The sequence below is a fragment of the Pipistrellus kuhlii genome, unplaced genomic scaffold (genome assembly GCF_014108245.1).
Source record: "Pipistrellus kuhlii isolate mPipKuh1 unplaced genomic scaffold, mPipKuh1.p scaffold_m20_p_74, whole genome shotgun sequence".
Classification (NCBI taxonomy): Eukaryota; Metazoa; Chordata; class Mammalia; order Chiroptera; family Vespertilionidae; genus Pipistrellus; species Pipistrellus kuhlii.
In genome coordinates, this window is record NW_023425578.1 from 109,270 (window position 1) to 169,617 (window position 60,348).

The 60,348-nt window shown below is 63.9% G+C and overlaps 1 protein-coding gene across 3 annotated transcripts; it reads left to right on the forward strand.

Annotated features, from left to right (window-relative positions):
• The first annotated feature begins 1,140 nt into the window (after positions 1 to 1,140).
• Positions 1,141 to 53,692, forward strand: BCR (BCR activator of RhoGEF and GTPase). Of its 3 annotated transcripts, XM_036422933.2 has the most exons (23): positions 1,142 to 2,592; positions 24,305 to 24,486; positions 26,966 to 27,070; positions 27,897 to 28,082; positions 29,131 to 29,238; positions 30,789 to 30,849; positions 31,883 to 31,935; positions 32,434 to 32,574; positions 35,034 to 35,155; positions 35,400 to 35,568; positions 35,764 to 35,883; positions 36,533 to 36,608; positions 37,238 to 37,342; positions 38,403 to 38,477; positions 39,972 to 40,069; positions 41,594 to 41,725; positions 46,357 to 46,416; positions 47,136 to 47,245; positions 47,956 to 48,095; positions 48,957 to 49,091; positions 49,552 to 49,657; positions 50,210 to 50,372; positions 51,177 to 53,692. In XM_036422933.2, the coding sequence occupies exons 1-23, from the start codon at positions 1,242 to 1,244 to the stop codon at positions 51,264 to 51,266; spliced, it is 3,888 nt and encodes a 1,295-aa protein (XP_036278826.1). In that variant the 5' UTR covers positions 1,142 to 1,241; the 3' UTR covers positions 51,267 to 53,692. The 3 variants fall into 3 exon arrangements, with proteins under 3 accessions (XP_045432074.1, XP_036278826.1, XP_036278828.1); XM_045576118.1 differs by lacking the exon at positions 29,131 to 29,238 and having other exon boundaries at positions 1,141 to 2,592; XM_036422935.2 differs by lacking the exons at positions 1,142 to 2,592; positions 24,305 to 24,486 and adding an exon at positions 26,631 to 26,812.
• The last annotated feature ends 6,656 nt before the right edge of the window (positions 53,693 to 60,348 follow it).

The window sequence follows — 60,348 nt, forward strand, 5'->3', positions numbered from 1 at the left end:
ATCCTGTTTCTTCCCCCTCGAGGGCCCAGCGGGCTGGTTTGGGCATTTTCCTTTGCGCCATCGCACTCCCCACTCTGTGCTCTCTGCCGTGTGTGGTCTGGAGTCTCGGGGAGTCCCTGGGGCAGGAGCGGAGATGCTGTTTCACTGCCCGCCCGGCGGTCCTGTCTGCAGGCCGGCACCCCCGGAGGAAGGCGAGGCAGGCAAGCTCCGAGACAGGCCATTCGGGGGCACTCCCCTGGCCTCTGGAGCGCAGGAGAGATGGGGGGTGTGGAGGGGCGCAAACATCTGGAACAGGGCTAAGGGAAGGGAGGTGCGGTGCTGAGTGGCCTGGGGAGAAATTCCTGTGGATTCTCTCTGTGGGGATCCTGTTTGGCAGCTGTTGCTTCATCACCCACCCCAGCCTGGCACCAGGGGCCGCTGCGGGCATTGGGCAGCTCCACCCCACCCCTCCCAGCTCCACCCTCAGGCTGCTGCGTGGCCGGGGGCATGGGAAACAGGGGCCAGGTGTGCCCGGCACGATGGGGGTGGAGGGTGCAGAAGGGCCTGGCCCCGGGGTGCAGGAGGGCCCAGCCCCGGGGTGCAGAGGGCCTCTGGGGTGGATGCAGGGTTCGCCGCCGGGGCCTGCTTCCAGCCGAGCGCGGGGACCAGGAGGGCAGCGGCTCGCGGTGGGAGAGGCCTCCCCGCCCCCCGCCCCCCTCTCCCTGCCTCTCCCCGCCTCTCCCCGCCCCTCCGCGGGCGCCTCGCGGCGCGGCCCCTTTAAGAGGCCCGCCCGGCGCCGTCAGCCGCCGCCCCCGGCCCTCCCCTTCCTGCGGCGCCGGTGCGGGCCGCGCAGAGTGGCCGGGGCGGCGGGCGGGGCGGGCGGCGGGAGGCGGCGGCCCGGATGCAGGCGGAGAGGGGCGCGCGGGCGGCGGCCTCGGACTAGCGGCGCCCGGCGCGGCGGCGGCAGCGCGGCCCGCCCCGCACACAATAGCCGAGCGCGCACCCGCACCCCCGCCCGCCCGCGCCCGTCCCCCCCGCACCCCAACCCCGCCCGCCCCGCCCGCCCGCGCGCCCGGAGCCCAGCGCCGCCTCACCTGCCGGGAGGGGCGGGCATTGTTCGCGGGGCCATGGGGGGCGCCGGGCGCCCGGGGCCGGGCCTGGCGAGGCCGCCGCGCCGCCGCCGCTGAGCCGGGCCCCCCCCCCCCATCCCCGCCCGCCCCGCGCGCAGCGGCCGCCGGGCGGCGCAGGTGAGCGGCCGCGCCATGGTGGACCCGGTGGGCTTCGCCGAGGCGTGGCGGGCGCAGTTCCCGGACTCGGAGCCGCCGCGCATGGAGCTGCGCTCGGCGGGCGACATCGAGCAGGAGCTGGAGCGCTGCCGGGCCTCCATCCGGCGGCTGGAGCGCGAGGTGAACCAGGAGCGCTTCCGCATGATCTACCTGCAGACGCTGCTGGCCAAGGAGCGGAAGAGCTACGACCGCCAGCGCTGGGGCTTCCGGGGCGCCGCGCAGCCCCCCGACGGCCCCGCCGCCGCCGCCGAGCCCCGCGCGCCCGCGCCGCGCCCCGCGCCGCCCCCCGACGGCGCCGCCCCGCCGCCGCCTCCTCCTCCTCCGGCCGAGGAGCCGCCCGAGGCCCGGCCCGACGGAGAGGGCTCCCCGGGCAAAGCCGCCAGGCCCGCGCCCGCCCGCCGGCCCGGGGCCGCCGACCGGGACGACCGGAACGACCGCGGGGGTCCCCCCACCAGCGTGGCGGCGCTCCGCTCCAACTTCGAGAGGGTCCGCAAGGCCGACCCCGCCGCCGCCGCCGCCGACCAGCCCTTCTACGTGAACGTCGAGTTCCACCACGAGCGCGGGCTGGTGAAGGTCAACGACAAGGAGGTGTCGGAGCGCATCAGCTCGCTGGGCAGCCAGGCCATGCAGCTGGAGCGCCGCAGGGGCCAGCGGGGCGCGCCCCTCGCCCAGCCCCGCGCGCGCCCCGCCGACAGCCCGCCCCGCGGCCTGGACGGCGACTACGAGGACGCCGAGCTGAACGCGCGCTTCCTCCGGGACAACCTGGTGCCGGCCGCCGCCTGGCCGCCGCTGGAGCCGCACCAGCCCTACCAGAGCGTCTTCGTGGGCGGCCCGCCGGCGGCGGGGGGCGAGGCCGGGGGCGCCCCGGGGCTCCTGCGCAGCCAGAGCAGCGCCGCCCCCGCCGCGGAGCCCCCGCCGGAGCGCCGCCTGACCTGGCCGCGCCGCTCCTACTCGCCCCGCAGCTTCGAGGACAGCGGCGGCGGCTACACGCCGGACTGCAGCTCCAACGAGAACCTCACGTCCAGCGAGGAGGAGGAGGAGGAGGAGGAGGACGTGTCGTCCGGCGGCCAGTCCGGCCGCGTGTCCCCGAGCCCCGCCGCCGCCGCCGCCGGCCGCCGCCGCCCCCCGGGCCGCGACCGGAGCCGCTCGCCCTCGCAGACCTCGCAGCAGTCGCTGGACAGCGGCCCCAGCCCGCCGCCCACGCCGCAGTGCCCCCGGCGCCACCGCCACGGCCCCGTCGTGGTGTCCGAGGCCACCATCGTGGGCGTGCGCAAGACCGGGCAGATCTGGCCCAGCGACGGGGACAGCGCCTTCCCCGGAGACGCAGGTGGGTACCCCTGCCATCGCCGGCCGAAGTCTCAGGGGGGCTTCACCCCGGCCCCCCTGGCTGGGAAGGATGGAGCCTGCGGGAGGGACTGGGAAAGGGGGGGGAGATGCTGCAGGCCAGGAGGCATGGGCAGGTGCTGCTGGAGGGAGTGTCCGGTGCTGCTGAGGACCGGAAGGATTCGAACCCTGCAGGTCCCTGCGCCTGGACCAGCCATCCCCGCCCTCTGTCCTCCCCAGGGCCGGTTCCTGGGGTTGGGAATGGGGTGGCGGTGGGAGGAGGGGGCGGTGTGTGGGACCCGAGGCCGCCGGTTCCTTGGGTTCTGAAGTGTGGGGCTGGGTCCCAGGATGCTCTGGGCAGCTACCCCTCACTCCCCTAGGCCTTGGGGACCCTATCAATAAAGAGGGTTTCTCCGCCGCCGCCGGCTAGATCTGGTGCTTTTATTCCCGATGTTTTGTGTGCTGGGCATCCCCCCAGTTCCCGTCCCGGAAGAGTTAGGTGACACATTGGGGGAACCCTAGAGGCGCTAGCCATGCCAGTGTCGGGTTCGCCAGCCAGCCAGCCAGCCAGCCAGCGGCCCAAGTCAAGTCACAGCAGGTGAAGATGCAGATGAGGAGGAAGTGGGGTGACAGGTAGTTCTGACTCAGTGGGCCCCCGAAAAACACCGAGGGGGCGGGTGGGAGTGGGGGCGGAGAGCCACACCCGTTCCCATCCGCCCGGCCCTGGTGGGGGCCATCGCCCATCGTTGCTCACTCGCTGGCTCCGGGGCGCCCCGAGGACCAGGGCTCGTGGGGGCTGATGTTCGGCTCCCAGTGCCCGTCTGGCCCCGACCCGGAGGTTACATCGACGGGCTGTGTGCACACACCGTGGGCATGGGGGTGACGGGGCTGGGTGTGAGCCAGTTTGTAACTGGGGCAAGGAGGAGGGTGGGCGGGGGTGAGCCTGTCGGGAAGCTCCCGGAGCCCAGTCCCTGTTGGACTGAACTGGTTTTCCGCTTCATTGGTTTTCTTTTTTTTCTTTCTTTCTTTTCTGCTGATGGAGTTGTGTGTGCTTCATTGGTCAGAGCTCTCTTGAAACGAGTGAGGCTATTTTTGGCTCTGGAGCCGCCGCCTTTTGGGATCAGCACTCCGTCCTGTTTGTTTCAGGTGCCTCCCATCCCGAAGCCGGGTTTCCATGGGCAGCTGGCGGGGCTGCGGCCGGAGGGGCCGCGTGTGGGACCAGAGGCCGCTGGACGAGGCTCTAGGGGTGGAGGAGGAAGGCTGTGGCGTTGAGAAACCTGCTTTGTAGGCACATCGGCTCGGCTGGGGCCTGGAGGATTGCCCTGCGGCCACTGGGTACCCGCCCTGCCCTGCCAGCTGGGGCCCGAGCGAGCCAGCCAGCCAGCCAGCCGGCCGGCTCGGCCCTCCGAGGCCCCGGAGCACTTAGGTCATCGGCAGGGTGGGAGCGAAGTCTGGGTCACACTTTACGAGGTGTCCTGCCTCGGGAAGGATGACTCCCTTGTTTTGGGAACAGGAGGACGCATTCCAGAGGCTGTCATTAACGAGCTGAGCCGGCGTGGCTCCGCGGTGGAGCGTCCACCTGGGAACCAGGAGGTCACGGTTCCATCCCCGGTCGGTGGGGGCACAGGCCCGGGTGGCGGGCTCCATCCCCAGTGGGGGGCGTGCAGGAGGCAGCCGGTCCATGATTCTTCCTCATCATGGATGTTTCTCTCTCTCTCTCTTCCTCTTTGAAATCAGTAAGTAAAGGAAATAGATCAGTAAGTAAAAGAGAAGGAAAAACAATAGGAAAAGAAGGAGCTGGGAGTGCTGGTGATGTGCGTGGGTCCCCGGGAACATGCTTCTCCCATCTTTCCCTTTCCCCCGCTTGTAGCTCAGCAGATACAGGGGTGGTGGCTGGGGCCCGAGGAGACGCACCTGCCGGGGTCTGAGGCCCGGAGATTGCGACACCCCCCACCTGTGTAGCAAAGTGGCCAGTGGAGCAAGATTATAATTACGTGCCATCGGCTGGTCGGGCCCGAGGGGGTGTGAGGCAGACGCTCAGCCCTAAATCCAGGGTCTGGCGGCCGGCGGAGGGGCTGGGGCTGGTCTCTCTGCAGACAGTGGGGTGAGCTGGGTCTCCGGAGAGAGGGCACAAGCCACCCTCCCCCCAGGAGGGGAGGGGACCTCCGTCAGCTGTTGTGCACACGTACGGGGACCTGCTGTGCCGGACGGTCGGGGTGCTGCATGTCGGGAGCCGGGCCGCCTAGCAGGTCCTGTTCCGTCTGGTGGGGAGGCGGCCACGGATCTCTAAGTGCCTGACAGGGATCTGCCGGCCCTGCCTGCCTGCGGGCGGCCACGGAGGGCCAGCCACCACCAGGGGTGTTGTTTTTCTCTCACTTTGCAAATCTGCCAGAGAAAGGGGTTCTCTAACTTCCCACATGTCCTGGGTTTGGCGGGGGAGCCCCGGAGAGGAGGCTTGCTGGCAAGACACAGCCCTCTACCCACTTTTCTGTCCTAACCGTCAGGGACCGGGATGGGGGGTGCCTGCAGCCCTGCCCACCTGTGAGCAGGCCAGGCCGTGGGAGACGCAGAGGGATGGGCCTGGCGGGGAAGGTGTACCCAGGAGCCAGCCTCTTGCACGGCGTGTCCGGCTCCTGGCCCGGGGACAGGCCGGTGACCAGGGCGTGCTGGGAAGGAGGCGTCTCCAGGTGGCCAGGAGCCAGCCGAGGGGCCGCTGGGAGGAGAGGACGGGGCCAGGGACGGACAGCTCAGTGGGGATGCTTGACTGCAGAGCTCCGCCATGGCTGGAGAAGAGCTTTTGAAGATTCTCCTCCCCTTCATGCCCGATGCTGCTGTGCAGACGGCCCTGCTGGGTCCCCTGGGGAGCCGGCACGACAGGGGAGGTTGCCTGCACGTTACACATATGGTGCATACGTGCCTATAGAGTGAACGTTCTGGAAGCCAGCACCCTGGGGGTAAGGGTGTGAGATCTGAGGCCACCGTGCTCTTGGCCGGGCTGGTGGGAGCCAGGGAAGGAGGCCCGTGGCCGGCAGCTCGCCGCCGAGCAGCCGGGCGGCCTGTCCTCACCCCGGAGCAGCCGGGGGTCCGCCGTGGGTGCAGCCTGAGGCGCTGGGTCGCGATGGTGAACATACGCCTCGTGTCTGGTTTCCCCTCCTGCAGCCCTGCTTCCGAGGCCAGATGGCGCGAGTCGCCACGCCAGACCCCAGCCTGTGGAAGAGCGAGCGAGGCCCCAGGAAGGGCTGGACCAGGCTCTAGAAAGCAATGCGTGGGCTCTGTGGCTGGTGTGGCTCAGTGGATAGAGCATCCGCCTGCAGACCGCAGGGTCCTGGGTTCGATTCCCGTCAAGGGCATGTACCTGGGCTGTAGGCTCTTCCCTGGGTCAGGGCTCGTGTATGCAGGAGGCAACCCGTCGGTGTGCTTCTCTCACATCGATGTCTCTCTCTCTCTCCACTCTCTGAAAATCAATGGGAAAATATATCCTTGTGTGAGGGTTAAAACAACAACAACAAACCAACGAAAGCGGGGTGTGGGGCTCCAGAAAGGGGTGTGTGAGGAAGTGGGGGCCGGGGCCTCCCAGCCGGCGGAGCCCTGGGCAGCCGGGGGTTCCAGAAACGGGCAGGGGAGGTGAATGGGGTGGCACTTGTTCTGACTGCTCAGGAAGCGCCCGGCTTGCTGGGGGCGTGGCCACTGCTGGGCTGGGCCACCGGGACCCCAGCGAGGGGCCCGCTTTCTCATTGGCAGGTACACGCTGTCAGTCAGCTGTCGGGGTGCGATTGACAGATGCCCAGAGACGTGGCCCCCAGCCCCAGCCGGCTTGGCTCAGTGGATAGAGCGCCAGCCTGCAGACTGAAGGGTCCCAGGTTCGATTCCGGCCAAGGGCAGGTGCCTGGGTTGCGGGCTCGATCCCCAGTAGGAGGTTTGCAGGAGGTGATTCTCTCTCATCATTGATGTTTCTCTCTCCTTCTCCCGTCCTCTCTGAAATCAATAAAGAAATATATTTTAAAAAGAGAGAGACGTCTGGGGGAGATAAGAGATCAACTGAAGGACTTGTATACATGCATATAAGTACAACCAAGGGACACAAAACTCTGGGGAGGGAGGGCATCTAAGGGAGGGGGGGCAATGGTAAAATATGTACACAGATAATAATTTAATTAAAAAAAAAAAAGAGAGAGAGAGAGACACGTGGCCCCCAGACCAGAGTGCCCCAGCCGAGCCGCCCGGGGTGGGCAGGGGACACGTGGGTGGGAAGCGGCTGTTGCCTCTCCTCTCCCGCCGAGCATGGCGTATCCTCCGCGCGCGCGTGCGTGAATCAGCCATTCCTCGGGGACGAGGTCACCGTGTTTCTGGAACTTTTCCCACGGGGCAGGACGGGGCCTGCCCGCTAATGAGACCTCGGACATCAAAGGCCGAGACGGGACTGGCCGGTGGGGCCATCCTGGGCCCCGCGGTGCGAGCTCAGACACCCACGCCCTCCGGTGCGCAGGCTCCGGGCACAGAAGCCGGCGGTGAGGCCCAGGGGCTGTCCTCGGCTGTTCCCTTTTAGAGCTGTTTTGTTTTGAAGCTTCAAGGTGGTTTTTTTTTTTTTTTTATTGTATTTTTATTGTTTTTTTAATCTTCGTCCGAGGATATTTTCCCATGGATTTTTAGGGAGAGTGGAAGAGAGAGGGAGAGACGGAGAGAAACATTGATGTGGGAGAAACACATCGATGGGTTGCCTCCTGCATGCACCCCAGCCAGGGTGCGGGCTTCAGAAGAGTCTACAACCAAGGTCTGTGCCCTTGACCGGAGTGCAGCCCTTGACCCTCTGGAGGAGCCACACCGGCCAGGGCTGAGGGTGTTTGTCACGCTGGGCTGGGCTGCGGTTCGCCTGGGAAAGGTCTGGGGCTTTTCATCTTGACGGCGGCCTCTGGGTCAGCAGGTCAGCACGTGACGTTAGGAGCTCACGTCTGTGTCCATGCAAATGCCTGGGCTCCGGGGCGGGGGTGTGTGTGCGCCTGCGCGTGCGCGTGCATAGCTTCATAGCTTTTCTCTGCTCCGGGCTGCCGAGCCCGGAGGTGTCAGCAGAGTGGTTGTGGGAAACGGGGTGCTCGACTGGCCCCCACCCTGGCTGTCCGTGTAGACTGCAGCCCAGCCTCTGCTGTCGTTAAAAAAAAATTAAAATTAAAAAAAAAAAAAAAAGCTACCCTACCCAGTTTGGCTCAGTGGATATTGTAGGGGTGTCGAACTCAATCAGAGAAGGGGCCAAAATCCAAAATCCAGCCTAAATCGCGGGCCGAATGGTTTACTGAACAGTCATAAACTGTCATTGTGATGGAAACGCAGCGGAGTGCAGTGATGACAGCGCGGTGCGGGCCACATTGCAAGGCCTGGCGGGACGGATTTGGCTCGCGGGCCTTGTGTTTGACACATGTGGAATAGAGCATCGGCCTGCAGCCTGAAGGATTCCAGTCAAGGGCACATGCCCAGGATGTGGTTCTGCCCGGGAGGTCCTGCCTGGCTCGGAGGGAAGCCCCGAGGACGCGGAGCGCTGAGGTGGGGAAGGGGTTGACAGACGGGAGAGACGCTGGTAAGAGCCTGGCCAGGCCCCGAGGCTCAGACGCCTCCCCCGTGCCCCAGCACCTGCGGCGAGGCGGTGCGGCTGTGCGGGCTGAGGGTGGGGGGGCAGGCACAGCAAGGCGGCTGCCGTTGGAGGGGGCAGTGGGGTGCCCGGGCTGCGGGGGGGGGAGAGGACTGGCTGTGTCTGACACTGGCCAGGTGTCCCCCATGGCAGCGGGCACCCATCGTGTTGGAGGACTCACTGCAGCTGTGAGCCAGCCGCCCAGGGGGCTCGGGCCCCCCATCCCGGGGTGTGGCCCTAGAGCGCAGGGGCGCCCCCTTTTCCTTTCCCTGCTCCGAGTTCCCCTTCCTCGCTCCGTGGTCGGCTGCCGTCCGGGTGCAGAGGCAGATGGCTCCCACGCCCTGGGCCCGGGCTGCCCACCTGTCTGCAGCGGCCTCTCCTCGGACCCCGTTAGCGTTGTGATTCCGAATTAAATCACGTCACCCCGCGATCCCGGGAAATCGCTCGGAAAACCTCGTTGGCAAGCGTCCCAGCGCCGTCGCTGCGAAAGACCCCGATTGGGTCCGGCTGCCTGCGGGGCCGGGGGCTGGGGGCCGGGGCTGCTGGGATGGCAGCGTTTGGCTCTGCGTGCACGCTGGCTCTGGTTGATCGTCAGCGTCCTTGCCTGCCCCACTAGCCGGAGGCGCGGGGGTCAACAAACCCCTCGGTCGGCCCCGGGGCTGGCACGGGCGCTCAGGAGCCGGACAGGGGTGCCCTGGGCCGAGTGCCGGCATGCGGGGCCCGGGCCACAGGGAGGCGTCTGCCAGGGCAGAGGTGACGGTGTCCGGGCAGGTGGTTGGCAGGGGGAGGCCTGGCAGTGCCAGCTGGTGCCCAGCCAGCGGAGCAGCCCTCTCTCTGGCGCTGACACCCGCTGGGCTCACGTGCGCGGTGCCGGCTGCGTGCATCTCGGCGCCGCGGTGCCGGAGGGACGTGGGTCCCCGGGGGCCGTCGGCCCTTCGTCACCGAGGCCCCACCGGGGTCAGAGGCCGAGGCTCGCGTCCCACGGTGGCAGCTCTCTGGGCATGCCCAGTGCCAGCCCGAGCGGGGCCTGCCCTGGTGCCCAGCCGGCCCGCCCGGGATGGGCTGGTCTGCTGGACAGCGCGAGGACAGGAAGGCGTCGGTGCTGGCCGGCGAGGATGCCCCCGTGCAGGTCTGTGTTTCCTTCACAACTTGCTTTCCTTTCAGTAGATTTTCATTGATTTCAGAGAGGGAGCGAGAGAGAGAGAGAGAGAGAGAGAGAGAGAGAGAGAGAGAGAGACATCCATGATGAGAGAGAATCATGGACCGGCTGCCTCCTGCGCGCCCCACCCTGGGGATCGAGCCTGCAGCCCGGGCCTGTGCCCTGACCGGGAACCGAACCGGAGACCTCCTGGCTCATAGGTTGGCGCTCACCACTGAGCCACGCCGGCCGGACTCCTTCAGAACTGTCTCTCCCCCTGGCGTGCTTGGCTGGCTGGTCCTGTGTGCCTGCTCTGTGGTCTTGCAGGAAGGAGACACCCACCCCCCGGGCCGGGGACTTCGGCTTTGTAACGGGATCCCACGCTCCGGCCAGGATCTGCGCCCCGCTGCACCCCGCAGGGAGGGGGGGGGCGCGTCTGTCCGCCCGTGGCAGGCTCTGGCGTTCAACCAGAGGCGGGTGTTCGGTCATTCGAGCCTCTGCGCTTTGTTCTGCAGCGCTGGGCCTGGCGGGCCTCCTCTTAAAGGGCCAGGTAGTAACTCATGGAGGACGGTGTGGCTGAGAGGCCACATCCAGGCTGTGGGACAGGAGCAGCTTCCAGGGACCGTCTCCCGTGGAATCGTTTTAAAACCGTCCTCAGCCCCTGGCCGGTGTGGCTCAGTGGATAGAGCATGGGCCTGCGGACCGAAAGGTCCCGGGTTCAATTCCGGTCAAGGGCATGTAGTACCTTGGTGGCAGGCACATCCCCAGTGGGAGGTGTGCAGGAGGCGGCTGATGGATGTTTCTCTCTCATCGATGTTTCTAGCTCTCTCTTCCTCTCCCTTCCTCTCTGTAAAAAAAAAAAAAAAAAAAAAAAAAAAAGCAGTAAAATATATATTTAAAAAACATACACACACACACACATAAAAAAACATCCTCAGGCCCCTGGTCACACGGAAGCAGGTGTCGACGGGCTGGGTTCAGCCCGTGGGCCCCGTTCTGCCGGGAGCCGCCCCGGATTCCTGGTGATGACGGCAGGAGGCGGCTGAGCCGTGTGTGGGCGGCTCACATCCGTGTTCAGCGGCTCACGTGACGGCTCCTGGAACCTGCGAGGCCGGAAGGTTCGGTCTTCGCTCTCCCCGAGGCCGCTTCCCTCCAGGAACCTGCTCCGGGGGGAGGCGGCCCCCGGGCCCAGCTCCCCGGCCCTCCACCCCCTCCCCCGCCGCCCGCCCCCCCTGCTGATGGTGGGTCCCGGGTGAATCGTCACGGGAGTCGGGTGATGGGGCCCGGGGCACCCAGGACGCCCTCTGTTCTCTGTTTCTTGTATGTGTTTGAAATTTTCCATCATGAGTGGTTTTATTTATTTGTCTTTTAAAATATATTTTTATTGATCTCAGAAAGGAAGGGAGAGGAAGTGAGAAGCATCTGTGAGGAGAGAGAATCAGGGACCGGCTGCCTCCTGCACGCCCCCGACGGGGGATGGAGCCCGCAACCCGGGCCTGTGCCCTGACCGGGAATCGAACCGGGGACCTCCCGGCTCCTAGGTCAACGCTTCGCTGCTAAAGCCCCCAGCCAGCTGGGCAGGAAAAGTTTTTAAAGACACGTCACTCATTGATCAAAGCTCTGATCAGCCCATTTGGGCTGCTGTCCCAGAGTACCACAGACCGGCTGGCTTATACGTAACATCCTTTTGTTCCTCGCTGTTTTGAAGGCTAAACGGCCACGATCAGGGTGCCAGCAGACCCCAGCCGGCGTGGCTCCGCGGTTGAGCACCAACCCATGACCCAGGAGGTCACGGTTCGATTCCCAGTCAGGGCACAGGCCAGGGTTGCCGGCTCCATCCCCAGGGCTGGGCGCACAGGAGGCAGCCGATCCGTGATTCTCTCTCCTCCTCGATGTTTCTCCCTCCCCCTCTCCCTTCCTGACATCAGTAAGAGCACATTAACAAAGAAAAGTGCGCGCCTGAGAGTTGACGGAGGACGCTGTCTCCTCATCTGCAGACGAGAAATCACCCGTAGGAGTCACCCACCCAGGGGCTGGCCGTCCGGGGTCCCGCTGTTCTCCGTGTCAGGACCGATAGCAGGAGGGGGTGCGAGCGTGGCACCACTGGCTGCCGGTGTGTGTTTTTGGTGTGTGTGTGTGTGTTTTTGTGTGTGTTTTTAAAAAAAAATGTATTTTATTGATTTTTCCACAGAGAGGAAGGAAGAGGGACCGAGAGCTAGAAAGGTCGATGAGAGAGAAACATCGACCAGCTGCCTCCTGCACACCCCCCACCCGGGATGTGCCCGCGACCAAGGTACATGCCCTTAACCGGAATCGAACCCGGGACCTTTCAGTCCGAGGGCCAACGCTCTGTCCACTGAGCCACACCGGTGTTTCGGCTGGTGTGTGATTTTGGCGTGTTTGTTTTTTTTTAAGTGGCCGAGAGGACAACGAAGAGCTGCCTTTTTCATCAGAGTTGGGGAAGCCCAGCGTGTCCGTTTCCACGCGGGTTTTTTTTGTTTTGTTTTGTTTTTCTGACCGGTTTTGTTTTGCTTGGGAACAGAGCCCTTCTGTGCCCGTGACCTTTCTGGGGGACACTCGAGCCCATGGCACCGAGGAGAAGGGAACCCCGTAGCCGAGCCTGCGCACCCCAGCCTGGCCGCTCACAGCCTCCGCGTGGCGCCCAGGAGCCCACGTTCGTTCCCTTCGCCCCGGGGGGCGTGTGTTCTCCGTGGGGTGCGTGTTGGGGAATCCGTAGGGAGTGCCAGCCTGGGCACTGATGGGCCTGGCCGGGCCGGGGGCAGGAGCCGGGGGCAGGGAGCAGGGAGCAGGCGGCCGTCCCAGGGGCCACCGGGGCTTTGGGGGACCCTGTGGCTCGCGGCCTGTGCTGGTGAGTGTTCACCGTCCAGACCCGCCCAGGGAGGGGGTCCCGACCTTTGCTTTTGCCCCTTTTCTTTGTCGGTTGGGAAAGAATGTGTAAGAGGGCACAGTTCACTGGCACAAAGGGTAGGCACCGTATTGAGCAACCATCACCACCAGCCGTCGCCAGAACGCCTTCATCTGCCCACAGGGACTGTCCCCAGCACACACCAGCCTCCCCCGCCCCGCCCCGCCCGGCCCCGTGCCGGCTCCTCCTCTGGCTCTGTGCGTCCGACGGCGCTCAGTGCCTCTCACACAGCAAAACCCTCCGTGGCCGCCCTTCTGTGTCCCCTGTCTCTAAGGGTCATCCACACTCGCACATGTGTCAGAATTGCCTCCTTCTCTAAAGCTGAACAATATTCCATTTATGAACATACCACCTTTTACAAAATACGTTTTTTAATATATTTTTATTGATTTTTTTACAGAGAGGAAGGGAGAGAGATAGAGAGTTAGAAACGTCAATGACAGAGAAACACCGACCAGCTGCCTCCTGCACACCCCCCGCCGGGGATGTGCCCGCAACCAACGTTCATGCCCTTGACCGGAATCGAACCCGGGACCTTTCAGTCCGCAGACCGACGCTCTATCCACCGAGCCAAACCGGTTTCAGTTTTTACAAAATATTTTTTTATTGATTTCAGAGAGGAAGGAAAAGGGAGAGGGAGAGAGAGAAACATCCATGATGAGAGAGAACCATGGATCGGTGCCTTCTGCATGTCCCACCCCGGGGATGGAGCCTGCGGCCTGGGCCTGTGCCCTGACCTGGGAGGCAAACCGTGACCTCCTGGTTCCTAGGTCAGCGCTCACCACTGAGCCACACCGGCCGGGCACCCGTGGACATCGCGGAGCACAGTGGAACTCGCCGTGGGCGGCTTGGCGCTCCTCGGGGCTCGCCCTCCGTTGTCCCCCGGACAGAGGCTGGCGGGGCTGACCCCTCAGGGGCCCGGGCCCTGGGGTGGGGGTCAGCCAGCTCCCCGAGGGGCCGTGCCGGTGAGGGCTGGCCGCGTGCAGGACGAGGGGGCGTCCCGTGGGCCCCGCGGCCGCGGGCAGTGCCGTCCGGCCCGGTGGTCAGAGCCGGGGCACGCGGGCGGTCGGTGTGTCTGTCTGTCTGTCTGTCTCTTCCTCCGGCTCCTTTTTTTAGGTCACTGCCCTTCCCCAGACAGACGGCTCTTTGTGCTCTTCTCCCGAGTCTTCTGCGCGGTCGAAAGTGTTTCAAACCCAAAACGTTAAATAAACAAATACCCGGAAGCCGCGCTCTGCCCACGCTCGGGCCGGTTGTGAGGACGAGGGAGGGCGTTCCCCGAAGGCTGGGCCTCTGGGCAGGGCCGTGGGCCGTGGGCGGGAGCCGTAGCCACTCGCTCTCCCCTCCCACCCTCCCAGGCAGGGCCATCGGCTGCGACAGGAGAGGCCTCCGTGCCTACCTGCTGCACCAGGAAGCGCTGAGGCCCAAGGTCCTGAGTCCGCCTTGTGGAGAAACACTGGGTCCTGCCCGGCCGGTGCGGCTCAGTGGTTAGAGCACCGCCCTAGGATCCAGGAGGCCACCGTTGGATTCCCGGTCAGGGCATGTGCCCGGGTTGTGGGCTCGATCCGCAGCGTGGGGCGTGCAGGAGGCGGCAGATCCATGCTTCTCTCTCACCTACAGAAGCATCCACGAGAAGAATGGTTCCCTTTTTGACTGAATTTGTCGTAATGACGGTTAACAGGACGGCACAGAGTTCAGGCGGCGCCCAGTCCCACAACATGTCACCTGTACCCTCTGTCGTGTGTTCACCCCAACTCAGGTCTCCCCTCAATGTTCACGCCAGCCCCGCCCCCCGCTGCCTCCTCCATCACTCCTCGCCCCGCCTTCCCTGGCGGTTTTAACACGTGTCCATGTCCATGAGGTTTTTTTCTCTCTTTTTCTCTCAATCCCTCCAGCTCCCCTCAGCCCCCCCAGAAGCCCTGCTGCTGGTCAGCCTCTCGCTCTCCCCGAGGCCACGGGAGGGTTCTGAGGGGCGACCTGGGACAGTGCCTGGGACAACTGCAGAGTGCTCTGGGCAAGATGTTTTTAAAAATATATTTGTATTGCTTTCAGAGAGGGAGGGAGAGGGAGAGAGAGAAACGTCCATGATGAGAATCGTGGACCGGCTGCCTCCCGCACGCCCCCTTACTGGGGATGGAGTCACAACCCGGGCCTGTGCCCTGACCGGGGACCGGACTTGTGTCCCTTCTGTCCCCAGGCTGACGGCTCTGCCCACTGAGCCACACCAGCCAGGGCCACCGGGCAAGGTTTGTGAGATCCCCAGTGTGTAAGGCAGAGGAAGCTGGCTGGCACGCCCCCTGCCCGGCAGTGTCCCTCCGCGGGGCCCTGTGGTGCGTGAGACCTCCTGATCCGGGGGCGGTGTGTCCTGGGCAGAGGCGAGGCCTCGGCAGCCTGGGCAGTGACGGCGGGAGCCGACCTGAGAGCGTGCTGGCCACTCGGGCCACACGTAATGGGGCAGGTGAGGTGGCCCTTGGTCCTCCCCGCCCAGGCAGCCGGCTAGTGTCCAGGCCCCACGGCTGGGCAGAGCCGGGGAGGGGAGGAGGGGAGGGGAGGGGAGGGCGGGAGCGGAGGCCAGGCCAGGCCAGGTTGCTCTGTCCCGGGATGATCCCGCTCGGAGGGCAGGGGGCCGCCCGCAGCCGGGATGGATCGCCCGTTTCCTGGCTGCAGGGAGAGGCCCCGGCCGGTGGGAGAGGTCACGGCCCCGCCCGGCGTGGGGGAGCGGTGTTTACCGGGCGGCCAGCTGGAGCGGGCGAGAGTGGCCGGCTAATCCCTGGTTTCCACGGAGCCCGAGGCCTGCGACGTGCCAGCCCGCGCCCGCCGCCCGCCGCCCGGCCCCTGCCCTGATGGCCGTGGTGACGGACGGACGGACGGGCCGGCCAGCCAGACGGTGAAAACAGGAAACCCGGTCTTTTAAAAATAATCCGGGGGGCGGAGAGAAAGCCAAGGAGCAAAGAGTGGGAACCAGGGGACGGCAGGGTCCCGATGCCCGTGCACCCCGAGGCGGGAGGGGGAGCGGGAGCCCTCCTGGGGGGCTGGGCCCTTGGACGGCCCCGGGAGGCGGGCACCAGGGGAGGCCAGGTGGATGGGGTCTGCCACCCCAGACCCCAGCTGGCGGGGAGCCCCCAGGTCTCCCCCTCCCGGCACACGGGGGTGTGGCGCCAGCTGTGAGAGGGCAGGGTCAGTGGCCGGACCCCAATGGTGCCCCCCCAGCCTCCCGCACAGAGCGGCCGGGGGCTGCGATCTGGCGGCGCCAGCCCTTCCCCCACCCCCTCTCCCTGTCCCCCGGCAAAGCCTGGCGCAGGCCCTGCCTCCGGGGCCGCCCCTTCCTGCCTCTCCCGGGGCAGCCGGCCGGCCAGGCCCGGGTGCCCCTTATCTCGGCGGCCGGCCGGGAGGGCCGGTTATCTCTGCCCTCCATGCGGCCCGGAGGAAGCCGGTGCCGAGCGGCACACGCAGGCACCGCGTCCACAACAGGAAGCCGGGCGCGGCCGGTGCCCGGGCACCTTCTGGGGCCGCCTCCCGGCCCCTGCGGCTCTCAGAGCCGGGTTTTCCGACGGCATTTACATGTGTGACGCGGCGTGTCAGCGGCACACCTGCCCGTGACTCCGGGGTCCTGCCTGGCAGTCTGGGTACGGCACAGTGTGGACACCATTCCTTCTAAAGCCCAGCTTCCGGCTCTGGCCGGTGGGGCTCAGTGGATAGAGCGTCGGCCTGCGGACTGAAGGGTCCTGGGTTCAATTCCCACCAAAGGCACAGGCCTGGGTTGCAGGCTCGATCCCCAGGGTGGGGCATGCAGGAGGCAGCCAATCTATGACTCTCTCTCATCATCAATGTTTTTCTCTCCCTTCCTCTCTGAAATCAATAAAAATATATTTTTAGCCCAAACCGGTGTGGCTCAGTGGATGGAGCATCGGCCTGCAGACTGAAAGGTCCCGGGTTCGACTCTGGTCAAGGGCATGTACCTTGGTTGCAGGCGCATCCCCAATAGGGGGTGTGCAAGAGGCAGCTGATCGATGGTTCTCTCTCATCGATGTTTCTAGCTCTCTATCCCTCTCTCTTCCTCTCTGTAAAACATCAATAAAACATATTTAAATGCATATATTTTAATGTTTATATTTAATATAATATATATTTAATATACGTCTAATATATATATAGTAATATAATATATTTAATATATATATTTTAGAAAAGGAAAGTAAAATATTTAAAAAAAAAAAAAAAAAAAAAAGTAAAGCTCAGCTCCACCTGCATCCCAGAGTGCCCTCTGAGTGGCCTTGTGAGTGAGAAAGACCCTCTCCCAGGGAGGGCAGAGGCATGAAGGGGAGCCCGCCCCCACCCCCTGCCCCCTGTGATGCCTCCACCCGCCCGGAGACCTCCCGCGCCTGGCCCAGCAGCCCGGGGGAGCCGGGGGCGGGAGGGGGCGGGAGGGGGCTGGAGTTCCCGTTCTCTCTGGTGTCTCCGGGCCTCTCAGCCACATACCCTGCGGGCAGCCTCGGAAGCCTGGCGGGCAGGCCTGGCATCGGGCGGTCCACTGGGCAGCTGCCCGGAGGGCGGGCCCGGCAGGAGGTGGCCGAGTCTGCCCTGAGCCGTGCTGAGGCCACCCATCCTCCCCCTCATGGGTGTGCCCGTGTGTGTGTCCTTGACTTCAGAGAGGAAGGAAGAGAGAGAGAGAGAAACATCGATGATGAGAGCGAATCACGCGTCGGCTGCCTCCTGCACGCCCCACCCTGGGGACGGAGCCTGTAACCTGGGCCTGTGCCCTGGACCGGAATCAAACCGGGGACCCTTCAATCCGCAGGCTGGCGCTCTATCCGCTGAGCCACACCGGCCAGGGCCGTGGGTCCTTGTTAACGAGCCGGCTCGGTGTCAGGCGTGTCCTGTGCCTCGTCCCCCTCTTGCACGTAAACAGAGCGCCCGGCGCTGAGCAGCCTGGACCCGAGCCGTCCCCGAGCACAGAGGAGCGCGTTGTGGCTATTTTGGGATTTCCTCTCCAGGCACCCCGGGGCCCCTGGCTCGGTGGACCCCCCGGCACCTCACAGCCCTCTGGCAGTGCGCTGGGCAGGCCAGGTGCAGGGTGTGGGCTCGGCCAGAGGCTGAGGGCGGACTGCAGGGCCCCAGGCTCTCCCGCCCGCCCCGGAGGTGAGGGCATGGCCTGAGTGCCCCCTGCCGGCCAGTGCTGGGCGCTGTCCAGGACTTCGGTTTGGGGGAACCCCTGTGGGTCTGGAGGAGCTGAGATGCCCCAGACTGTGCCTCTCCCCTTTGACCGCTATTCGTAGCCCATTCTCGCCATCGGGCATCGCAGCATGTGCCAGCGGGGGTGGGGGGGGGGCGCGGGGGGGGATCAGGGGGTCGGACCAGGGACCTCCGGGGCCCACAGGGTCCTGTGGTTGGTCCCGCACCCCCAGCTGTGCCACGGCGCCGATCCCAGACTCGGCCCTCTCCGGGCCTGTGCCACCAGGCAGTGTGGGGCGGTCCGCGTCCGGGGGCACGTCCTGCGGCCACACCCCAGGCGTGTTCGGGCCCTTGGGCTTTGCTTCCTGCCTTTTGCGCTGTTTGCTTCCTGGGGCCGCCTCGGAGCCCTTGGGAATAGGCGGGTGCAAACCCACACAAACAACCTCCCGGACCAGCCTGGCACGCTCCCCTGGCCCCCGGCCTGCTCCGTCCCGGGACCTGGAGGCCCTGCCGCCGGGGGAGGGCCCTCCGGGGACGGGGCGGGCACGGGCGGGCACGGCTCAGCCGCCACTCAGCCTCCTCCTCGGCTGCGCTAGCGTCAGTGATTCATTTCCTCCTGGAGCCGGTGAGCTTCCCAGCAGAATTCCGGCTCGGAGCCTGGCCGGCCTGGCTCGGAGCTCCCGCCCTGGCCGGTGTGCGCCTTCTCTTCGGACAGGGCCTTCCCCGGGGCCCAGAGTCCCTCTGACTCCGTTTTAGACGGCATCTATTTACGTTTAACTTCGTCACAAGGGAAGACGGGCTCCTTGGGCCTGGAGGGCGGTCCTGTGATTTTTAACGCCTTCTCAGGGTAGTCAGGATACAGTTAATTTTCCATCGCCCCGGAAAAAACCCCTTAAATAACCACACACCCTCCTCGCCTCCTGCCGCTGGCCATCTGTTCTCCGTCCCCGTAGGTTGTCTTTTTAAACCATGTCAGATGCCCTCGCCAGTGTGGCTCAGTGGATAGAGCACCGGCCTGCCAGGTCCTATTCCGGTCAAAGGCGTGTACCTCGGCTGCAGGCTCCTTCGGGGCGAGTGCAGGAGGAGGCAACCAATCGATGTGTGTCTCCCACATCGATGTGTCTCCCTGTCTTTCCCTCTCTCTCCTCCTCTCTCTAAAAATCCGGGGGAACATGTCCTCAGGAGAGGGTGAGCAAACAAAACAAAAAGAAAAGGAAATAGCCGAAGCCGGTGTGGCTCAGTGGATGGAGCGTCCGCCTGCGGACTGAAGGGTCCTAGGTGGACTGAAGGGTCAAGGGCATGGACCTTGGTTGCAGGCACATCCCCAGTGGGGGGTGTGCAGGAGGCAGCTGACCGATGTGTCTTTATAATCAATGTTTCTAACTCTCTATCCCTCTTCCTTCTTCTCTGTAAAAAAAATCAATAAAATATATTTTAAAAAGAAAAGAAAAGGAAATGGAGCCTTTCGGAAAACATTTGAAGATGTGGATTGTAGCAGCCCGGAGACGCAGGCTGACAAGGGTGCCTTGCTATGATTGGTGGCTGCCCCTTTCTAGACCCACTGTGTGCCAGGAGCAGTTGGTCCTACTGTGTGCCGCACTCCGTCTCAGAACAGCCCCGCTGCGTCCCGTCACCCCCAGTGGCCGGAGGAGGCTCCGAGGGCGTGTCTCTCGCATGCCACCCAGCTCGGGGCCAGGGTGGGGGGAGTCGGGACCACGAGGCAGCCCTGGAGCGGAGGATGGAATTAGCCGCATCGGGGCTGCCCTGTGGGACAGATGGAGGAACATCTTGGCTGAAAGCTGGCTAACCGCGGGGATAAGCTGTCGAGGAATGTGAGAAATTCCCGTCTGGGGAGCGCTGGGGGATAAACTACTTTCCAGGGCATGCTCCGGGCTCGGGGTTCAGCTGCTTGGTGGCAGGCACCGGTCTCGATGGTCCCTCAAGAAACACCTTTTGCCGGGACCGGTTTGGCTCAGTGGATAGAGCGTCGGCTTGCAGACTGAAAGGTCCCGGGTTCGATTCCAGTCAAGGGCATGTACCTTGGTTGTGGGTACATCCCCAGTAGGGGGTGTGCAAGAGGCAGCTGATCAATGATTCTCTCCCATCGATGTTTCTAACTCTCTATCCCTCTCTCTTCCTCTGTGAAAAATCAATAAAATATATTTTTTTAAAAAGAAAAAAGAAACCTCTTTTTTTTCTTTTCTGTCTTTGTTTTTTTTTTTCTGTGCTTTATTTATTTATTTTAAAAAATATATATTTTATTGATTTTTTTTTACAGAGAGGAAGAGAGAGGGATAGAGAGCTAGAAACATCGATGAGAGAGACACATCGGTCAGCTGCCTCCTGCACACCCCCTACTGGGGATGTGCCCACAACCAAGGTACATGCCCTTGACTGGAATCGAACCCGGGACCTTTCAGTCTGCAAGCCACGGAGCCAAACCGGTTTTGGCTTTTTCTGTCTTTTTGTTGTTGTTAATCCTCAGCTGAGGATATTTTCCATGGATGTTTAGGGAGAGGGGACGAGAGAGAAGGAGAGACAGAGAGAAACGTCGGTGAGAGAGACACTGACTGGTTGCCTCCTGCAGACACCCCGACCGGGGCCAGGGAACTTGCAATCAGGGTCGGTGCCCTTGGCCCGAAATGAACCCGGGACCCTCCCGTCCTGCGTGCTGAGCCTTCGGGGCGTACCGCGGTCTGCACATTGAAGTTCCCGCCCGTGTTTCCACGGGAAAGAGGCTTCCGGCCACAAATGCACGGAGACCTGTGGCAGCACCCGGGGTTCCCGGCTGGAGGGGAACCCCGGAGGGCGCCCCCCTCTGACCCCGGACCTCCCGCTGCCAGGCCTGCCTCCCAGCAGCCCCGTCTCAGCCCGGCCTCCAGCAGCCCCGTCCAGCCCGGCCTCCAGCTGTCATTCCCCGAGTGCCGCCCCGCCCTGCAGTTGTTAGGACGCATAGCGGTGCTCCGGGAATGTGCCCGCCGCCGGGGTCTGGGGTCCCTGCTGCTCCTGGGGGGCTCCCCGGGGAGCCCGGAGCCCGGAACCGGCCGTGGAGCAGGCGGCGTCCGCATTCCCACATCTCGGGAGGGAGTGGGTCTGGGCACCGATGGGGCTGTGCTGGGGTGAGCGGTAGGGCCCCTCGGTGCTCGGAATGGAGGAGGAGGGTTTTTTGGTGTGTTTTTTTGTTTTGTTTTTGTTTTTTAATGTATTTTTTATTGATGTCAGAGAGGAAGGGAGAGAGAGAGAAACATCCATGGGAGAGAGAACCATTGATCGGCTGCCTCCCTCACGCCCTCCACTGGGGATCAAGCCTGCAACCTGGAATCAAACCCTGGGCCCTTCCATCTGCAGGCCGGCGCTCTATGCACTGAGCCACACGGGCCAGGGCGGAGGGAGGGGTGGGGGTTGCGATGATTCCCTCCTGGGTGTCTGCACACGGAGCGGCGGCAGGTGCTGGGTGGACCTGAGGTGCCGAGAGGCCCCGGGGACTCGGGCTGCCTCGTGGGGAGGCCACGCTGCCCCCCTCTCGGCCCCCCGCCCACCGCTGCCGCGCAGAGCAGGCGTGGAATCCGGCAGGAATGCACAGCCGTCCTGCCCCGGTGCCCGGCCCTGCACCCTCTGCCGCTCGGGCCCGCGTGGCCTGGGCGTCATGTCCCGCCCTCGCCCACGCCCGCACGCCCGCAGGCATGCCCCTTCTCGGACAGAGTCCCTTCCCAGGCGAGAGGGGCGGGGGGGGGGCAGTCCCAGAAGAGGGAGCCTTGGGGTCTCTCATCCTCTTCCTCAGCCCGGCCTGCCTGCTCCCCGGCTCACCCGTCTGTCCAAAGGCCGCTTGCTCAGCCCAGATTCTCATCATGAATGTTTCTCTTTCCCTCCCCTCTCCCTTCCTCTCTGAAATCAATAAAAATATATTTAAAAAGCCCTGGCCGGTGTGGCTCAGTGGATAGAGCGTCGGCCTGTGGACTGAAAGGTCCCAGGTTCGATTCGGGTCAAGGGCATGGACCTTGGTTGCGGGCACATCCTCAGTAGGAGGTGTGCAGGAGGCAGCTGGTCGATGTTTCTCTCATCCCTCTCCCTTCCTCTCCGTAAAAAAAGTCAGTAAAACATATTTTTAGCCGAAACCGGTTTGGCTCAGTGGATAGTGCGTCGGCCTGCGGACTGAAAGGTCCCAGGTTCGATTCCGGTCAAGGGCATGTACCTTGGTTGCGGGCACATCCCCAGTAGGGAGTATGCAAGAGGCAGCTGGTCGATGTTTCTCTTCCATCGACTTTTCTAGCTCTCTATCCCTCTCCCTTCCTCTCTGTAAGATATCAATAAAATATATATTTTTAAAAACATTTAAAAAAGAAATATATATATATATTGTGTACACACACACACACGCACGCGCGCGCGCGCGCGCAGCACCTTTGTCGGGACCTGCTCTCCTGCCTGGGCAGGTGGCAGCGATGGTGCCGGGTGGGCGTGTGACAGCTGTGCCAGGCGGGGAGGAGGGGGCGCCCGGCCAGCTGGGGGTGAGCCCGGCCCAGCCCAGGCAGTCACACCGCGATGACAGCGGGATTATCGCCGCCGGTGGTAATTCCCACACGACAGTGTCAAGTTTCAGGTCAAGAGCAGAGGCTGGTCCTCCGTGTCCACCCATCAGCGCCCGGCTCCTGGCGGCTTGCTTTCCGGCAGTTCCTCGGCGGTGCCCTGGCCCTGTGCTCGCTCCGCGGAAACCCTGCGGCCGGCAGACTCTGAGGCCCTGGGGGGGTGGGGGGGGTGAGGCCTGCTCCTGCCAATTCTTTTTCTTCTTTTTAAAAAAAATACATTTTATGGTTTTTTTACAGAGAGGAAGGGAGAGCGATAGAGAGTCAGAAACATCGATGAGAGAGAAACATCAACCAGCTGCCTCTTGCACACCCCCCACCGGGGAGGTGCCGGCAACCAAGGTCCATGCCCTTGACGGGAATCGAACCCGGGACCCTTTAGTACGCAGGCCAACACTCTATCCACTGAGCCACTCCGGTTTTGGCTGTGCGTTTTATTTTTATACGTTTCATAGATTTCAGAGAGGAAGGGAGAGGGAGAGAGAGTTGGAAACATCAGTGAGAGAGAAACATCCATCAGGTGCCCATGCCCTTGACCAGGAGGCAATAAAAATAAAAATGATGATGATGACGTCATCCCGCGGCGGAAGCTGCAGCTCTTTCCGGCCGCGGTTTCCCCTCGGCCCGCCCGGCCGTGGCACCAGGGTGTTCCAGACCCAGCCCGACCCAGAGCATAAATACCCTCTCCCTCTGCAGGACCTGGGGTCTTAGCACAGGAGGGTCCTCGGAGACCCTAGAAGGTCCCTTAACAGCATCTGGATGCTGGTTGGGGTCCTTGTCTGCCCATGCTGGGGCCCTTCGGTCTTAGTGCTAAAAGTCACTGACAGCCTGACCAGTGTTGCTCAGTGGGTAGAGGAAGGGTACCGGGTTCGATTCTGAGCCAGGGCATGTACCTCGTGGCAGGTTCAATCCCTGGCCCTGGTTGGCCCACGTGTGGGAGGAAACCAATCAATGGTCGCCCCCCTGCCAGCCTGAGCCGGGCGCTGTCCAGGACTTTGGTTCGGGGGAAACCCCTGCGGGTCTGGAGGAGCTCAGATGCCCCAGACCATGCCTCTCCCCTTTGACCTCTATTCGTAGCCCCCCCACCCCCCAGTGGGGATCCAGCCCGCCACTCGGGCCTGTGCCCTTGACCGGAATCGAACCCGGGACCCTTCTGTCCGCAGGCCAACGCTCTATCCACTGAGCCACACCAGCCAGGGCCCGGCTGTGTTGTTTTTGAAGCTCCCCAGGTGGCGCCGGCCGGTGGCGGGCAGTGTGAGAACCTGGGCGTGGCAGGGGCGTGGGAGGCGGCTGAGACTGGCCACCCATGGGCCCCGAGGCTTGGCAGAGGCGTCTCCCAGCGCTGACCACCAGGTCCCGCCGGCCATAACTCCTCCCGCTGTGCAGGTGGACAGAACGGAAAATGCATGTCCCCCGCCCGCCCCCCACCCCTCCCTGGGATTGCTGGGTCGGCTCCCAAGCCCGTGGCTGGCCCTCTGCCCGCCTGGCCTGGGTGGCGCGGGCACCACGGGCACCGGGGCCGGAGCGGCAGGGCGGGGAGGGGAGGGGGGCGGACGCTGTAAGCCGTGCACCGCCAGGCGCCTGTGCACTGACCCCGGGGCGGGGCGGGGCTGGTGCAGGTGAGTCAGAGGGAAGTGATGTCACCGGGGAACAAGACCCTGTGGCGCCCGGAAGCGGCCCTCCCATGCGGCTCGCGGTGGGCTGGGCCTGTGGGGTGAGGTCCTGGGGACGGAGCTGCAGGAACACCCCCACCCTTACCCCCACCCTGGCTGTGGCCCTGGGACTGGGCCTGGGGAGAGGGGAGGGAGGGATGGCCGCTGGCACTGGGCAGCCCCCGGGAGCGGGGAGGGAGTGGGGATTGGGTGGTGTGGGGGGAGCCGTTCTCGGTCCGCGTTGGCACTCCGATGGGGGTTCTGCCAGCCCGTTAGGGAGGTGAGCAGATGGGGGCGGGGGCGTGGCGTGGGATGGCCTGTGCTCTTCACCCTGTCACCCCCCCGCCTCACCCCTACCCCCCAACCGACAGGTGTCCCAGGGACTGTTCCTGACAGCCAAACCCCAGCATTCGGGCTCTGCCGTTCTGAGAGGGCTCAGGGTCCCCCCCCTCCCCATAAGACGCAGGTGTCCGGACGCCCCGTCTCGCATGGCCTGGGAGCAGCTGCGGGGCTGGCCCCCCTCACCCCGGGGCCGGTGCGCCTGAGCTCCCTGCGTGGTGCCCGCAGCGGCCGGCGGTGCCCTCGGCCCCGCTCCCCGTCCCTGACGCCGGCCCCTCTCTGCCCACAGACTCATCCTTCGGGACGCCGCCCGGGTACGGCTGCGCAGCGGACCAGGCCGAGGAGCAGCGGCGGCACCAGGACGGGCTGCCCTACATCGATGACTCGCCCTCCTCCTCTCCCCACCTGGGCGGCAAGGGCCGGGCCGGCCGGGACGCGCTGGCCTCGGGCGCCCTGGAGCCGGCCAAGGCGGTGAGTCCGGGCGGCGGGCGGCGGGCGGGCGGCCATCCGAGTCCCAGAGGCTCCTGGAGGCCCAGCCCCTCGGCTCAGGGGCCGGCGGTGATGGAGCAGCCACGGTGGCTGCTGAGTCGCTGAAGCTCCCTTCTCCTCCTCCATCCGGGCACAGGGCCTGGCTGCGGGCGCAGGGAGCTGTCTCCCAGCGTGGCAGAGGCGGGCGGCCCCGCGTCCGCGCCGAGCAGGAGAGACGCCCACAAACGCATTTGCTCCCTCTTACTGGAGGGGGTGCCGACGACCCCACCCATCGGTCCACGGTCATCGTTTAAAATATATGTTTTTTCTTGTTTTTTTAAAAAGATATTTTATTGGTTTTTTTTATAGAGAGAAAGGGAGGAGGATAGAGAGTTAGAAACGTGGATGAGAGAGAATCATCGATCAGCTAGCTGCCCTTGACCGGAATCGAACCTGGGACCTTTCATTGAGCCACACAGGTTTCGGCATGGGCCTGCGCCTCTTAAGCTTTTGTGGTTTCTGAAGACCTCGGCCCCGGGCCCGTGCTGAGCCCTGAGGCTGGGAGGGGGCCGGGTGTGGCACACAGCGGCCTGTGCAGCCCCTCGCCCGGCCTCCGGCCTCACCACTGTGCACGGACCACGGCTCAGAGAGGCCGAGCCGCGGGCCCAGGCCACACAGCGGGCAGATCTGGAGCCCTCCTGGCCCCCTCGCTGGCATTTCCCTCGGCTTCCTCTCTCGGGCCCTCCCGTTCTTCCTGCTTGGCACTCGGGTTTGGAACGGGCAGCGGCCCGCAGGGGCCTGAGCGAGGAGGTGGGGCCCTGAGCGGGGAAGGCTCCAGCCTGCCCCGCCGCCTCCCCTCAGGGCTCTCTCCCTGCCAGGACCGCCCTCCACCTCCAGGTCCCTGGAGGACACGCTCCCGGTGCCCCAGGCCCTTGGGATGTGGCCCCTCCAACACCCCCCCCACCCCCTGCCCCCTGACTCCTGCCCTCAGGCCCTCCTCTGTGCTGACGGCGTGCCGGCTCAGGACTCCCCCGAGCACTGACTGCTCAGACTCTGAGGGCGCAGGGTGTGTCGGCCTGGGCACAGCGTGTCCCGAGGGGCCTGCCGAGCCGCCGCCCGTGTGCTCAGGGAGGTGGCTGGGCGTGAGACTGCGTGTCATTTCCCGGGGTGGCTCTCGGCCAAGATCTTACCGGCTGGTTGCTGCCCAGTGCATCGGCACACACCGGCATGCACATTCACACCCATGCCCGTCCACACATGCATGCACATGTGCGCGCAAGCATGCACACATGCATGCACACGCATGCATGCACTTAGCTCACGGAAACGTCATAGGATGCCACAAAGCTGGCTGGCAGTCCGCCTGGTGGTGGAACAGGCAGGCCATTAGTCGCCTTCTGTGAACATGGGGCCCCTCCCCGCTTGGGGTGTGGCCAGCCTCCAGCACCGGGCTTTGCCGCACCCCGTCCCCCAGTCAGGGGGCCAGCTGGGCTGGTGGCCAGGCCGTCACTCATCGCCTTTATTTATTTATTTAAAATAAATTTTATTGATTTTGTACAGAGGGGAAGGGAGAGGGATAGAGTTAGAAACATCGATGAGAGAGAATCATCGACCAGCTGCCTCCTGCACACCCCCCAGTGGGGATGTGCCCGCAACCCAGGTCCATGCCCTTGGCCGGCACCGAACCTGGGACCTTTCAGTCCGCAGGCCGGCGCGCCGTCCACAGAGCCACACCGGTCAGGGCTGTCCCGTGATCCGTAAAGACCCCGATTCCCAGTGGGGCCGCCCTCCGCTCTGAGGCACCGGTGGGCGCCCCGCAGCCGGGACGGGGGTCCGGCCGTCCGGCCGCGCGGGCTCCGTCTGCCCCGGCGCCAGCACCCAGTGCCGTGAGCCTGGCTTTGGGAGGCCGAGGCACAGAGCCGTGTTGATGGGGGGCAGGGGTCCTGTGGCTCACCCTAAGGGGGTCTCTGCCCTCAGAGTCCGAACAGCAGGCTCCGGAGGCAAAGGTCCTGAGCCCTGGAGCACCCAGCTCCGCCCCAGGCCCCGAGGGAGGGAGCGTGGCAGGAGGCAGCCCAGGGCTGCCCGGCCCTCCGGTCCAAGGGTCAGTGCGAGTGGCAGATCGCGGGCGGGCGGGAGTGACAGCGGCGGAGGGAGCGGGGCGGCCGGGCGGCGGGTCCCGGTGCCCCTCGGCTCCGCCTCTGCCGGGACCGACGCCCCTCGGTCGCAGGAGGAAGGTGAGGAGGGGGCAGGCCTTGCCCGGCTGGCTCGGCCACAAACTCCCCAATGTCAAGGCCAGCGGCAGCTCCTCTAGGCTTCGCGGTGACCACGCGTGAGTGGCCTCCGTGCCGGGGTTCCTGGGACGCCCTCCGATGCCGCCGGAGCCCCCGGACGGATGGACGGACGGACGGACACACGTCCCCGCGGAGACCAGCCCCCTCGGCCATCGCCTCGCGGGTCTGACCTCCGTCTGCGTCTCCCGCAGAGCGAGCTGGACCTGGAGAAGGGCTTGGAGATGCGAAAGTGGGTCCTGTCGGGCATCCTGGCGAGTGAGGAGACGTACCTCAGCCACCTGGAGGCGCTGCTGCTGGTGAGGGGGCCAGGAGGCCGGGGGTGGGGCAGGGGCATGGGGAAGCTGCTGGCTCACATGGCCCGGGCCAGAGGTCAGCTGGCGGGAGCCGGGGGCACCCACCCTCCTGGGCGTCATTGCGTCACCTGTGGGAGGGTCAGAGCTTCTCAGGGGTGGTGGATGGCAGCGTAAGACAGGTGCCAGCCCAAGCTGGATTCATGTGTTCATATTTCATGGAATTTAAATATATTTTTATTGCTCTCAGAGAGGAAGGGAGAGGGAGAGAGAGAGAGAGAGAAACATCTATGAGGAGAGAGAATCCGGGATCGGCTGCCTCCTGCACGATGCCCCCCACTGGGGGCCAGAGCTCACAGCCCCGGGCACGTGCCCTGACCGGGAGTGGAACCGTGACCTCCTGGTTCATAGGTCGATGCTCAACCACTGAGTCATGCCGGCCGGGCTACGTCATGGGATTTAAAAATAAAAGCACTAGCCGGTGTGGCTCATTGGACAGAGCGTCGGCCTGTCGACCAAGAGGTCCCGGGTTCGATTCCGGTCCAGGGCACGTACCTCGGTTGCAGGCTCCTCCCTGGTCCGGGCCCTGGTCAGGGCGTGTGCAGGAGGCAACCCGTCGACGTGTCTCTCTCTCTCTCTCACATCGATGTTTCTCTCCGCCTCTCCCACTCTTGCTAAAAAACCGCTGGAAACATATCCTCGGGCGAGGAATAAAAAAATAACGAGTGAATGGATGAAAAGCACCCGTGTCACGTGACCACGGCCACCCGTGGCCGTCCCGCGCCCTGACGCCGCCCCCCCGTGGCCGCGCGGCCTCCCTGTGCCCCTGCAGCCCATGAAGCCGCTGAAGGCGGCGGCCACCACCTCGCAGCCGGTGCTGACGAGCCAGCAGATCGAGACCATCTTCTTCAAGGTGCCCGAGCTCTACGAGATCCACAAGGAGTTCTATGACGGGCTGTGCCCCCGCGTGCAGCAGTGGAGCCACCAGCAGCGCGTGGGCGACCTCTTCCAGAAGCTGGTGAGCCGCGGGCGGGCGCGGGGCGGCCTCTCGGGGGACCCGCGGGCGGGCGCCGCCGGGGGCTCGGGGACACCGGGGCGACAGTGTCGAGTCAGAGTCCCGGGGTGGGTTGCCCGGCCCAGGTGGGCTCCGTGGTTGAGCGTTGACCTGTGAGCAAGCCCGGGTTCCAGGCTCGGTTCCCAGGAGGGGGCGTGCAGGAGGCAGCCGATCCGTGACCCTCTCATCGTTGGTGTTTCTGTCTCTCTCTCCCTCTCCTTTCTGAGATCAATTAAAAGATATATATATATATTTTTAAAAAAGGCTCTTGAGTCCCTTGCAGACTTTTTTTTGAAATATTTTTAAGACATTTTAAAATACGTTTTTTATGGATCTCAGAGAGGAAGGGAGACGGGGAGAGAGAGAGAGAGAGAAACGCCAAGGATGCGAGAGAATCGTGGACCGGCTGCCTCCTGTCCGCCCCCTCCTGGGGATGGAGCCTGCAACCTGGGCAGGTGCCCTTGACCGGAATCAAACCCGGGACCCTTCTGTCCTCAGGCCGAGGCTCTGCCCACTGTGCTAACCAGCTGGGGATTAAAATGTTTACTTATTGATTGGAGAGGGAGACAGAGGGGGACACCGACTTGTTGCATTCGTTGGCCTCCTGCACGGAAGGGGCGACTGCAGCCCACCTGCGTGGAGACCGCTGTCTGCCTCCCCTGACAGCCTTGAACTTTCGTTCTTGTCAGCAGCACCGTTTGCAGGCGTCGGTGGGAGGACTCGGCAGCGGGGGGCAGGGAGCCGCCACCTGCCGGGGCCGGGGCGGGAGGGGGGGGGGGCCCTGGCGTGAGTCACTCCTGGTGCCGCTGCCGCTGTGGGAGAGGCCGCGGGCTCGGCGCGCGGGGCGGGAGGCAGGGGGGAGGCCCTGGCAGGGGGAGCTGGGTGCCCGCAGCTCTGCACCGCCTGGCACCTGGGGCTCCGCCGGGGCTGCGGCTCGGCTCTCTCTCGGCGAGATGGGGCGCCGCGGGCCTGGCTCACGCCCGCGCCATGCTCTCTGCCTCCCTCCCCGCAGGCCAGCCAGCTGGGCGTGTACCGGGCCTTCGTGGACAACTACGGCGTCGCCATGGAAATGGCCGAGAAGTGCTGCCAGGCCAACGCTCAGTTTGCAGAAATCTCCGAGGTAGGCAGGTGCTCTTCGGACAGGGTGCCTCACCGGGCATTGGTCCGTCCGTCCCCATGGCGCAGGAGGACGAGGCGCGCCAAACCGAGGCTGGTTGTTCCCCTCAGCCGTGTCCGGGTGCCTCTGGGTGGGCGCCGTCCGCCTGCCCGTTGTGAGCAGACAAGGAGCAGCGAGGTTCCTCCCCGCGCCCCCCCCACTCCCCGGGGGCCAGGGCCCAAAGCTGGGGCTCAGTGAGGTCCCTGCAACGATGCTCCACCGCTGTCTGTGTGCCGTGAGGGAGGTCCGCACTGCTGCCCTTTTTAAAAACACATTTATTTTTATTGATTCCCGAGAGGAAGGAGGAGAGAGAGAGAGAGAAGCATCCGTGATGAGAGAGCACCCAGGGACCGGCTGCCTCCTGCCCACCCCTCGCTGGGGGTGGAGCCTGTGCCCCTGACCGGAATGGAGCCGTGACCGTGGAGCCACGCAGGCCGGGGCCTCACTTTTGCTGTTTGAGGCGTCCCGCTCCTCGGAGCTCTGACTCGCCTTCCCTGACCCCGGGAGGACCCGAGGAGCAAAGAGCTGCGGGTGAGGCGGGCGGCCGCCCAGAGACGCGGGAACCAGAAACAGGGAGGGCGGCAGCCGCCTGCTGGAGACCATCCCCCCGACCGCGGCGCCTGGCCGCGGCCCTGGGCTCCGTGCCCCGTTCTAACCCATCGCGGGAGGCCGGGGCCCTGACACTCACCGCCTCTGCGGTGATAACACGTGCCACGTGCTCCTCCGGGCCCCGGGGGGTGCCCGCTGCCCGCTGGCACAGCTGGTCACGGGCGACACCCCGCAGGGCTCCGGGCTGGCTCCAGACTGCCCTCCCCACCGCCCTGGGCCGCCTGGCACGTTCAGTCTGTTCTTTCCCTGAGCTCACTCTCTGACAAGCCCCCGCCCCCCACACACACCCCTAACCGCCGGGATGTTGGCCCGGAATCCGGAGTGACCTTGACAAATTACAGACCTAACTCTCTGAGGGCGGCTGCGGTCATTGGGCCGAGGTTTAAGTCCGTCTGCGCAGGTTTCTACAGAGGAGGGAAGAAACGGGTGGGACACCCCTCTCCCGGGGGCTTGGGGGGTCCCACCAACCACACACAAGTGGCTGGGAATCTAAGCCAAGGCCGGGGCAGGCAGTGTACGGTGGCTCCTGGGGCCGGCCAACAGCCAGCCCCCCATAACGCTGGTACCACCGCATAGCCCATCCGTGATGAGAGAATCATGGATCGGCTGCCTCCTGCACGCCCCCTACTGGGGATGGAGCCTGCAACCTGGGCCTGTGCCCCAACCGGGAATCAAACCGGGGACCTCCTGGGTCCTAGGTCGGCGCTCCACCACGGAGCCACGCCGGCCGGCGCATGCCCTGGGTCTTACACCGTGGCCGGGACCCATGCCCGGGGCCGGCCGCCTCGGGGCTCCTTGGGGCAAGAGAAGGTGGAGTTCCCGTCGCAGGTGCCCTGCCCGGGACTTCCTGCCCCACGGCCGCTGCCTGCCTTGTCCCCCGTGAAAAGGCGCCTTTTTCTTTGCAGAACCTGAGAGCCAGGAGCAACAAGGACGCCAAGGACCATACGACCAAGAACTCCCTGGAGAGTGAGTGCTCCCTGCCGAGGCCTCCTTGGGGGGGCCGCACTGTGGGCAGACGGGGCGTTTGCTGGGGAAACGGGCGTGGTGCTCCCCATAGCGATGTCGGGGACCAGGACAGAGCGGCGGGGCCTGGGGGGGAGTGGAGGGGAAGGAAGAGGTCGGGCAGCTCGCCGCCCGCAGTCACAAACAGGAAAGACGGGGGGCGTCCACGGACACCCACAGAGCAGGCACTGCCGGGCGTTAACTGACGTCCTCACGTGGTCCCCGATCGCCCCCGGAGGAGGGCAGTCTCTTCCTCCTCTCGGATGTCAAACGCGTGGAGGACGCTGTAACCACGCAGCCCCCAGGCCCCCGGAGGCTGGCCAGAAAGTGCCGCCAGGGCGCCCGGGCCTGCCCTCGGCCTCCTCTCTCCAGGGAAAGTGGTGGTGGGCCTGCTGGGCCGCCTCTCACTCCCCGTTGCTAGGGTAGCGGGAAGTCACACACACAGGGAGCAGCAGGGGTGCCCCTGCTAAGCCTCAGTCTCCCCGTCTGTGAAATGGGCACAGCCATGCCCTCTGCACACCAGCCGTGGGAGGCGCGGGAGGAGGCGCCCCCGGTGTGGGTACGGGGACACATCGGACCCTCAGGGGCGGTGCTCCCTGTGGGGCGCAGGGCCCAGCCCCTGTGCCGGTTCCGCGTTCTCACGATCGGGCCTCCAGGCTGTGCGGGGGGGAGTGGCATGCAGCTGGTTGGCTCCCCGGGGTGGGGACCCCCCCTGGCCCGTCCTCACGGGGTGCTGGGGGGCTCCCCAGCCCAGGAGGACACCGGGCAGTGGAGCGCTGGTCACGGAGTCGGCCACAGGGGCTCGGCTTCTGCCCGGCAGCTCGGCTCCACGTGCACGGCGCCGACCGAGCGCCCAGGGCCCGGGACGCGCCGTGCTGTCCTCGAGGCCCGCCCTCGCCGCTGAGCGCTGAGCCAGGGGTGCTCGGGGTGCTCGGGGTGGCCAGGCAGGGTGAGCGGGGGGCGGGCGGCTCCCCCACGGCGGCCCCTCTCCCCGCAGCCCTGCTCTACAAGCCTGTGGACCGGGTCACGCGGAGCACGCTGGTCCTGCACGTGAGTCCCGCGCCCCCCCCCCCCCCTTCCGGGTTCGATTCCGGTCAAGGGCACGAACCTTGGTTGCAGGCTCCTCCCCGGCCCAGGCCCTGGTTGGAGGCTCCTGCAGGAGGCAAGCCATCCATGTGTCTCTCTCACATCGATGTTTCTCTCCGCCTCTCCCTCTCCCTCCCACTCTCCCCAAAAATCCATCGAGTGAGGATTTTTTTAAAAAATCATTCGGCCCAGAACGTCACCGGTGCCGAGGAGGAGGCAGCCTGCCCTGGACCCCGAGGGCGGGAGCCCCCTTGGCAGCATGCGAACCCCCCGATGGTGGGGCTTCTGTGGGGCCCTGCCTCCCGAGGGCCCGCCCAGCGCTGCCCTGAGGCCCGGCCCTGTGCGAGGTGGCAGGGATGCCCCCAGAGCCCGGGGCCCCGGGCCCAGCCGGGCGTGGGTCCGCGGTCTGCCCACAGCGCGGGGCCGGGGCCTCGCTGACTGGCGCCCTCTCGCCCGGCGCAGGACCTGCTGAAGCACACGCCGCCCAGCCACCCCGACCACCCACTGCTGCAGGACGCGCTGCGCATCTCCCAGAACTTCCTGTCCAGCATCAACGAGGAGATCACGCCTCGCCGGCAGTCCATGACGGTGAAGAAGGGCGAGGTAAGGCGGCCGCCGCGGGGAGGGCCGGCCGGCCCGCTGAGCCGCGGAGGGAGGCGGGTCCTCTGGTCCTCGGCGGACGGACCGGGACGGGTCAGTGGGACACAGGGAGCGCATGGCCTTTGGGGATCCCTGGCCCTGGCGGGGTCGAACCCGGTCCTGTGTGCAGGGCGACAGAGTGGAGTTTCGCAGGTGCGTGCCTCACTCAGCCACCTCTTCCTTTTCTTCTTCTTTTTAAAAAAATATATTTTATTGGCCGAAACCGGTGTGGGTCAGTGGATAGAGCGTCGGCCTGCAGACTGAAGGGTCCTGGGCTCGATTCCGGTCAAGGGCATGGACCTTGGTTGCGGACACATCCCCAGTGAGGGGGTGTGCAGGGGGCAGCTGGTCGATGATTCTCTCTCATCGATGTTTCTGGCTCTTTATCCATCCCCCTTCCTCTCTGTAAGAAAATCAGTAAAATATGTTTAAAAACAAACAAACACAAAAGCACAGAAGGGCTCACTCAGGACGTACTGACCGGGCCTGACCCGTGGCCTCGGCCCCTTCCTGGGAGCTGCCCAGCGTGGCCAGGCAGGTGCCATCCCGGCGGGTGGCAGGGAAGGAGGCAGCAGAGGTGCCAGGCGGAGGGCTGGCCTCCACCGTGAGCACCCGCCGTCGGAAGCCACTTCCTCCCCTGTCTTGCGGTTTGTGGGCCGGGAGCTGGTGTCAGGCTGCGGGGCAGGTCGCTGCGGGGCAGCCCCTCGGGGTCCCGTCGCCCTGGGTCCCGGCCTCCCCATCCTCCTTGTGTGCGGAGCGGAGCGGGAAGCTGCCACGTGCCCAGGGTCTCCCCGTCAGCTGTCTCTGGGGGTGGGGGGGCCTCCCTGGGGAGAGCCGTGAGGAGGGAGGTGTCCCCTCCAACCAGAGGGCGTAGGGTGCCCTCTGCTGGTGGTGGCCAGGAGCTCAGTTCTTTTGAACTTGATTTTTTAAAAATATTTTTTTATTGATTTCAGAGAGGGAGGGAGAGGGAGAGAGAGAGGAACATCAGTGATGAGAGAGAGGTTCATGGATCGACTGCCCCGACACGGCAGGTCCCACAGCGAGGCTGCGGGAGGCCCCCAGGCTCGGTGCCCTGCCCGAGGCTTAGGCACTGAGGGGCACACCCCCCCCCCCCCCCCCGCGTCCCCTGCGTGTCTCCGGGTTTGGGGGCTCCTGTTTCGAGCTGCTCTGGCAGCGTTCCATGGAGAGGAAAGGAGCCTCTGTCAGCCTGGGCTTTTGGGGTGCCCCATAGTCACCATCTCCACCTGCTCGGCAGATTCGGGGGCAGCGGCACACAGCGGGGCTCAGGCCTGGATGCCACAGGGGCAGGGCGGGCGTGCTGGCTGCCCAGCCGCAGGGCGACTCGGGGGCCCCGTGGAGAATGGAGGTGCCTGAGGTGGGCCTTGAGGGAGACAAGGTGGGCCAGTGCGGGTTGGAGAGTGGTTAGTGCAGGGGACGGGCTAGGTGTTTCCAGCCTGCCTGCCGGCCCAGGGGACCCTCCTGAGGCCACTTCTGAGCTGTGTGTACGGTGCCCTCTGCTGGTGGTGGTCAGGACCTCAGTTCTTTTTCTTTTCTTTTTAAAAAAATATATTTTATTGATTTTTTTACAGAGAGGAAGGGAGAGGGATAGAGAGTTAGAAACATCGATGAGAGAGAACCATCCATCAGCTGCCTCCTGCACACTCCCCACTGGCGATGTGCCCACAACCAAGGTGTATGCCCTTGACCGGAATCGCACCCGGGACCCTTCCGTCTGCAGACTGACGTTCTATCCACTGAGCCACACCGGTCAGGGCTAGGAGCTCAGTTCTTTTGAACTTAATTTTTTAAAGTATTTTTTTTTATTGCTTTCAGAGAGGAAGGGAGAGGGAGAGAGAGAGAGGAACATCCATGATGAGAGAAACTCATGGATCGACTGCCCCCTGCACACCCTACACTGGGGATGGAGCCTGCATCCCTGACATGTGCCCTGACTGGGAATCGAACCCTGACCTCCTGGTTCATAGGTCAACGCTCAACCCCTGAGCAACACGCTGAGCCACGCCAGCCAGGCCGGGCTGCCCGAGCCTCACCCAGGAGCCAGGCTCTCCTCACAGTGCGGTCTGTGTGGCAGTGCCCCGTCCTCCACAGGCTGGCCCCGTGGCCAGTCTGGGTCTCAGCTGTGTCTTGGAGAGGACGGGGGCGGAGTGCGGTGGGGGGGTCTCCTGCCATCATTCCACACAGACCGTCCGTCACCCGCCCTCCCGGCCTCAGGCCACTGGCCTTGCCCCATGCACGTGCCCTCTCCCCCGGGCCGGGCCCCCCCGGAGGGGCTGGGAAGCTGGTGAGCGGAGGAGAGCGTGCGTGGCCGATGAGGTGGAGGCTCGGTCCGGAACGCGGGTCTGAGGCTGGAGGCGGAGGCCGCGGCCCTCACCCTGGCCCCTGCCCGCCCGCCCCGCCCGCAGCACAGGCAGCTGCTGAAGGACAGCTTCATGGTGGAGCTGGTGGAGGGCGCCCGCAAGCTGCGCCACGTCTTCCTGTTCACCGACCTGCTCCTCTGCACCAAGCTCAAGAGGCAGAGTGGAGGGTGAGTGCCACCTTCGCTCCTTCCCCGGGGAATCGGGGCCCGGCAGACCCCCCGGGGCCCCCGTCACACGTGCCCACGTCCTCGATCTCCGAGTCCGGGTCCGTGGCGTCGGCCGGGGGTCTCCTCCCAGCCGGGCCCGGGCCCCGGGCGGGGGGTGCGGCTGGGGGCTCTCGGCTCTGACAGCAGTGCTGTTGGCGGAGGAAGGCGGGGTCCTGCTCACCAGCTCCCCCCCTTGCGTCCCCAGCAAAACGCAGCAGTACGACTGCAAGTGGTACATCCCGCTCACCGACCTCAGCTTCCAGACGCTGGACGAGTCCGAGGCGGCGCCCGCCATCCCCCTGGTGGTGGACGAGGAGCTGGACGCCATGAAGATCAAGATCTCGCAGATCAAAAGCGACATCCAGAGGGAGAAGGTGGGTGCGGAGGGGGCGGCCTCGGCGCTGGACCCCGGAGCCGGCAGCAGCGGGCCTCGGCGCGGTGCTGGGCCGGGCTGCCCGGGGCATTCCCGGCGTCTGAGGGCCGGGCATCGGGGGAGCGGGCACTGGCCGAGAGGGACCGGGGGGCCTCGGCCCCCGGGCTGGGAATGTGACCGCGACCTCTCCCCGCAGAGGGCCAACAAGGGCAGCAGGGCCATCGAGAGGCTGAAGAAGAAGCTGTCGGAGCAGGAGTCCATGCTCCTGCTCATGTCCCCCAGCATGGCCTTCCGGGTGCACAGCCGCAACGGCAAGGTCAGTGCCCCCGCCCGGCCCCCCTGCTCCCCCAGACCCTCTCCCACCCCCTCTGCTCCCCCAGACCCTCTCCCACCCCCTCTGCTCCCCCTGCTCCCCCAGACCCTCTCCCACCCCCTCTGCTCCCCCTCTGCTCCCCCAGACCCTCTCCCACCCCCTCTGCTCCCCCAGACCCTTTCCCACCCCCCTCTGCTCCCCCTGCTCCCCCAGGCCCTCTCCCACCCCCTCTGCTCCCCCCCCGCTCCCCCAGACCCTCTCCCACCCCCTCTGCTCCCCCAGGCCCTCCCCCACCCCCCTCTGCTCCCCCTCTGCTCCCCCAGGTCCTCTCCCACCCCCTCTGCTCCCCCTCCGCTCCCCCAGGCCCTCTCCCACCCCCCTCTGCCCCCCTTCTGCTCCCCCAGACCCTCTCCCACCTCCCTCTGCTCCCCCTCTGCTCCCTCTGCCCCCCTTCTGCTCCCCAGACCCTCTCCCACCCCCCTGCTCCCCCTCCGCTCCCCCAGGCCGGCCCTCCTGGTCCCTGGCTCCATCTGTTGGTAACACCCCCCGAGCCATGGCCGGCCAGAGGCACGGAGGAGGGCGTGTGCCTCGGGGGCTGTGTCCGTGTGGACAGGGACGGCGGGAGGTAACGGGCCTGTCCTCCCGCCCCCAGAGCTACACGTTCCTGATCTCGTCCGACTACGAGCGGGCCGAGTGGCGGGAGCACATCCGGGAGCAGCAGAAGAAGTGTGAGTGGCCGCGCGGAGCGGCCGGAGCCCCTGTGCGTCCGGGGGACCAGGGCGGGCGGTTCCACTGTGGCTTCAGACCTTCCTGCTCCCCTGAGGACCGGGCTCCGAGTCAGGTGTCAGGTGGCCAGCCGGCGTGGCTCAGTGGATAGAGCGTCAGCCTGTCGATGGAGGGGTCCCGGGTTCAGTTCCCGGTCAGGGCACATCGGATTGGGGGCTCAGTCCCCAGTGGGGGGCGGGCTTAGAGGCAGCCGATCCATGATCCTCTCTCGTGGCTGATGTTTCTGTCCCTGGCTCCCTCTCCCTTCCTCGCGGAAGTCGGTAAAAGTATATTTTTTTAAAAAGAGAGGGAAGAACGAACGGTGGCTGTGCGCGGAGTGGGCTGGCCCCGCGTTGGTAAGGGTCACGCTGGGATTTCTCCTCCCTCTGCGCCCAGCCTGGGCCCGGGGCCACGGCCCGCTCTGTCGCCCCCCAGTCCCTCCGCTGGGAGCAGGGCACGCCCTCTTGTGCCCTCTCACCAGGGAGCGCCGAGGGTTCCGTTGGGGGCGGGGCTGGGCGGCATCAGAAAGCATCCCCGGGTGTCCCGAACGGTCCCAGTGCCTGTGCAGACGCCCCTCCCCGCGCCCCCTCAGGTTTCAAAAGCTTCTCCCTGACGTCCGTGGAGCTGCAGATGCTGACCAACTCGTGCGTCAAACTCCAGACGGTCCACTGCATCCCCCTGACCATCAACAAGGAAGGTGGGTCCCCCCCATCCCACCCGCCACCCCGGGCCCGTCCCCTCTGCTCTCCGTCTTCCTGGGGACCGTGGCGTCCATCCCCGCTGGCCTCGCCCTGGAGTGGGCGGACAGGTCGGCAGCTGTCTGGCCCCATGGTGACCCATCTCCCCGCCCCCACCCCGAGACCCTCCTCAGCCTCCCCATCCCCTGCCCCGCTGCCCCCCCCAGCACCCCCCAGCCTGCACCTTTGGTTCCCTGGTGCACACACTGGTGTACACTGGGGCGCACACAAAGGTATGTGCTGTGCACATGTGCACACATGCCCCCCCCCATCCATGTCACACGCTACCGTGACCCCTCTCCTGTTCCCGCGACATTTCCTCTCTGTCGCGGACCTGCCTGTGCTGTGAAAACAGCCAGAGCCTGCCGCCTGGTGTGGCTCAGTCGTGGACGGACCAAGAGGTCAGGGTTCAGTTCCGTCCTGGCCAGGGCACAGGCCCGGGTTGCCGGCTCGATCACCAGTAGGGGGCGCGCAGGAGGCAGCCAGTCAATCAGTGGTTCTCTCTCATCGTTGATGACTCGATCTCTCCCTCTCCCTTCCTGTCTGAAATCCATAAACATATATTTAAAAACAAGTAAACAGCCGAAACTGGTTTGGCTCAGCCGTAGAGCCTCGGTCTGCCGACTGAAAGGTCCCGGGTTCGATTCCGGTCAAGGGCCTGTACATTGGTTGCGGTCACATCCCCGGTGGGGTGTGTGCAGGAGGCAGCTGGTCGACGTTTCTCTCTCATCGACGTTTCTAGCTCTCTCTCTCTTTCTCTCTCCCTTCCTCTCTGTAAAAAACTCAATAAAATATATTTAAAAACAAAAAAAAACAAAGAAAAGCAAACACACACCAAGACACTAGATCCTGAGGTCCCCAAGACAGGCCACGTGGATGTGCCGGTCCGTGGCATCACCTGGCCCCTGCTGGGCGCAGGGGGACCACAGGGTGCCCCCGAGGGCGGTGGGGAGGGGACTCCGAGCCTGCCCCCCGCTGCCTGCCCTCAGGGCTGACGCCCCGCCCGCGCTCTCCGCACAGATGACGAGTCTCCCGGCCTCTACGGCTTCCTGAACGTCATCGTCCACTCGGCCACCGGCTTCAAGCAGAGCTCAAGTGAGTGGCCCGTCCGGGTCTGGGGAGGAAGGCGGCCGGGCGGGCGCGGAGCCAGAGGGTGTGGGAACCAGGGAAGTGGCTCCAATTACCATCAGGCGTCTGCGACCCCTGACCCCTGACCCCTGGCCAGCGGGGCCCTGGGTGTGGAGTTGTGTTCCCTGGGCGGACCTTGCCCTTTCCCATGCTTGTCTCCGGTCCCGGGAGCTGGTGCGCTGCCCCCTGCTGGCGGGACTCGTCACTGCAGGGGCTGGAGCTGGCTGCGGACAGACAGACCAGGGAGGGGGACAGACCAGGGAGGGAGATTCCGAGCTTGGCAGGCAGTGTCAGGGGCACTGGGTCAGGCAGAGTGGCTTTGGTCTCTCCCAGCTCCCAGAGTGGTTAGAGCAGTGTGGTCAGTCACGTGTGTGTGTGTGTGTGTGTGTGTGTGTGTCTCCCCTGGCGCAGCACAGACCCACGTGCGGTGGGCACAGGGTTGGGATGCGCTGAAGACCTCCCGCCGTGCCCTCACCAGCGGTGGCTGTGCAGCCAGCAGGTTAAACCGGTGCCTCCCCTGCTGTCCCCCGCCTCAGTGCTGTGTGTCCCAGGGCCCGTCCGTCCTGCCTCCCTCCCTCCCTGCACAGACTCCCTTCTTCCGGCCCCCGGGGCCCTCCCCCCAACAATGCAGTGGAGCCCTGGCTGGTGCGGCTCAGTGGATAGAGCGTCTGCCCGCAGAGGGAAGGGTCCCGGGTTCGATTCCGGTCGAGGGCATGTACCTGGGTCGCCAGTTCCCTGACCCTCGTCAGGGTGCGTGCAGGAGGCAGCCCATCCCTGTGTGTGTCTCTCGCATCGATGTTTCTGTCTCTCACTCTCCCTTCCACTCTCTCAGAAAGTCAATGGGGAAAATATCCTAGGGTGAGGATTAACAACAACAAAAAAAAAGAAGATAGAAAGGAAGGAAGAAAATCAAGACCATTTTTCCCGATTTCAAAAGGAGCGCCTGCTCTTTTGAATGGGGGCTGCCCGGCCAATGGGGCTTCGAGGTTGAGTGTTGAACTATGAACCAGGGAGGGCACAGTTCAATTCCCCGCTCGGGGCACCTGCCCGGGCTGTGGGCTCTGTCCCCAGGAGGGGGCGTGCAGGAGGCAGCCCATCAGCGACTCTCTCTCACCACAGATGTTTCTATTTCTCTCCCCCTTCCCCTTTCTCCCTGAAATCAATTGAAAAAAGGAAATAACGCCGAAACCGGTGTGGCTCAGTGGATAGAGCGTCGGCCTGCGGACTGAAAGGTCCCGGGTTCGATTCCGGTCAAGAGCATGTTTCTTGGTTGCGGGCACATCCCCAGTAGGGGGTGTGCAAGAGGCAGCTGATGGGGATGATTCTCTCTCATTGATGTTTCTAACTCTCTATCCCTCTCTCTTCCTCTCTGTAAAAAAAAAAAAAAATCAATAAAATATATATTTTTTAAAATTAATAAAAAAAGGAAATACTTATTTTCCGCCCTCCGTGCCCCCGCAGACCTGTACTGCACCCTGGAGGTGGACTCCTTCGGGTACTTCGTGAACAAAGCCAAGACCCGGGTCTACAGGGACACGGCCGAGCCCAACTGGAACGAGGTGAGGCGCCCTCCCCACAGCCCTCAGTCCTTGGAGCGCGTCCGAACCCCCAGAGGCTCCCCAAGGCCCGGCCCCAGCGTCCGGGAATCTCCGGGGGAGGGGTGACTTGCATCTTCCTGAGACAGCTGCCCCCCCCCCCCCGCGCCCCCCATGACAAAGAGTGACCGATGCGGCCGGAGGAGGAGTGTTTGGAAAAAGGACTTAAAAGGCCTCTTGTGCTGCCTTTGTTACTGGCGGCTGTTGACTTGGTCCGTTTCCATGGCATTTTTCCTGCGAAGCTGGAACGAGCCTCCTGTGACCATTGGTTTCCGGGAGCTCGGGGCTGTGCGGGGGCCGGGCGTGGGGGCTGGGGCGCCGGGAGGGCCTCTGCGCTCGTCCCAGGCCCTGGCTGGGGGGGTCCCTCCTCGGTCTTCTCCGCCTTGGGGCGATGGGGAGCAGCCCCCTTGCCCAGCCGGCCTGCCGCCGGGGGCCTTGGCTGGCAGAGGGGCCGGTCCCGGTGACGCCCCCGGATGGTGGAGAAGGGCATGTCCAGGGCTCAGGAGCGGCCGTGGCCCTCGGGCCTCGTGCTTGAGGACAGGGTGGAGGCCGCTGGGCTGCCCGGAGCTGGCACCACCAGATGCCCAGGCTGTCCCTTCAGCTTCTCTAGGGGTCTTCCCTGTTCCTGGCACACACAGCCCCCCCCCCCCCCAGCCCCATTCCGGCTCAGAGGCACCTGCTTGCTTCTCCCCGCCTCCCCTCCATCATCTCCGTCTTCCACCAAGAACCTACACCAGCCTTCACTGGTGTGGCTCAGTGGATAGAGCGTCAGCCTGTGGACTGAAGGGTCCCAGGTTCGATTCCTGGTCAAGGGCATATGCCCAGGTTGTATGCTCCATCCCCAGTAGGGGGGGCTGCAGGAGGCAGCTGACCCATGATTTTCTCTCATCATGGATGTTTCTGTCTCTCTCTTTCTCCTTTCCTCTCTGAAATCAGTTTTTAAAAATCCTATATAAATAAAGCCTAATATGCTAAGTGTCCAACAGTTCAACCGTTCGAGCAGTCGCTCTGACACACACTGACCACCAGGGGGTAGGTTGGCTTGCTGCTGGGATCCGGCTGATAGGGACTGGACAAGACTGGCCAGCCAGGCCCTGGAGCCCTCCCACAGCCCCTCCCCTGCTCGGTCATGCACCGGCGTGGTCCCTCCGCCTGGCCTGCGCCCTCTTGCAATCCGGGACCCCTCGGGATGTCCGAGAGACAGTGTCAGCCCGATGCCCGCAGGCCAGGCCGAGGGACTCTTGGGCCCCTAGGCCCAGTGGTCAGCAAACTCATTCGCCCACAGAGCCAAATGTCACCAGGACGACGATTAACATTTCATTTGAGAGCTATATAGGTGGGTACATTGTCATTACCTTAATCGGCGGTGTGGTGAGACGCCGCCCTCGGAGGCCCCCCGGCCTGCCCGTGGCAGTGACCGCCGTCCCCACCCCCGGCCCGGCCCCGGCCGGCTGCTCACACGGGACCGCCCTCCCTTCTCGGCCGCAGGAGTTCGAGATCGAGCTGGAGGGCTCGCAGACGCTGAGGATCCTGTGCTATGAGAAGTGCTACAACAAGACGAAGATCCCGAAGGAGGACGGCGAGAGCACCGACCGCATCATGGGGAAGGGCCAGGTCCAGGTAAGGCCGCCCACCCCACCCCGTCTGTCCGTCTGCCTGTCTGTCTGTCAGGCCCCAGTGTGTCCCCAAAGGAAGTCCAGTTCCACTTGGTTCTCCTGCTGGGCTTTGAGTCCTCAAGGCCAACGGTTTTGAGGCCTGCGCTCCTGGGCAAGGCCTAACCATCTTGCCCTGGCTGGTATGGCCCAGTGGTTAGGGCGCCGGCCTGGGCACACACCTGGATTTCAGGTTCGATCCGGTCCCTGTCGGGGCGCATGCAGCAGGCAACCAGTCCAAGTGTCTCTCTCACATCGGTGTTCCTCTCTCTCTATCCTCTCCCTCCCTTTCACTCTCTCTAAAGTGGAAAAATATCCTTGGGAGAGGATTGAAAACAATAATAATAATAATAATAATAGACTTTATTTCTCACCAGTAGACTGAGCTGTAGAATGTCCAATATAGGACTCAGTTGTAGAATGTTCCCATCACCCCAAAACCATGTCCTGCTGCCCACGGACAGCACTTCCTGCCCCGCCCCCCGGCCAGGGGCTGGGAGATAAGTGTGGGAGCCGTGCCGGGGGGTTTGGCCACAGGGAAGAGGGGTGCGGCTCCTCGCTGAACCCCACAAGGAACAGAGGGGATTGCTAGCCCAGGAGGCGGGGGAGGGGGTCAGTGGACGGAAGTCAGAGAAAACATCCATCAGGTGGGCGGGTTCTGGCCGAACGGGATTCCTGGCCCGGGCGGGGTCAGGGGTCAGGGGTCAGGGGCCCCCGGGGGCCAGGGGAGAAGGCGGGGTTTGGTCAGGGAGGGGCCATCAGCTGTCCGGGTGGCCTCTGGCCGAGCCGCCGTGGCAGGGTTCCTGCCGCCTTGTCCCAGCTCAGGGCCGCCCGGCGAGGGTTTGCTCACGGAGGGCCTGGCTGTGGGCGCCCTTGCCCACCTCCTGTGTGTGTGTGTGTGTGTGTGTGTCCGTGTCCGCACCTGTACTTTGGGGTGGGCCTTGGGTGTCTGCAGCCGCTGTCATTCTCATCTGTGCTCATGGTTAGTGGAGAAGGCGGCAGGGCCCCACCCCTGGTCTCTGCTCGGAGCGAGGGCTGCTGGGAAGTCTGGCCCCTGCAGCCGTCGTCAGCCAGGAAAGAAGCCCGCCCCGCGGCAGAGGATGTTTGTGACTCAGGCCGGAGTGCGCTGGCTGGGCTCCCGAGACCTGGGCCCCCGGCGGGGCTTAATGCACCGGGATCCCCAAGAGGAAGGAGGGGAGGGGAGGAAAGAGAAGGAGGAGGGGGAGGTGGGTAAAGAAAAGGAGGAGGAGGAGGGGGAAGGAGGAAGAGAGGTGTGGAGGCCCGCCACCCCAGCCAGGCCTCCTACTGCTGTGTGGGGTGCCTGGGGAGCACGTCCGTGCCCGGGACCCAGCCCCCTGAGACCAGGCTTTTCCCAGTCTCTCCCACCGCCTCCCTAGTGCCACGTGGGCGGGCGGGTGGAGAGCTGGTGGGGGGAGTGCATGGCCTCTCCCCCCCTCCCAGGCGCTCCCTGTCCCCCCCCCCCCAATATGCACTTTGACTCAAACTGAGGGGAGAGCACTTCCTGTGAGGAGGGGAAGTCGAGCACCCCAGGGGCTGTCTGACAGTGCAAGGACAGGTCTAGACGCCAGTCGGCGGGCTCAGGGCTGGGCATCGGCTGTGAACCAGGAGGTCATGGTTCACGTGCCTGGTCAGGGCGCAGGTCTCTGCGGCTCCATCCCCAGTGAGGGCCGTGCAGGAGGCAGCCAACCCATGGTTCTCTCTCATCATCGATGTTTCTCTCCCTCTCCCTTCCTCTCTGAAGTAAATTAAATAGATGTGCGCGCGCGCACACACACACACACACACACACACGCACACACACACACAATCTTTATTTCTTTAAGAAAGAAAACCGCCCAGGAACTAGGTGATGTGCACACATGTGGGCTCAGTCAGGAGCAGGGGAAACACTGGGTTCCTTCTGGGCGCTGATGGCACAGGGAGACCCGTCTCCAAGGAGGCGGGTGAGGCGGGCCTGGCACTTACTTCCCCCTGAGCACAGCTCCGTGCGGCCCCCACCTCAGCGGGGGCCGGGGGAGGGGGTGCCCTGTGCCCGTCCACAGGGGCCCCAGCTGGCCTTGCCACCTGCCGAGCCAGCCGGGCAGCCCTGGTCCTCGGCCAGGCTGCTCCGGGCGGCATCAGTGTCTGCCCTGCCTGGACGACGGGCCCGCCCCCAGCCTCCTGGAATGGGTACGCAGGGTAGTTGTGGGGTAGTGGTGTCGAACTCAATCAGAGAAGGGGCCAAAATCTAAAATCCAGCCTAAATCGCGGGCCGAATGGTTTACGGAACAGTCATAAACTGTCATTGTGATGGAAACGCAGCGGAGTGCAGTGATGACAGCGCGGTGCGGGCCACATTGCAAGGCCTGGCGGGACGGATTTGGCCCGTGGGCCTTGTGTTTGACACATGTGTTGTAGGGTTTTTTAAATTCATTTTTGTGAATTTCGGAGAGGGAGAGGGCAATAGAAACATCCATGATGAGAGAGAATCGTGGACCGGCTGCCTCCTGCAGGCCCTACAGTGGGGATCCAGCCCGCACCCCGGGCCTGTGCCCTGCCTGGGGATCGAACCCTGACCTCCTGGCTCAGAGGTCGACGCTCAGCCACGGAGCCCCAAAGGGTAGACCACGAGGTCGTTCTCCTGAGAACACCGCCCAGGCCCCATCCCCGAGCCGCCTGCTGCCGGGGACCCCGCGGTGGTGTGGGCTCCCCCCCTCGTTTCCCCCAGACCTCCACTTCCTGTGCTGGCTGCTCGGCCGCCCGGTCCCCCCCCCCCCCTTGTTTACTTCGCCGCTGCCTTCCGTCCGTCCGTCATGGGGAGCCGGCCAGCCTGGGCTGTTGTTTGGGGGGACTGCTCAGCCTCCCCGTCGCCGTGTTATTCCTCCGGCTGCTTCCGCCCGCTTAGCACGCTCTGTGCCTGGAACCGAGCCAGCCCGGGGGCGGCCTCTCCCCCGACAGCCGCCGGCCAGGCCACGGCAACGAGGGACGGCCCCGGGCGGAGCCCCCTGCAGCCTGCAGCCCGCGGCCGGGTCTCCCCTGCCGGCCGGCTCCTGCCCGGCCTCCGGGGCCGGGGGCGGGGGGTCTGGACCTCGGTGCTGGGGTGGACGATGGGACCCACTCCCCGCATCACCCGGCCGGCTCTCTGGGGGGCCGGCGTGGGGTGTCCTCGGCTCTGTCCATCAGGCAGGGCGTGCGGTGACTGGGGTAACGGGCGGGGCGGTGCGGGCCCGGGGGGTGTCCAGGCAGAGGCCCGGGCCGGCTGCCGTGTTACTCAGCGTTCCCAAACAGGAAGCGGCCGGCGCAGGAAACCGGCTCTCCCGGGCGTTAGGGAAAGCCGTGATGCGGCGCGGTTCCCGTCACCAATGGGCTGCCGGCGGGGCTGTTTTTTCCAAACAGAGGCAAAAAAATAATAAAATAATAAAAACTCGAGGGCCATAGGAAGCTTTGACCTTGGCGAGCCAGGCGGCGGGGGCGGGGCTTCCCCCCTCCCCCCCTCCGAACCGCAGTCAAAAGGCCGTGGAGGCTGGGGCTGTCCGTCCAGCCTCCTGCCGAGCTCGCCCTCCGGCCAGCGACCAGCGACCAGCGACCGGCCAGCCCGCGGGACCAGGATGCGGAAGGCGCCGGCCGCTCCCGCCTCCGTGCGGGGCGTCCTGCGCTGGTTCCACCGGAGCCCAGCGGCGGCGGCAGGCGCGGACCGGCACCTGTGTGCGCCGGGCGCCACGCTCTGGGCCCAGCTCCGCGGCCTCCTGTGCAAGGGCAAGGTGGGCCGGGGCTGGGTGCCCCCGGGGGAGCCGTGTCCGGCCGGGTCTCTGCTGCCCACGCCTCCGTCCCCACCGTCCCCTGACCTTGGCTCGTCGGCTGCGTTGGCCAAGCCTCAGTTCTTGGATTTTTTTTATTTTTATTCATTGATCTTTAGAGAGAGGAAGAGAGAGGGCCAGAGAGGTCGGCCGGCCGCCTCCTGCACGCCCCGCACTGGGGATGAGCCCGCAGCCTGGGCCTGTGCCCAGGCCGGAATCGAACCAGTGACCTCCTGGTTCCTGGGTCGGCGCTCAGCCACTGGCCAGCCGGCCTGGCCCTCCTTGGGTGATTGGAAACAGCCGAGCCCTGCAGACCAGCCAGCGCCTGAGCCTCTGGCGTTGGGATCGGGAGCTGGGCTCTGGCTCCTTCTGGGCCCGGGCGGGAGGCCCTCCTGGGCGCCAGGCCCCACGGCCAGGCCGCAGCGCCCGCGGTGGGAGGAGCCGCGGCCCCAGCTTCTGGGTGGCATTGCCCCGGCAGTTCTGCTGGAAATGGGGCTTCCAGGATCGCACTTAAACCGGCGTAGGCAGCAGCACCTGTGAGGGCTGACGCTGGGCAGGGGTCGAGCTCCTGGACTCCAGCTCCCAGCTCCTGGGGTACCAGGTGTCAGGCTGGTCCTCTCCCCTCCGGGGGCCCCTTTGTCCTGGATAGAGGTGCCGGCCCAGGCGCGGCTCTGATCGCGATGTGGGTGTGGGGAGCAGGTGTGGGGGAGCGGGTGTGGGGAGCAGCGGGCGTGGGCTGCGGCCGGGCAGGGCCTCGGCACGGGTCCCGGGGCCTCTGCTAATCGCGACTCCGTGCTTCCAGCTGGACCCCCAGGCCCTGCAGGACAGAGACTGGCAGCGGACGGTCATCGCCATGAACGGGGTACGTACCCGCTCACCCCAGCAGCAGGCCAGCATGGCCGGACGTGTAGGAGGGAGGTGGGCCTGGAGGAGGGGGAGGAAGCCGGTGAGCAGAGTCCTCTGCACAGGGAGGGAGGGAGGAAAGGAGGGAGGGAGGGACCCCGTGCGTGCGGAGTGCGGCCTGCGGCCAGCGGCCAGCGGCCCGGCACTGAGCTTCCCTCCGGAGCACGAGGCTGGAGGTGCCGCCCGGACAGCAGGGCCTCCGCCTGGGGGACTGAGCCCCTGGCCAGTCCTCAGGCCCTTTGCTCTCTGCCTCCCTCTCCCTCCCGCTCCCTGAGAATCAATGGGAAAATACCCTCGGGTGAGGACCAGCACACAGAAACCAGAGTGAACTGGCAGATCTGAGGCATTTTAGAGAGGGAGGGAGACAGAGAGGGAGAGAAGCAAGAAGTTTAAAAGAATTAAATTAAAAAGAGAAGCCACGGGGCTGTGGGGGGCAGTTCTGCCACCGCCGGCCCGGCCTGGCCCGGCCCCGGCCCCGGCCCCGGCCTGCTGGTGCTGATTGGGCCGGCGCTTCCGGGGGCAGGGGGGGTCCGCCGGCACTGGGCCTGGGCTGCTTGCCCCGGGGGCAGGGGGGGTCCGCCGGGCGCTGGGCCTGGGCTGCTTGCCCCGGGGGCAGGGGAGGTCCGCCGGCGCTGGGCTGTGAGGACCAGTGGGCGAGGCCGTGCCCTCTCCCCCCAGATCGAGGTGAAGTTGTCGGTGAAGTTCACCAGCAGGGAGTTCAGCCTGAAGAGGCTGCCGTCCCGGAAGCAGACGGGCGTCTTCGGGGTCAAGATTGCCGTGGTCACCAAGTGCGTGTCCGGGGCTTGGTCCCCCCTCTCCCCTCCCCCGAGGTGTCCCCCTCTCCCCTCCCCCACGGTGTCCCCCCTCTCCCCTCCCCCACGGTGTCCCCCCTCTCCCCTCCCCCACGGTGTCTCCCCTCCCCTCCCCCTCGGTGTCTCCCCTCCCCTCCCCCTCGGTGTCCCCCCCTCCCCTCCCCCACGGTGTCCCCCCTCTCCCCTCCCCCACGGTGTCCCCCTCTCCCCTCCCCCACGGTGTCCCTCCCTCCCCTCCCCCACGGTGTCCCCCCTCCCCCCCCACGGTGTCCCCCCCTCCCCTCCCCCTCGGTGTCCCCCCCTCCCCTCCCCCACGGTGTACCCCCCTCCCCTCCCCCACGGTGTTTGTAGAGGAAAGAGCGCATGTGTGTCTCCCCTCTGTGCCTCCCAGGCCCCGGGGACTGTGTTTCCTGCACAGCTTACCCTACAGGCTCGGGACCGTCCCTGTTCCTCCCCGATGCGGGGGTCCCCACACACGCCCCCCCGGGACTGAGAGCGCAGGCTCTCCTCCCCCGTCACGGGTCATCGGGAGCTCACACCCGGCCCCTTCGCCACGCCCGGCCCCAGGCGTCCGGACGGCAGCGGCTGTGCCCCCGTGGCCGTGCCCCCTGTGGCTGTGCCCCCCATGGCTGTGCCACCGTGGCTGGTGCCGGGCCGCCGGGCACTCACGGGCACCGTCCCCGCAGGAGGGAGCGGTCCAAGGTGCCCTACATCGTTCGGCAGTGCGTGGAGGAGATCGAGCGCCGTGGCATGGAGGAGGTGGGCATCTACCGCGTGTCCGGCGTGGCCACCGACATCCAGGCGCTGAAGGCCGCCTTCGACGTCAGTGAGTGGCGCCGGGCGCGGGGCGGGCGGGGCGGGGGCCGTGCTTCTCCGGGGCCTCGCGGCCGGGGCGCCCGCCGCGCTGTGCGCTTTCTCGTCCCCAAAAGCCAGAGGAAAGCCGGGTGGAAGGCGGGGCCGCAGACACCAGTTCTCAGCCCGGGGCCCGGGCCTGGCTCTCGCCCAGCGGGACCGGGGCTTTCGGGGCCTCCCTGCTGGGGCTCAGCCTGCTCCGGGGGCAGCGCGGGGCACAGAGGCGCCGGCCGAAGCCCAGGGCCCGGCGGCCTGCGGGTCTGTCCCCCTCCCCTCCGCACACAGACCCCACAGGGCCCTCGGCGGCCACCGCAGCCCCAAGGGAAGGCACCGGCTTAACCCCTGAAACGGAGCCAATAATGGTGTCTTCCTGTTGTCAGAGGACACCACATCCAGGCCCGGCCAGTGTGGCTCAGTGGGCGGAGCGGTGGCCTGTGGACTGGAGGGGCCCGGGTTCGATTCCAGCCAAGGGCACGGGCACGGGGTGCGGGCTCGATGCCGGCCCTGGTCGGGGCAGAGAGGCAGCCCATCGATGTGTCTGTCACATCCACGTCTCCCCGTCTCCCCACCCCTCTTCCACTCCCTCTGAAAGTCATGGGAGATGAGGCCTCACAGCAGATAAAACGAAGGCACCGCCGCTGGGCGGTTGGTTCGGGTCCAGCCCCCGATGGCTGCCTCCGTCCCCGGCCCCCCAGCGGGCGGTGTGGGGGGCGGGCGGGCAGGGAGGGGGCTGGAGGGGTGGGTGAGCGGCTCAGGAGCGGCCCCGGAAGGCAGGCAGCGGGCAGGGGCGCGGGCGGCTCCGGGGCGGGGCTCACCGCCGCCTCCGCTCCTGCAGACAACAAGGACGTGTCGGTGATGATGAGCGAGATGGACGTCAACGCCATCGCCGGCACCCTCAAGCTCTACTTCCGGGAGCTGCCCGAGCCGCTGTTCACCGACGAGTTCTACCCCAGCTTCGCCGAGGGCATCGGTGAGCACCGGGAGACCCCCTCGGCTCTGGTCCGCCCCCCGCCCCCCGCTCCCCGCCTCTTTCCGGGGTCCAGCCCATACGCGGCAGGTGCCGGGGGCCCCAGAACCAAGCCCGCGTCCTCCCTGACCTGCCGTCCCCCCCTCTGAGTGCGGGCGCCTGTCCGGGGGTGGGGATGGGGTCGCGATGGCTCCTCCTGGTCCCTGGAGCCCTTGTCCTGCTCCCCTGACCCCAGGTCGGCCTGCGGGGCAGTGTCCGGGGCACGGGGGGCCACTGGTGTAGGGGCAGCCGCAGCCTCTGCACCCCGCCTCCGGGGCTGTTCGATCGGGACCGCGTCCCCCGATCGTGAACAGGGCGATGGGGGTCCCCGGGCTGGGCTCCCGTCACAGACTCCCGAGCGTGTGAGCCCGAGGATGACCCCCCAGGGACCCCAAGAATTGACACCCCCTCCCCCTTCCCACAGCTCTTTCGGACCCCGTGGCGAAGGAGAGCTGCATGCTGAACCTGCTGCTGTCGCTCCCGGAGGCCAACCTGCTGACCTTCCTCTTCCTCCTGGACCACCTGAAGAGGTACTCCGGCTCTGCCCCAGTTCTCTGCGCCCCGCGGGCTCCCCTCAGACTCCTCGGCACCTGGGGTTTCTCACCCCCCTGGGCACTGGAGCCACAGCCACCCTCCTCCCTCTCCCCACCCGCCCCCTCTGCACCCGGCCTTAAAGTGAGGCGCTCAGCCCGGCCGGGGGGTCAGGGTTCGGTTCCGGTCAGGGCACAGGCCTGAGCCGTGGGCTCCGTCCCCAGTGTGGGGCGTGCAGGAGGCACCGGGTCGGTGATTCTCTCTCATCGATGTTTCTCTCTCTTCTCCTCCTCTCTCTTCCTTTCTGAAACCAATAAAAATATATTTGGGGGGGAAAGTGAGATGCTTTGTTCACAGCCAGCATTGTGCTTGGACCCCACCCTCCCCCCTCCCGGCCAAGGTCACGGCCCCGGGTTGGCCCTGCCACCTGTTGGCCTCGGTCCTCTCCGTCTGGGCCCCTCGGACCCAGGGGCACAGGGTGGGCCTGGCCCGGGGCCTCCCCTCCGTCCGAGGGCGGCGTCCCAGCAGCGCCCTGTGCTCCGGCTCCGCAGGGTGGCAGAGAAGGAGACGGTGAACAAGATGTCCCTGCACAACCTGGCCACGGTGTTCGGACCCACGCTGCTCCGGCCCTCGGAGAAGGAGAGCAAGCTGCCCGCCACGCCCGGCCAGCCCATCTCCATGGCGGACAGCTGGTCCCTGGAGGTCATGTCCCAGGTGAGCACACGGGCTCCGGCCGTGGCACCCTGCCTCACCCTGGGGTGGCCTCGGCCTGCTCCCCCCCCCCCCGAATTCCTGCCAGACGCCACTCAACTTGTACCGGGGAGCCCCAGCCTGTCTGGCCCAGTGGATAGAGCGTCGGCCTGAGGACTGAAGGGTCCTGGGTTCGATTCCAGTCAAGGGCACGTATCCGGGTTGCGGGCTCGATCCCCAATAGGGGGCGTGCAGGAGGCAGCCGGTCAATGATTCTCTCTCGTTCATTTTCTCTCTCTCTCTCCTCCCCCTCTCCTTTCCTCTCTGAAATCAATGCAAATGTATATATATATATATTTAAAATTGTACGGGTGAGCCGAAACTGGTTTGGCTCAATGGATAGAGCATCTGCTTGCGGACTGAAGGGTCCCGGGTTCAATTCCGGTCAAGGGCATGTACCTTGGTTGCGGGCATGTCCCCAGTCGAAGAGGCAGCTGATCGATGACACTCTCTCATGGATGTTCCTAACTCTATATCTCTCTCCCTTCCTCTCTGTACAAAATCAATAAAATATATATTAAAAATATATATGTATATGATGATAATAAATAAAATAAAATAAAATTGTATGGGGGAGGTGGCCAGAGGGGGATCCACCTAGGGAGGCCTCTCCCTTTGCACCTTCCTGGGCTTCTCGGGGTGGTCCTTCAGGGCACCCGGGGTCTTGCTGTGAGGGGCTCATGGCGCACCCCGAGCTGGCCCTGGGGCCTCAGAGACCAGGCCTGCGCTGTGAGCATCCTTCTAAGCTGCTTCCCTTCCCCTGGGCAGGTCCAGGTGCTGCTGTACTTCCTGCAGCTGGAGGCCATCCCTGCTCCCGACAGCAAGCGACAGAGCATCCTGTTCTCCACGGAAGTCTAAAGGCCCGACTCCTCCGACTCCAGGAAGCCGCCGGCACGGCCTGGGACACTCCCGGCGAGACAGGCCACCGCGGAGCAGGATCCGCATCTTCTTGAGGCGTCCTCGGGCCGCCCCCGAGAGCCAGGCCGTCTGCCAAGTGACGGCCCGCTACCCGAGGCAGAAGGCCCAGAGGCCTGGGCGGTGCCGGGCCCCTGAGCTCCCCGCTGGCCTCCGGCTCTGGTCTGCCGCCACCAGAGGGCGCCCCAGAGCCAGCACGGCTCCGCGTGCAGGCCTGGCCCCAGAGCGGGCGGAAGGAGTGGTGGTTTTTTTTTTTAATGAACTTTTCAGACTTTTCAAAGATTTCTACTGGATCCCTTGTCAAGAGGCACCCTCCCCTCGCGGTCGTGTCCTGAACAAACACTGCTGCTGCTGCGCACCGTGGGGGTCCCCGTGGGGGTGGGGGCGGGGGCGCTGGGGTTTTCCTGACTTAAAACGTACGACTCCCGTGGGGAACGGGGCGCGGAAAGCAAGGTCAACACTGTGCGGCATCGGGCCCCTTTCGCCTCCTTCCTCTCTCCCCTCGCTTTCTAGAAGGATCTCTGGGCACCAGGGGGCTCTTCCCTGTCCCTTGCTGTGGCTGTGGCTTTGCTTTTGCAGATCCTGTGCCCCTGGGAGGGCAGCTGCCCGTGTGACACCCAGGCCCGGCCACCAGGGGGCAGGAGGCCGGGGCTGCGCACTTTATGGCCCCTTCCTCCTCCGGGGAGAGTGACCCCGGCCCCCCATGCCAGCCCAGCCTCCCGCCCAGCACCCGCTGGCCTGCAGCCTGCAAAGGCCGGTCTCTAGCTCAGCGCCCCCCCCCCCCCGCCCTCCCCAGGTCCCCGCTCTGCGGAACAGACTCTGCACCCTTTTGGAACGGCTTCTTCTCGCTGCACCGGCATCGGCTTGCGTTCAACCTTTTGATCCGAATCGCCTTTTTGATACTTGAATATTTTTAAGTTTTATACGTAGTTTCTAATTTTCTTCCGGACGGACTCAGAAGGTATCTACGCTTTGTGTTCCTCTGAGCGCCCGCTCTGTCTGTCTGCATCGGGAGCGGACGGGCGCCGAGTCTCCTGGGCACCGGGGGCCAGGCCCGGGCTGAGGGCGGCGACTCCCATCCCAGAGCAGGCGGAAGGACAGGCGTGCCCCCTCCCGCCCGCTCCCCGCTCTGCACGCCCCTGCCAGCCCTCGGACCCTCTGCCTAAAGGGGAGAGCATGGGAAGCCACTAAGTGTTTTGAAGAAACAGGTCTATGGACACCGTATCCATCTTTTTTTTTTTAAAGAGGGGTTTTGGGCCCTGGCCGGTTGGCTCCGCAGACAGAGCGTCGGCCTGCGGACTTCAGGGTCCCGGGTTCGATTCCCGTCAAGGGCACGCCCCTCAGTGGCAGGCTCCTCCTCCCCAGCCAGGCTCTGGTTCGGGGTGCGTGCAAGAGGCGACCCATCGATGTGTCACACTCACATCAGTATTTCTCTCTGTCTTTCCCTCCCTCTCCTCTTTCTGAAAACATCCTTGGCTGAGGATTTAAAAACAAACAAGTAAATCAATAAACAGCGGGTCGGGGCGAGGGGAGAAGGGGCGCAGTGTCCGCGCCGGTCTGGCGGGAAGAGAGGGTGCGAGGAGTCGGAGGAGGGAAGCCATGCAGCGACTCAGGAAAAGGTGTTTCGTTGTCAGCGATGGCGGTGGCGCTGGCCCACGCTCCTGCCGCGCCCTGGGGCCCTGGCAGGGCTCACCCAGGTGCCAGGGGCCCAGGAGACAAGGTCACTTGAAGGCCTGCCGTCTGCATACTGTATTTATTTAGCTGTCCTTTATTTTCTCCCGTGTTAACACGGCACCCCTCCTCCACCTCCCCACCCCCCACCCCGGGGATGAGGGCAGGGCGCGGGGCTCTCTGTCCTCGCCCGTTTCTGGGCCCAGTGGGTTCCCGGGGTCCCTCCGGCCCGACCGTCTCCGCACACCTCCAGCCTGGGTCCCCCTTCCCCGGCGCCCCTGGTTTGCATCTGTCGCATCGAAACTGGAAAGCAATACGCCCACGTCTGTGCCAACGTCCCTGCCCTCGCCCGCCGCCTCCCGTGTTATTTATATGGAGCGTGTGCCGCCTCCCGGCCGAGTGGCCGCTCCTCGTCGCTGTCCAGCGCTCCTTCCTGGGCCACGATGGCGGCCCCCGCGGTCCCCTCTCGGCGCAGGCCCCCGGTTGGCCGGGCCGGCAGGGGGCAGGGGAAGGCCCGGGGGCCCAGATGCGCCAGGAGACGAGGCCGCCCAGCCCTGGCCCCGGGGTCTGGGGGCCGCCTGCCACTGGGGCTGGGCGGGCCGGTCTCGGCGGCTGCGCTTCTGCTTTTGAGCTCGGCCACCCGTGTGCGCCGTCGGGGAGGGGACTGCTGACACTGTCATTAAAGTTTCCTGAGACGACGTGGTGTGCGTGGTGGTGATTGTGGCGCTCTGGGTGGGCTCTGGGTGGGCGGGGCGGCAGGCGAAGGGCCCGGGCGCCCAGTGGGCCTCGGGGAGGGAGGCGTGGCCGCCGCTGGGGAGGGGCCGCTGGACAGAGTCGGGACACAAAGCAGCATCAGTCACTCCGAGGAGCGAGAGCTTTGGGCCGCCTGGTTTGATAGCGGGCAGAGGGACACGGACTGTGCCAAGCCCAGGGGCAGGGGTGCCCCGCCATGCCCGGCCCGGCCCTGCAGAGCCCTCAGCCTCCCGGATCCCGCCGGCAACCAGGCTCGGTGGTCTGGCCTCTGCAGCCTGCAGGCCCTGGCCGCTCTGAGCCACCGCGCCTCGCCCTGAGCGCGAGGCCCTGAAAGGCTGTAGTGTCTCTTATTGCCCGACCTTCCCTGGTCTGGGTGGAGGCCTTTGTTATTATTTTTTTAAATATATTTTATTGATTTTTTACAGAGAGGAAGAGAGAGGGATAGAGACTTAGGAACATCAATGAAGAGAGAATCATCAGCTGCCTCTTGCACCCCCCCCCCACTGGGGATGTGCCTGCAACCAAGGCACATGCCCTTGACCGGAATCGAACCCGGGACCCTTCAGTCCGCAGGCTGACACTCTATCCACTGAGCCAAACCGGTTTCGGTTGTCATTTTTAAAAATACATTTTTATTGACTTCAGAGAGAGGGAGTGAGAGAGAAACATCAACGAGAGAGAACCATGGATCGGCTGCCTCCTGCACACCCCTGGACGCCTAACAGGAGGGCGGGGTTTTGTATAAAAACACCAGAAGGTGCCTCAGCCCTTTGACTTAGTGGTTAGAGCATCTGTCCAAGGATTGAAGGGTCACAGGTTCAATTCTGGTCAAGAGCTGGACCTCAGTGGCAGGCTCGATCCCCAGCCCCATTGAGGCAACCCCACCTCAATGGATGGATGTGTTCTCTCCCATCCATGCTGCTTCTCTCTGTCTTCCATCCTCCCTTCCACTCTCTCTAAAAAAAATTAAAAAAAAAAAAAAAAAAGGCAGTCGAAACCGGTGTGGCTCAGTGGATAGAGTGTCAGCCTGGAGACTGAAGGGTCGCAGGTTCGATTCTGGTCAAGGGCATGTACCTTGGTTGCAGGCACGTCCCCAGTAGGGGGTGTGCAGGAGGCAGCTGGTCGATGATTCTCTCATCGATGTTTCTAGCTCTCTGTCCCTCTCCCTTCCTCTCTGTAAAAAATCAATAAAGTATATATTTTTTTAAAAAGGTAGGAGAGCCCTGCCGGTGTGGCCCCGTCGGCGGGAGCACGGCTCTGCACGCTGAACGGTGGTGTGTTCGGTTCCCAGTCGGGACACGGGCCTCGGTGGCAGGTTCGGGCCCTAGTCCAGCTGCACGCAGGAGGCAGACGGCTGGAGTTTCTCTCTCACATGATGTTTCTCTCTTTCCCCCTTCCTCTCAAAAAAACTTAAATGTCAACCTTCGTACCCCCCTACTCCCCCCAAAGAATGCTCCAGTTTCCTTAAAAGGAAGTGTTTCCACTGACTAATGACGGGCTGTCAAAAAAAATCGCTCTGGAAAGAGAAACAGAAGAAATGAGGGTGGCAGGCACACCCAGCGCCTGACGAAGCCAAGAGGCCTCCCGGAGCTGGCGCCGCTGCCAGGGGGCAGGGGGCAGGACTGGGGTTGAGCGTTCCCCCCCCCCCGCTGCGGGGGGAGCTGTCAGGGCTGGGGCTCGGGGCCGGTGGGGCTCGGTCGGCGTGACAGGAGTGGGAGAGCGATGGGTCAGCTGCCAGGCAGAGCCTGCGTCATCCCAGTGCCCCCAGCCGGGCGGGGGTGACGTGCGGGCACCCACGGACACGATGTTCTGGGGGACAGGGCCCTGTCGCGTCTCCCAGACCTCTTCAAGTTGGAAAGGAAACCAGGGCCGCCCTGGCCGGTGTGGCTCAGCGGATAGAGCGTCGGCCGGCGGACTGAAGGGTCCTGGGTTCCATTCGGTCAGGGCGCAGGCTCGGGCTGCTGGCTCCATCCCCAGTGTGGGGCATGCAGGAGGCAGCCGGTCCATGATTCTCATCATTTAAAAAAATATATACTGTATTGATTTTTTTTTTTTTTACAGAAAGGAAGGGAGGATAGTCAGAAACATTGATGAGAGAGAAACATCGATCAGCTGCCTCCTACACCCCCCCTATTGGGGATGCGCCTGCAACCAAGGTACATGCCCTTGACTGGAATCGAACCCGGGACCCTTCAGTCCCCACAGGCCGGTGCTCTGTCCATGAGCCAAACTGGTTAGGGCTAATGTTTTTTTTTTTTTTAACTATAATTTATTGATTTTTAATTTACTGATTTTTTTTACAGAGAGGAAGGGAGAGGGATAGAGAGCTAGAAACATCGATGAAAGATAAACATCGATCAGCTGCCTCCTGCACACCCCCCACCGGGGATGTGCCCGCAACCAAGGTCCATGCCCTTGACCGGAATCAACCTGGGACCCTTCGGTCCGCAGGCCGACGCTCTGTCCACTGAGCCAAACCGGTTTTGGCTCATCATTGATGTTTCTATCTGGCTCTCCCTCTCCCTTCCTCTCTGAAACCAATAAAAATACATTTAAGAGAACAGAAAGGGAGCCAGGGGCCTCGGGGGACCAGGCTGCCCGGAGAGGTGAGTGTCCCACGCCAGCACCGGCCGGAGGGCACAGGGCTGCGTGTCCCCAGTCGGGCCCTCTCCGGGGCTCCGGCCTCACACCGAGTACTTTTCCGCTCCCGCCCGCGGGTGGGACCGGGCTGGCCTGACCACAAGCTCTCCGTCGTTCTCAGTCCCTTCGTGGAAACCTGAGCCGGCGCCGGGGACGGGAGGTTCAGACGGGACGCTGGCCAGAGCGGAGGCCTGAGGAGGGGCCTGCGGGCTGCAGGCTGAGCCGCCGCCAGGAGGAGGCACCCGGATGGTGGCCACCCCAGCCCCGGGGCCTCCCCAGGGGCTCCAGCGTCTCAGTGACCTGTCCACCCTGTGGCCTGGCCAGCATGGGAGGGCCACACCCAGCCGGAGAGAAGCAGCTGCTCATTGAGATACAGCTACAATTTATTTATTTATTAAATATATATTTTATTGATTTTTTTACGGAGAGGAAGGGAGAGAGATAGAGAGCTGGAAATGTCGATGAGGGAGAATCATCGACCAGCTGCCTCCTGCACACCCCCCACCGGGGATGTGCCGGCAACCAGGTACATCCCCCTGACCGGAATCGAACCCGGGACCTTTCAGTCCGCTGGCAGACGCTCTACCACTGAGCCAAACCGGTCTTGGTGTATCAGCTGCCTCTTGCACACCCCCTACTGGGGATGTGCCCACAACCAAAGTACATGCCCTTGACCGGGATCGAACCCGGGACCTTTCAGTCCACAGGCCGATGCTCTATCCACTGAGCCAAACCGGTTTCGGCAAAAGACATTTAAAAAAAAAAAAAAAAAAAAGAGGAAGAAGAAGAAGAAGAGGAAGAGGAAGAAGAGGAGGAAGAAGGAGAGGGAGAAGGAGAAGAAGGAGAAGGAGAAGGAGAACTGGAGGCTCAGAGAGGTTGGGCAAATATACTCCAGGTCAGACAGCAGGTGGCTGTCTGGGCCGGGGTTTGAGTTCAGGTCTGGGGACCCCAAAGCAGACACAAGGGGAGCACGGGCTCACCGTTCTCTTCCCATGAGCCTCTGTTTCCCTAGATGTGACATAAGAGGGTCTGATGGTGTCTGATCTCTGTGGGCCTGAGGGAGGGGGGACAACTTGTCCGGGATCGTGGTCCTCCCCACTTCCGGTGCCTCTTCTGGCCTCCTGCGGGCCGGCTGGCAGCCGGAGGACGGGTTGCCAGGCACCGGGTCCCTCCTGACCTGCGCACTGTGGCCGTGGGAGGCGAGCAGCTGTCTCCGTTTGCGGACACTCCATCCGCCGTCTGACGGCCTCACAGTGATTTCCTGGGACGGAGGCATGTCAAGAATCCCAGCTCCGTGTCCTGGCGCTCGGAGCCGCCGGCCTGAAAGCTGCTGGGAACGGTTTTCCGATGAAAACTTGGCGGGCAGCCCCCGCTGCTGGGCTCCTCCAGCTGTGGTTCCAGCCCAGCAGCTGGGCCCAGGTGGGGGAGGCAGGGGCCGGATGGGGTGAGCGGATCGGCGGGAAACCAGAGCTCACTGGGGTTCAGGGCCGTGGCCCGTCTCCATGGTGATGAGACCCCAGCATGGCAGGGCCGGCAGGGATGATGGAGGTCATGGAGGTGGAGGCTGGGCCCTGGGAGGAGGCGGCCAGTAGCTCCAATTGCCTTTTTTTTTTTTTTTTTAAATCCTCATCAGAGGGTATTTTTTCCCATTGGTGTTTAGGGAGAGTGGAAGAGAGAGGGAAAGACAGAGAGAAATATCGATGTGAGAGAGACACACCGGTGGGTTGCCTCTCATCTGACCGGGGCCAGGGATCCGACCTGCAGCCCAGGTACGTGCCCTTGACTGGGAATCAAAGACGTGACTTGGGCTGGCGCTCTAACCACTGAGCAACTGGCCAGGTTGTGTGTATGCGTGTGTTTCTTAAGATTTCTCAAAATTGATTTTTAGCCGAAACCGGTTTGGCTCAGTGGTAGAGCGTCGGTCTGCGGACTGAAAGGTCCCGGGTTCGATTCCGGTCAAGGGCACGTACGTTGGCTGCAGGCACATCGGGGATGTGCAGGAGGCGGCTGGTCGATGTTTCTCTCTCATCGACATTTCTGGCTCTCTATCACTCTCCCTTCCTCTCTGTGAAAATCAATAAAATATATTTTCAAAAAAAAATTGATTTTTAGAGGGAGAGGGAGGGAGAGAAAGAGAGACATCAATGTGGCATCAGTGGCTGCCTCCTGCACGCCCCCTACTGGGGATCCAGTCCACAACCCGGGCTGTGCCCCAACCAGTCATTGAACCAGCATTCTTTTTTTTTTTTTTTTAAATATATATTTTATTGATTTTTTTACAGAGAGGAAGGGAGAGGGATAGAGAGCCAGAAACATTGATGAGAGAGAAACATCGACCAGCTGCCTCCTGCACACCCCCCACTGGGGATGCGCTTGCAACCAAGGTACATGCTCTTGACGGGAATCGAATCTGGGAACTTTCAGTCCGCAGGCTGATGCTCTATCCACTGAGCCACACCGGTTAGGGCACTCTTTTGGTCTATGGGTGCTGCTCGAACGAACTGAGCCGCCCGGCCGGGGCAGTCCGAGTTTATTTGATACCAGTATAAAGTTCACTTAACTCCTTAATTAATGAGGGAACCGGCCTGATGTTATCGGCAGTTCAAAGGAGAATTCCAAAGTCAGATTACATTCTATAGATCAAAAAAAAATCTGAAATAAACTTGCAAAGGGTGGCAAAACTGGCTTTTCCACCGTAGGGAGGGCCGTTCTGAGATAAGAATTATGTGCACATCCCTAGACAAGAATAATTAACACGGACACCAGCTTTCCACAGTTTACCCAGCTGGGAAGGAGCTCGAAGACAGGAGAGGCCCGGAGGCCCCGCAGCGACAGAATCAGATAACCCGGAAGGGTGTTTCCCCGGATGCACGCCTGCCCACTGGCCGCACCGGAGTCTTTTTCCCTTAATCCCCCTTTCCTTCCACAAATAGGTTACAACTGCTGACGACCCAAATGCCCATCGGCAGGAGAGGGGATAAACCAGGATGAGGCAAATTCATGCGGTAGAACACTACACAGCGACCGAAATCTTATTCGTTTTGCACTTATGGACAAATATGCGGAAGTGCTAAATAACATATTAGCAAACGGTCTAGCAATGAAAAGTATATCAAGGCCAAGCAAGTTGTCTTTTTCCTAGGAAACCGAGATGCTATAATAAAAATCTAATGTCACCCTAACCGGTGTGGCTCAGTGGATAGAGCATCGGCCTGGAGACTGAAAGGTCCCGGGTTGGATTCCGGTCAAGGGCATGTACCTTGGTTGCGGGCACATCCCCAGTAGGAGGTGTGCAGGAGGCAGCTGATCGATGTTTCTAACTATCCCTCTCCCTTCTTTTCTGTAAAAAAAAATCAATAAAATATATTTTTAAAAATCTATTATCTTTCAGACTATCAAAGGAAAAAAACCCTGTATGATAATTGCGACCTAACATTATTTTTTTAAAAACTTGATAAAGGGTATTTAGCTTCATGTTTTTTGGGAGTGGCTCATTAAAAAAATTTTTTTAAATATATTTTTATTGCTGAGACTGGTTTGGCTCAGTAGATAGAGCGTCAGCCTGCGCACTGAAAGGTCCTGGGTTTGATTCTGGTCAAGGGTATGTATGTGCCTTGGTTGCAGGCACATCCCCAGTAGGGGGTGTGCAAGAGGCAGCTGATCGATGATTCTCTCTCATTGATGATTCTCTCTCATTGATGTTTCTAACTCTCTCTTCCTCTCTGTAAAAAATCAATAAAAAAAAATAAAAAATAAAATTAAAAAAAAATATATATATATATATATATATATATATATATATATATATATATTGATATTGATATTTCAGAGGAAGGGAAAGGGAAAGAGCGATAGAAACATCAACGATGAGCACCATTGATCGGCTGCCTCCTGCATTGTCCTACACTGGGGGTGGAAGGAACCTGCATCCGGGTCAGGTGCCCTAACCGAGAATCGTACC

Bases quoted from the DNA above. Each gene is read 5' to 3' on its own strand.
- BCR (XM_036422933.2), top strand. From the start codon at position 1,242: ATGGTGGACCCGGTGGGCTTCGCCGAGGCGTGGCGGGCGCAGTTCCCG. The intron at 36,609-37,237 runs GTGAGTGGCCGC...GCGCCCCCTCAG, and splicing joins CCGGGAGCAGCAGAAGAAGT to GTTTCAAAAGCTTCTCCCTG. The intron at 40,070-41,593 runs GTGAGGCGCCCT...TCTCGGCCGCAG, and splicing joins CCGAGCCCAACTGGAACGAG to GAGTTCGAGATCGAGCTGGA.